Source organism: Coffea arabica, chromosome 3e (assembly GCF_036785885.1).
Source record: "Coffea arabica cultivar ET-39 chromosome 3e, Coffea Arabica ET-39 HiFi, whole genome shotgun sequence".
NCBI lineage: Eukaryota > Viridiplantae > Streptophyta > Magnoliopsida > Gentianales > Rubiaceae > Coffea > Coffea arabica.
In genome coordinates this window covers 19,159,044-19,231,132 of record NC_092315.1, presented here as the reverse complement: position 1 = coordinate 19,231,132, position 72,089 = coordinate 19,159,044, and the positions used below count along the sequence as shown (strand labels likewise).

The window sequence follows — 72,089 nt, the reverse complement described above, 5'->3', positions numbered from 1 at the left end:
GTATCCTTTCAAATCAATCTTACTATTTCGAAATTAGGTTCTCCGTGAAGCCTAGATAGGCGAACTTCAAGAATCATTCCATTTTCACATCTCTCTTGGTCCCCAGGGTGGTTGATTGGTTTAGAGCTTTAGTGCTCAACTAATCATGCTAGGGCATCAATCGTCTGGTTAATAGCAATACCTACGCGATTGTTTTCCTTCATTTCTAGGATTTTGGTTCAGTCCAGCAGCCGCTCTATAATCACCCCTTGAGCTTGGAGTTGCTTAACCCCTCGCCCTCGATCTTTTTTCACTCCTTTGGCCACCCATAAATTTAACATGTTTAAAGGCATGACATAAAGTGAGTGCACATAAACGGAGTTTGAAAAGTAACACCTTTATCACGCCAAACAAATACAAGAATAAAAGGAAAGACACCGAAATAATCGCAAATATGTACAACCCAATCATAAAGCAGTAAAGTCAAGCATGTCATGAGTAACATTTAATTACCTCAAAAGGTAGGAAACATAGTGAAACAAGATACAAAATGCAATGGCCTTTAAGCGAGCGCCACCCAGTCTATCTTTGGTAAAACTATTAAAATAGTTTAAATCACTAGCTTAGTGATTGGCGGGGCCAAAAGTCTTCACTACCTCCGTAGGATCATTTTCATTTCCAGCACTAGGAGTTTTAGATCTCATGTCCCTTATCGAATATCTTGTCATTCTCCACTTGTTCAATCAAGGTAACACACCCACCCATCGACTTATCCATCCTGTCTTTAATTTCGGGCACTACCCTAATAAGTCGGGTCTTAGCTTTTTAAAGCTTCTCACAAGGAGCCTTTGTCTTCCTCGCTCCTTGAGTATCTCAATCTCTACTTCAGGAATTCTATTAGTCTAGGCATCCACAATTGCCCTCAATTCTCGATTATCCCCTCGAATCACTCGAATTTCCTCGGATAACCACTTTTAACGATCGACCACTATTAACACCCCATTATTTGGGCGTGAGCAAATCCTTTGAAAATCACATAAAGTTCTAGTTCTGTGAATTGGATTATCTCTCCAATGCTCCCTTAGGTCTTTCTCGATAATGGACCACCGGAAGGTGTCCCGAGACAATTTAATATCACCCTTACCTCCCATAGCTTACACTGAAAAGTAAAAACTCATGTAGGTCCAGATATATTCAATAAAGGAGATCTGATCATTTCGTACTATCCCACATGTATCACACAAGATCAAGACTCCTTGTCATCCACTAATTCAAACCTAGGTTCTAATTTTCATTTTCACAAGCTGTCACTTAACTTCCCAACCAATTCCACAGTCCGGCATTCTAAACTTTTAAACCTAGGATGCATTACAAAGATCTAAAGCCTAAACTCTGATACCAACTGTGACGCCCCCACTTCTCCCTAAGGCGAACCAAAGGGTATCAGTGGGACGTCTGCCCAACTCTCGTCAGGACTCAAGTCAATTCCCGTTCAAGCTTAATATATTACCAGCCATCACGACAAGGTAAGGTAAGAAAGATAAGTCGCTTCCATAAATAACTTTCAAACTTACACCCCGAGTTCCAAGATACATCAAGATTCCAAAAATTACATCAATTCCAAAAGTACAGCCATCACGAGGTCTAGCCAAAATATATTTGAAATTCTAATACAAAAGTACATCAAAAGGGCATTTCTTCGAATTCACTCCAAGATCGATCCTGTTAAGGAAAACAAATCTACAGGGTGAGCAAAACGCTCGTGAGGCCAAGAACGCACATGCAAGCACATAGGACAAGTAGCGAGCCCAAATAACAGGTCAATTGATAAAGTGCGAGTAATTAACAATTTGAATGAAATGTAAACAGAAACAATTCAAGAATATGGTAGCTCTCAGGAGCTAAGTTCCACTTGCTTTGCCAGTCTCATTCGTATATCTTCCCGCGATGATTCTCCGTCAACCGGGTTGATATTTTCAATCCGTAGATCTCCACTTACTTCTCATGTCCGTCCACCGTACCCCACACCGGACCCGCACGACATTTATAAGGCGATACTCCACGAGTATGCCAAGCGAGACCTCTTTAATAGGTCAAGTTTATCATGTATTTCTCATGGCTCACCGAGATTCCCGACCAAACCCATGCCGGCTCGAGTCCCAAGGTCGGCCTACGAGTTTTGACGTCCCCCATGTAACATGTGAGCGTCGAGAAGATTCACTCCAGCGACGTATGCAGCCATAGCATACTATTTCATGTTATTCAAGCATTTGATATATCCAAATATTTCAAGCATGAGTTATTCATTTCAAATGAGAACGAGTGTGATAAAGTACACACTCGACTCCATTTTCAAAATCTCAAGTCATGGATAACAAGTAAGCATGTATCAAGTTCACAGGAGTTCAAGTAATCATGCACTTGACACTCACCAAGTAAACAAGAAGGAATGTCACTCGAGGTTCAAGCGTTCACCGTGGGATTCTCTTGAAGGTTCTCGTGCGAGCCTGAGCAATTAGTAGTGAACTATCATGTATAAACCCCAATTATCACGAATGCGAGCCTAAATTACTCGCGAATCAAGGCTCAAAAGTGGAGTTTTTAAAACACAAGAGAAATCAAGTTTTCATCTTTGAAATCAAGTGTAAAACGTTCAAGTGATAGTGAGGGGAAAAAAAGAATTCGAAAAAATTCCATTTCCTTAAGTTTCGAAAATTTCAGCTTTGATATGAGATGTTTGAAAAATCGTATCTCACTCATTACGAGTCCAAAATTAGAAAATTTGGTACCGTTGGAAACTTCTTCCAAAGTACTAAAAATTTCTAGAATACACTTTCCCATGATTCCCAACGGAAAGCATTCAAAAATTGGCTCAAAATTACTGTTTTAGGCTTGCGAGACAGTTTTGAGGTTGGTTTTTCGCCAACTTTGAAAATTCGGCAAAATTCACAGAATTTGAACTAGTCTCTCAGATTTGAAACTCAATTAGATTTGCAATCAAAGTTTAAATCAAAACAAGCAGAACAAAAATTAGAGTTCTAAGCACCAAGATATGGCGGCTCAAAGTTGCTGAAAAATGAGACCGTTGGGTCAATTTTCCAGATTTAAATCGCTAACTTTGGGACGTTGGTTGAACGTCGAAATGGACTCGGAATGGCACCAAGTTTGGTAATATTATCCTACCATATAAGGGATATTCCTCTACTAAATTTCATAGGAAAATTCATTTGGAAAGTTAGTTAACAAAACCATCAAAGTTTTCCAAATCTCCAAGACCAAGCTGCCTTGCACCTCTAGTTTTCTTTTTCTCAAACCTTTGGCCAATAAAATACCTAAAACATGTCTCATTTATGATAACCAGGTCTAATAAGGATCCAAGATACATTTGGTAGGTTATTTATACCAAGAATTTCGAATAGCAAGTCTCAAATCAAGATTGGTTACACATCTGTCCAACCTGAGGGTTTTCTCCCACAAAGTCAGTTTCGAAATCTGGTCATAAATCACTCAAATCAACTCAGAATTGAGCATGGTTGATTGCGTTGAAAACTAGATTCCTAAAACTACAATTTCTTCGAAGAAATGTTTTCCAAAATCTGTCCACGGCTAGCTCATATTTGGGCACCAATTCGCTGCTCAAAACAGAGCTCCCAGTGTAGACGTGAAACAGGACAGTCATGTTCAAATGATTGGTATAAACTACTCAAGTGGAACCAGGACATACATTTTTTACCGTTGGAAAGCCGGGAATGTCTAGTTTCCAATTCCACAAACAGCACTCGATTTTGACATTGGTGCAAAACGTTATAGCCAAAACAAAAACACTGCCAGAGCAGTTACGGGAAATATTTCCAGTTTTGCTGATTTTCGAAAGCACAACATTTGGCTAACCAAATCATGAAATTTTTTTTTTGAAACTTCGTACACAACTTATATTACTCATATACATTAGAAACAAGTCATTAGAACCTCAAAAGTTTGCACTAAAGTGCACGAAATTCACAGGGATAGAATCGAAAAAATTCTCCCTTTGACCTATTTTGGGTTTTCATCCTTAACGTCACTCATTTCTAGTATAACAAGCACTAAACCAACATTAATAACACCATAATTCATCAAATCAGTCCATCCAACTATAGTGGGAATTCATAGAGCCCACACACCAAAATCCAACATAAATAAAGCTACCCACATGCATGCATAAGCTCATAAGTGCACTACTACTTCCATAAATCAAGATTTTCAAGGTTGATCATCACTTACTTTAGTTGATGAACCAAGCAGAAATTTTGGTCCTCCTTAACCCAAGAAAAACCGTGAAAGCAGCCCTCTTTCCTAGCTTGTTGTGGTCTCCAAGTGATTAGCTAAGTGTGGTTAAATTTTGGTATGATTTGGTGGAAGATTGATGAAGAAATGAAGAAGAAAATGGAAGAGCTTTGAGTTGTTTTTTTTTCTCCTCCTTATGGCCGACCGGAATGGAGCATGAGAGAGAGAGGTTTGATAAAAAATGAAACTTCCAAGAGAAGCTAAAATGTGTGGCTCAAAATTAAGCAAAAGTCAACTCTCTCCTCGCGCATACATGCGCGCGTTTTATACTCGATTTCTCTCGAGTTTGTTTCACTAGTGCACTAAACCTCTAATACACTTGAATTCATACTATTATTATTCACTCTTAATGGTCTAAAAATAAGGGTCTTAAGTCCCTCAATTAAATCGCGCGTGTGAAAACGCGTATTACCGGTTGTACGCGATAAAGTGGAATCTCTAAAAATTTCTTATAACGATTGTTTAACTAACTATCACTTGAGCACTTAAACATAAAAATGCCTAGTTCAAGGCTAATGTACACATCTCCAATTTTCCAAGCTTACTGTACTCTCAAATCAGTTATTATCTCCAAACGCGTATTCGCTATTCTCACTAAACGAGCTTTCGAAAAATAAATTCTGGTATCAAGTCATTTTAAAATACATGTGAGCCACAATTTTATGTAATTGGGTATAAAAGGGTTGAGATAAAATATTCAGACTAAACGGCCAAATAAATATTTAAATGAGCTAGTAATAGGAGTTTAAAATAGATAAATTTTTGCGAGTCCTCACATGAGTCGAGTATTAATCCCTCAATTAACCTTTCTTAATCTACCATTGATCATTCTTAACTCTCCAATATTAATACACTCCCGATTCAAGTATAGCCTCGAAAAACGTGCACTTGTTGTTCCGAACTAAACGAATTTTCGAAAAGTGAATTTTTCCAACAAAACGCTTTAAAAATATGAAAGAGGCGTCGTTGCATATAAATGAATTTTAAATGGTCGAAATAAATAATTTGGAGAAAATAAGTAAATAAATATTTAAGTGAACTAGTAATATTCGATAAATAAGAAAATTTTCGGGTCCTCACAGTTAAAAACTAGTAGTAATTAATATTTGTTGTAATCAGCCAAAGTTCATTAGTATTAACGTAAAATACCAAAGTACATCTATACCAAACAACCTTTTTGGTGTCATTCAAACATTATGCTTATAAGTGATCTGATTTCAGATAATAATAATAATAATAATAATAATATAGGTTAAATGGAAAAAATCCCCATGAACTTTTATGACTGTTGCATAATACACCCTAAAATATGTTTATAGGCACTTTGCACTCTAAGAAAACTATTGTTCACAGATTTCACGTCAAACAAAATGCAAGTCTTGCAAGCTCTATCCGTTGAAATTTCCTTGCAGAATTGCCCTCATTCCAAATGAATATAAATGGCTATCTCTACCTACCATCACTTATCCATTATGCTCATTTATTATCATGTTGATCACAGTTTTTCCTCTTTTATTTCCTCTTCTTCACAAATGCTGCACTGTCTTCTACACAAATGGAGCATAATCCTAATAGTTGCAGCTCAAGCAATGCATATGAAACAACAAACTTCAAGTCATGATGCAGGTGTGGAAGAAAAGCACCTCTACGCACTTCATGAACTATTCACAATCTAGGAAGAAGAGTATTTGGAATAACTATTGTAGTATTTTTGGAGTGTGATGTATGTGACGCCCCCACCTCTCCCTAGAGCAAACCCTAGGGCATCAGCGGAACGCCTGCCCGACTCTCGTCAGGACTCACGTACTCGTTCAAACTTAATATAGAGTCACGAAACATCCAACAACTTAAACAAGAAGTACTTCAAATATACAAGTCACAACTTCTAAGGATATAATTATAATTACAATCCACCAACCAATAGTAACAAAAATTACACTTTAAGAGTCACGAAATCCATACAAAATATACTAGCTTCCACAAAAACGCTAGTCTAGATCCTCCAATCCACCTCCAAAACCTGTTAAGGAAAACAAACTTAATGGGGTGAGTGAACGCTCAGCGAGGCCAAGAAAACAAACAAGTAAACACGTAACACCAATCAATCAAATAACGTGTTTAAATGCAACTTTAAACATGACATTTCATTCAAGTGCACAAGTAGGAATTAACACACAATAAGGATACAGGACCTCTCAGGAGCTATTTCCACATCTCGATTAAGTTGAGCCATCGGGGTTTAACCCTCCGTCAACCCAAATAGTAACACGACTGTAGTGCTCCACTTACTTCCTCCATCCAACTTACATCCACTCGGATCCGGAACCAAACATGTATGAAGTGGCGATACTATTCGAGTATGCCAACTAAGATATCAAATGATCAAGTTATAAAAATTTTCATGGTTTACCAAGCTTTTCGACCAAACCCTTGCTGGCTCGAGTTACGAGGTTAGCCAATGGGTTAGGGTGCCTCCCAGAAGTATAAGTGGTCGATGAGACATCGCTCCAATCGACTTAGAATTGTTTATGGCTCTGAGTCGGTATGAGAGACACCTTCCACCCGAATAGGGTGTGGTATATGCTTCCGCTCAGAAAATCGATCATAGTACTGAGTCGGTATGAGAGGCGCCTCCCACCCGAATAGGGTGTGGTACATGCTTCCGCTCAGAGCTCATGAGTTAAACATGTTCATGTACAAGTACAAGTCATATATATTCATGTAATAAGTATCATGTAATCAGAAGAGAGAGAGGACGAGCGTGATAAAGCATACCCTCACCTCGACAAGTTCACGTATCATGTATAGTACTTGTACAAACAATAGTTCAATCACGTAAGCATTTAACATGCACTTGACACTCACCACTTAGTCAAAAGCAAAACAAGAGTGAAGCGAATAGTCAGACGAGCTCTTCAGCGTTCTCATGACCACTTGAGACATGTACAATCATAATTACCTAGGTGTTCGACCAAGGTTTAAAGAAAGACATTTTCTCGCTACCCACTCTCCAAGTCACAAGTTCGAGTCAAATTAAAGAAACTTTCCTAGCTAAAACATTGGAATAATGCTCAAAGAGAGCTCGAAGGTTATTTTTTTTATTCAATTCCAAAAAGAAAGTACCATTTTCACTTTTGGTACAAAAATTGAGAAAAAATGGTAGATGGTTTTCATCTCCCAAAGTTCAAATTTCAAGTCTAAACTTTAGAATATAAAGAGTGTTCATATTTCCAATGTGAGAACTCGTATTTTATTTTTACTTTAGTCTATTTATAATTATTTTTTCCTTAGTGTTATTTAATTTTGCTATTTTGTATGAATTTCCCTTAAATTAAGCTTTTATTGCGCGCGCGTCGAAAGTTTCTCGAAAGTTGTACCGCGCGACTAATTGGAGATTTGAGGATTTAGTACTAGACTAGTAAGTATAAGTAATTATAGTGTTAGAATAATTACATTGGAGGATTAGTGTATAAGTGTGGCAAACAAGAGAGAAAGTGGTAGTGCAAAATACTATTTTGCTACTATTGAGAGTTGACTTTTTTCACAAACCTATAGCTAGCCTTTTCTTCATCCTTCCTCTACAAGATTCACAACACTTTCCCTCTCTCACTCTCTTATCCTCTCGGCCGAACCAAAGGAAAGAAAAGGGAAGAGAAAAACTTCATCTTCTTGCTTCAATCTAGCTTGCAAATCAACATCCAACCGTCACAACTCTTGGAATTTGGCTCTAGCTAGAAGAAAGGTGCAACCTTGTGGTGTTTCTTGTTGAAGTAGTGGTGAAAACCTTGTCTTCATCTAGGTTTCAAAGCTAGAAAGGTAACCACTTCATCCCTCCTTTGCTCTTCAAATTTTACCAAGATTATAGGTTGGATTTCATGGGTTTGAAACCCTAAACAAGAATCTAAGCTAGACGACTTGAGGAACTTTTATTTCTTGCTTTATATCCTAAGCTAGAGGTCTTGAGGTGACCTATTAGGTAGCGGACTTGAGGTTATTGCTTGATTGTTGTTGTTTATGTGAATTATAGTTTGATATTGGCTTGGTAGTGGAGAGAAATTGGAAGAAAACCATGAGAGAGTGCTGGCCGAAAATTGCTGTTCTTGTTGTCTTGCTTGAATTTGAATTTTGTTGCTTATTTGACTGCTAAACTGATTGATATATGTTGTATTAAGTGTGTATAAAGTGTCTTTAGAAAATTATTTCAATTGGTTACATAAAACTTGGGTTTTGAAGAAAGGTAGAAATCTGGAAATGGTCACCAGGGCAGCCGACCAAGGGTGCTTTGTCTGACCATAAATCTTTGTACAAAAGTCAAAATTGAGTGCTGTTTGCGGCATTCGAAACTAAACATCAAGAGTTTTTCCACAGTATAAAATTTCCCTGCTAGTTTGTTTTGAGTGAACCATAGCGAATCAGCAAAATGGACCGACCTGTTTTATCTATTTGTTCGAAAGAAACTGGGAAGCTGCATTTTATGGCTCAATTTCGTCCCTTTTGTAAAAGGAGTTTGGAAACAATTTCTTCTGATGAATTATACATTTTGAATATAGTTTCAACGCCATAAACTATTCTCAATTTGGACTTGTGTAGAGTTAGATATGGTCTGATTTCAAAACTGTGTCAAAGCTGAAAACTGGAAAAATTGTTGAACAGGCTGTGAAATCCAGCCATCTTCAAACTATTGTATCTTGCTATTCAAAAATCTGAATTTAGTTCAGCTTGTTGTGTTGGAAACTAGATTTGAAACTCTTGCTGTGTTTTAAATTTCAGAGGTTATTTCCATACCTGTGAATTTTGCCGAATTTCCAAACTTTACTGAAAAACAAGAACTGGTTTTGCCCTGTCTTCATGAAATAGTAACTTTGAACTGAATTTCGAATGATTTCTATTTGGAATCTCTGAAAAGTGTCTTCTGGAAAGTTTTAGTACTTTGAATCTAGTTTCCAACGGTATAAATTTTTCTATTTTGGACTTACCAAACTCAAGATCTAATTTTCCAAGTTTTTTCGTGTAAAGCTGAAAATTTCTGGTTTCATAAGAAAGGAACTTTTAAGAACTCCCAACTTCCTTTTGAGATTGATATTCCGTTTTAAACTTGATTTCACGGATGATACAAGTTTCACTTGTGACTTTAAATCCTCATTTTTGAATCTCGATTTTCGATGGATTAAACCTCTTTTGAGGCATTGTCTTAAGTTTAAGCAAATGTATTTTCTTCCTTGAATGTTAAGTGGTATAGCGTATACGTGAGTAATGGTGGGTTAATATTTCTTCAGGTGCTCACGAGGGATTTGAAAGGAATTCCGGCGAGGAACACTAAAGGACTTATTTGCTCACTTACTTTTGACTTGGTGAGTGTCAAGTGCATGAATTGTTGCTAAATACTTGAATTGTTTCTTGTTCATTAAGTGATTGGAAATTATCGAGACGAGTGTGTACTGTATCGCTCTCGTTCTCTTTTACGTGAATTGATAATTGAATTGCGTGAAAGTGACTTGATAATTGAATTGAGTGAACTTGGCAAAATGTACTTGCACATCTGGGGACTCCCAAAACTCATTAGCTAACCTTGCGACTCGAGCCGGCATGGGCTTGGTCGAGAAGCTTGGTGAACCATGAGAAAATTATAAGATTGATCTTTTGAGATCTTAATTGGCATACTCCAGTAGTATTGCCCTCCCAGTGAGTGTTTGGTTATGGATCCGAGAGGGGGAAATGAAGGATGGAGGAAGTAAGTGGAGTTTCTACGGACTTGATACCTACCCGGTTGACGGAGTGTCACCACGTGGAGGTATTGTATCAAGCTTTGGCAAAAAAAGGGGAATTTAGCTCCTGAGAGCTCCCGTATCCTTATTAATTGTGTTTTATTGTTATTCGTGAAGTACCTGAACTTTTTAGCTATATTTCTTGTACAAGTGTAATTGTTAATTGAATTATTTGTTGCATGTTTTTCTTGGCCTCACTGAGCGTTAGCTCATCTCATTAGTTTGTTTTTCTTAACAGAAGCTCGGAATGGAAAGATTTTGGAGAAGCCAACTTGATTATCTTTTGATTAGAATTTGGATGTATATGGTTTAGCCAGCTTTAGATGGTTGTATTTTTTGAGAAATTTGATGTACCTTTTGGAAACTTGTGATGTAAGACTTGAATGGTTATATAAGGAAGCGACTTTTCTTTATATTGGCTTTTATTATTGGTTGATTACCTTTAAATTTATATTTAATTTGTATTGAGTCCTGGCGAGAGTTAGGCAGGCATTCCGCCGATACCCTTGGGTTCGCCCTAGGGAGAAGTGGGGGCGTCACAGTTGGTATCAGAACCTAGGTTTAGAGATCTATTTGGGAGATGTTTTAGAGGCTTTACTCTTTAGAATAGAAATGGGATAACTCGGTTATGTCTTAAGTTGATGTTAGAGCGAATTAGTGATTTTAAGTTTCTAACCTTGAGTTTGTGGTTGTTTTGTAGGTATGAAGAACGGTAATGGAGGTCATGCGGCTAATGGTAATGGAAATGCTAACGGTCATGTAGAGTCTCTTAGACCTATCCGATGTCGAGTACTTAGTGGAGGACCTCGTGTTCGATATTCACCTGCCACTAGGTTCCCTCGTTATACTTATAGGGAGACGCATGCCTACCCTAATGACCTCATGCTGTCGATTGATAATGAGCGCCGACAGCTGTTGATTTCTAATAGGGCATTACTGGAGTAGATTGAGGAACTGAGGACTATAGTGGAGACCCAGGGTGCTAGGTTCTTGGAGGTTGAGGAGACAGTGGGCGATGAGCGGGTTAGAGCTGAGGCCGCTTGTGACCAGGTTTAGAGGACTAGGGCTCGACTAGTTAGGGTAGTCGATGAGGTCTATGAGGGGGCCGCTGGGATTTCAGCTGACACCACCATGCTGATAAACGAGGTGGTAGGCAGAGCCGCGAGCTCAGTTCATAAGGGCACTGCTGAGGAGGACCCGGAGGAGGAGGTCCAGACTAACGGTTCTGTTGGGAACTAGGCTAGCAATGTTGAACCTTTTGACTTTTTGTAATTAGGATTAGTTGGGGTGATGCTCAGAAAGCTCATGACTTTTACTGCATGACTAATTGCACTTTTGTGGTAATGTGTGCTATATTTTTGTAAATGCCCCATGACTTGCTAATTGTACGAATCTTGAAATATTAATATATGTTAGTTATTGTTATTTCAAATATTTTTCGTGTTAAATTTTGTCTTTAAATATTCCCTCGCATAAGTATTTCTATTCTGCATTTAGACATAATTAAGACTATGGATGGCCGAAGGAATAGAAGGAGCCAAGGGCATGGGGTTAGGCAACCCCAAACTCAAGGTAATGATTAAGGATCGGCTACTGGACCGAGCCAAGGGCAAGTAAACGAAGGGGATAACTAAGTGGCTACTGCCATTAATCGAATGACGGATATCTTAGAACAGTTATCGGAGCGACAGGGATCAGGACCTGTTAACTAGCCCGGGGCTCAGGAGAGAGGAGAGGATAGAGCCTTGGAGCGATTTTTGAAATTTGCTCCGCCTAAATTTATTGGGGAACCTGATCCCGAATTAGTGAAAAACTGGCTAGAGAGAATGACCAGCATATTCGCTGCCTTAGACTATACTGAGGAGAGATGAGTGAACTTTGCTACCTTTCAATTTGAGGGTGTAGCACGTGCTTGGTGGGACATGATAAGAGAAAAATGGGAGAGAGCACAAATCTCTTCGACTTGGAAAAACTTTATAAGAGAGTTTAATGAGAAGTTTCTCCCGCCTTTGATTCAAGAGAAACAGGGGGACGAATTCATAAAGTTAAGACATGGGGCTTCTAGCGTGGCCGACTATGAGGGGCGATTCACTAAATTTTCTAGGCACGCTCCGGAATTGGTGGCCACTAAGAGGAGAACGATAAGGCGATTTGTACAAGGATTTAATGTGGAGATTCAAGAGGGGTTAGCAGCAGCCCAAATCTCTACGTTCACTGAAACCCTAGAGAAAGCACAGAGAGTCGAAAGTGCAAGACTGCAAGTTAGAGATTTTCATACCAAGAAAAGAGGCACTCCTAGTAATCCTTCTAGACAAGCAAGTAAGAGTGCCCCACGTTTTAAAGTTCTTTTGATCTTATCGTTCAACCTTGCTTTTCGTTCAACCTTGCTTTCCTTCTTTTTCTTTATTGGGCATTCATTTGCGTAGTGTCCAGGTTGGCCGCATTCAAAGCACTTATCAGTCTGCTTTTTGTTGAACTCTAGCTTCCCTTTGTTTCTCGAGTTGTTGAACTGATTTGGGAATGTATTGCTGGGTCCACCTTTTCTGAATCTCCTCTTGTTGAGTATTCTTTTGAAACTTCTTGTGATGAGTGCAATATCACTGTTATCACCTTCCATGTCATCTCCATCTAAGGAGGCTGTATCATCTTCATCTTGTGAGGCTTTTAGAGCAATACTCTTTCTCACATTTGTATCTTCTTCCTTCTGCACCTTGGACTTGAGTTTCAGCTCATAAGAAATGTCACAGCCCCACCTCCCCCTAAGGCGAACCAGAGGGTTCGGCGGGCCGCCTGCCCAGCTCTCGCCGGGACTCAGTCGTTCACTACAATCCTCAAATGAATTACAATATAAATCTCAAATATTACAATATAAATCTCCAATATACATCAAATTCTCCAAAATTACATATCATAAGCGAAGCGGAAACAAATTCCCAACTATACATCAAATGTTTCCAAATTCAAATTGTACAACATAAAGGCCATCCATTCACGTGAATAAGTACTACAAGTCCTTCCTTTGCCACGAGCCCTGTGGAGGGGAATAAAATATTTTTGGGATGAGCTAAAAGCTCAGCGAGTAACCAGAAAAATCAGTAATCAAATCGGTTTCACAATAGTTCATTTCAATGATGTCATAGATCAATGATGTCATATGGAGTATCAATAATTCAAGAAACATGTACAATGGAAAGCGATAGTAACATTCGTGAAGAGGATACATTCGTTCTCCTATCCTTCATTTGACATTGCATTATTTTTCACCAACCTCCACCAACCTACAAAGGTAATACTCGAGTATACCAAACGTTCACCCAGGTCCCAAATCGCCCGACCGAGTCCACTTCTGGCTCGAGACGACCGGTAACAAGGGGCAATGGCCAGTTCAGCCCAAAAGGCTTACATTCATGCGCAAGTAGCATTTAATCATTAATCATTGAAAATTTCATATTTATTTAGGTCGAGTGCGATAAAGTACACACTCGCCTAGAAAACTCATTTTAACAATCATTGAAAGCAAAATCAATATGCAAGCACGCATGATATGTAAGAAAACAGTTCCAACATTAAATTTGGAAACAGTTCAAAAGTAAATAATGCAAGAAACGGTTCATAAATAATTTAGAAATAGTTTGAGGTCACTCACCTCCATGGCTCAGAAATCATCCATCAAATTTCATTGCCTTGCTCAAATCCAAGTCTTAAATCACAAACTCAATGCAAACGAGTTCCTTCAAAGTTCGGACAGCACTTCCCCTGAATTTGTTAACTTTTCCAGCCATCATGGCTTCATTACTTCCTCAAATCAGTCCCAAAGGTACACACACAACAACAAGTTCATCCAATAGCCATTCAGCAAGCTCCAAGTAGTACTAGTACAAGTCAAGTTAGGGAAACGTTCGGAAATGAAAGTTAAGCTCAAAACCAGAAAACAGTTTTGACGTCATTTTGCGGTAATGACACAACTTGCACTACGATTATCGGATTAGGGTGTAAGACCCACCATTTCGAACCTAAGAGATAGGGCTACAACAATGTAGAAGGTCACTCAGTCCAAATCCCAGCACAACTAAGTCAAATATGCCAAATAACAAACCAGAACCGTAATTGGAGGTTTACAAATTATACTATGCTGTAATCAGTACAACTCAGTCTAAACAGGTCCAAATGCAGAAATTCCAAAGGAATATGGTAGCTAGGACATCAAGCTACATTTCATCAGAAGACCTCAACAACCAATTCGGAAGCAATTCCAGCCAAAACAACCAATTACAGGCGCAATTCTTACATTCGGGTAAAACCAGGATAGCAAGGGTAATTTCGACTTTTCACAAGCTACGCTACTCTGATTGACCTGAAATTTTACAGATACCTTTAAAACATCAATACCTACAACTTTCATGTTTTGAGCCAAGGCCAATTCGGTCTCTATCTAGGACCAAAAATTTCGGACAGAATGAAGAACCAAGAACCCTAATTTTCCAGATTTCTTCCAAAACAGAATTTCCTTACAATCTTCCACTTTTTCCACCTTCTAGAATCATTAAACATCATTTCCAATTATCATACATAACCACATAATCATACTCATATTAAAACAGAAAATCCCCCAAAAATAATAAAAGTTCATCCATCCAACCACAACTCAAAATATAATCCATCAAACCATCTCTTTAGCCATCACAAGTCACTAATTTAGTATAATCAAGAACAAAGAAAGGATTGCTAGACATGAACCTTGAAATATCAAGAAAGTTGATGGCTTAGTCCTTTGCCTTCTCTAATCACTCCACCACTACCTTCAATCTTCCTAAACAAGTGACTTTTGTGGAGGAATTTGAAAGTTTAACGGTTGATTCACAAGATTGAGCAAGAAATGGAGTTGGAGTTGAAGGCTTTCTTCTTATATTTTTGCTCCAAGAGGTTCGGCCAAGCTTGCAGAAATTTAGGTGATTTTTGGGTCAAAATTGAGTATTAGTAAAGGTAAGAAATAATGGTCAAAGTCAAGGTTGAATAGGAAGATGACACTTGTCACCCTTTTGGTTCAAAACTTATCTTTTTGTCTCTCCAATACAAATATCTTAACACTTTGTAAAATAATATCACTTAATACAAAATTCCAACAAGTTGTCAAAAATATAATGCATTTACCGCACTTGCGGGTCCCACGTCCAAAATACGCTCTTAATTTCTCAAAAATTAACCGATACTAGAAAAATCATTTTAAAACTATTTTTGCTCATAAACTTTATCTGGGGAATTTTTCTAATCAAGAAAATGTAGAAAAGGCGGGCGTTTTAAAAAAAAAAACCCTAGAAAATTAGAAAATTTTCGGGTTCTCAAACTCAATTTTTCCGGGGCATCACAAGAAATTAGAGAATTAATAAGAGATTCAATGGGTAAGGTATTTAGATCTTTAACTTCCTCAATAGCAGTCACTTTACTCTCCCAATTCTTGGATAACGCATTCAGAATTTTTCTGTTTTTCTTACCTAGAGAGTAGTCCTTTTCAAGTACTTCTAAGTCCTTAATAAGATCATGGAATCTACAGTACATCTTGTCAATGTTTTCATGAGGTTCCATCTTAAAAGATTCATACTTAATGACCAGAATGGACTTCTTTTATTCTCTCACATTCTCACTTCTTTCATGGATTTTTCTGAGTTTATCTCAAATCTCTTTTACAGATCTACAGTCTTTGACTCTAATAGATTCATTTGAATCTAAAGTACTGTATAATACATTCATAGCTTTGGCATTTAAAGTAAGATGAGTTCTATCATCACCAGTCAACTCACTCCTTATTTTTGGTCTCGGTCTTTAAGTAACTTGATCAATAACAGTGGCATCATATGGACCTTCATTGACAATAAACCACAACTCAATATCAATAGATTGTAAGAAAATAATCATCCTCTCCTTCCAACTCACATAATTTGATCCATTGAACATTGGGGGTCTAGTGACGAATTGTCCTTCAAAGAACATGGCATGATTGGTTGTCATTTTTACTCCAAAGTCGATTGGGCTTAATCTCTAGGAGATCAAGTTCTGATACCAATTGTAAGAATCGAAGACAACCTAAGAGGGGAGGTGAATTAGGTAGATAAAAACTAGCCAAGATATGAGTCACTTTTTGAGTGCCTACCCTCTTTTTTTAAAGGACCACACAATGGAGCAATTGATGAGAAAGCACAAGTGCTTGGGAGTAGAAGAGATAAACAATTTATATTGCAAGATTGTAAGTAAAAGGATTAAATAGCAAATCAAGTTTCAAACTCCACTTGAGTTTGAAAATCACTTTATATAGCAAGCTTCTTCAAGTTGAACAATTCACAGTCAATCTCTTGTGTACAAAGGAAGGATCACTTCCTCCTCACCCCAAACCACACTTGGTCAAGCAAGGAAGTTTTACTATCTCTCGGATAACCCTCACAAAGCTACACTATTGAAGAAATTGAAACACACTTGAAAAGCTTATAAAAAATTACATAATTAAGAGCACAAATCTTCTTTAAGGAGTATTCTCACACTTGAATCACTCAAGATCTGATGTAGTCTCAATGTGCAAAGTCCCTTGAAGTGGTTGACTTTTTTCCTATTTATAAGAGACCAAAAAGTTCTTCAATCAATACTACTAACGGATAGAAAGCAGCTAAAGAGTCAACTAGCCGTTAGTGGTGTCGGACGTCCAGTAGGCAAGTTTTCTGCGTCCGAACGCTGGCAGTGAATTCAAGAAGATTTCTTGAAAAATTTAGGACGTCCGGTATGATGTCTTTTAGGACGTCCGAGGTATGATGTAAAACTGGGAATTCTTCTTTAACTCTTTCGAACGTCCGGTGCCTCCAATGCTTGGCGTCCGAAGTGTCGCAACGTTTGTCGGACGTCCGGTGCTCAGGTGTTGTGCGTTCGATCGAGGTCATTGAGTTTAGAGGACTTGACTTATCAGCTTCGGACGTCCGAGGGTGAGTTCTTTTTGTGTCTGAAGTTACTCATTGGTTGTCGGACGACCGATGCAATGTTTTTGTGCATCCGACAGATGTTTCAGCATATGTCAGCCTTTGAACCTGTTTTTCTCCAATTCTGAAAAAGGTCTAACTCAGAGAGTATTAGTAACATCCATTTGTTTTGTAATCATCAAAAGTTACAGACTGAGATAAACATGTATAGTCCTTACCCCTTTTGAATGAAAACATAACATTAGATTTGCATTTCATTTAAGAATTAGAATTAGGATAGTACATTTGCTTGATTAGATTAGAGATAATCCCTCGAATATGGGATATGGACGAGTTTGGCTTTCTAGCCTTAGCACGCTCGTATTCTCTCTATAAAAGGGAAAATTGAAGTCACAAATCTTAGACCCCGCACCCGTTATGATGCATTCCTCTAGGTCATGTATATATGTATAATTATTTTCTTTTCTTTTATTAAAGTAATATTTTTGCACATTCATGACCTCTTCAAATAATTACTTTTGGGTATCGTAATTAATGCGATTTGCACCAATTAAAATTCGAAGAGGCATGTTGATCCTGATACATTAGGTCTAGGGTTTGCATTCATATAGTACATCCAAATGTGATAAATTCTTAGGTTAAAATAAGAAAATCTTTGACTAAATTATGCAACTAGTCTTGGTTAGGTTGAAAGGGTGCCTTGAATTTTTTTACTTGCTTTCCCTTTTTTCAAATATGACTCCCGAACACTTTTCTCTGATTTTCGAAGATTTGGAATCGTTTAAAAAGGGTTTTTTCTACTTTTTGTTTAAAAATTCATTTTAGGTGACTTGGTACACCTTAACTCAATACCAAGTGACGACTCCGATTTTTCATTCAAAAATCCTTTTTAAACTATTATTTTTGGGTCAAAATCGTCGCACTTTTAAGTCCCATTTAGGCTCATTTTCTTTATTTTTTCTAAAAATCAAACTCTCATTTTCACTCAAAATAAATCAAAATCCATTTTTTCTAAACTCGTGATTTTTTATTTTCAAAAATGGGGCGCGACATTTGGTATGTATATTTGACTGATTGAAAGTGAAGTTCCTTGATTCTTGACTGCTTGTACTTTTGGTACCTCATTGAGTATAAACTCATCCCCCCGTTATCTTTGTTTTCCTTACAGGGGACAAACTTTGAAACCGTGATTTGTGGAGAAAATAGTAGAGCTAGTTATAGACGTTCTTTTGATTAAACTCCTCTGTACTGGCAAACTCTAATTGTACTTTGATAAATTGTGGATATTCTGACTTGTATTGCCAGTTGAACTGTTGAACATTCCAATATATATATAAGTGTTTAACCATGTATATTAGGTTTATTCGTTTGAGATGTTACGTCTCTATGGCTTTGGTGAACTGATTTTGTATTCGTTGAAAAATCGAGCAAGTGCGGAACTTGATCAAGGAAGAAGAAAATCTGGCGGGAAACCACTGTAAGGAATCCGGCCGTCTATCCGGCTAGATCTTGGCCGGATACTTGACCGGATTGTCAGGGGAAAATGAAAAGTTTTCGTTTTAGTCACTGCCTTGAATCCGGCCAGCTATCCGGCCAAATCATGACCGGATTTTGACGTGGCATTAGTTCTTTTCGTTTTTCATTGGAGCGTTTAATCGAAATCCTATTGCACCGTATGGTTGGGTAAACATGTTTTCGGCTTAATAGTTTTGATGAGAGTTGGGCAGCCGGTTCGCTAATTTTTAGGGTACTCCTTAGGGGGAGGTGGGGCTGTCACAAAGAGCGTTCATATTTCCAAACTAATGGAGTTAAACTCATCCAAAATTTCACTCATTTTCATAGTAAAAGTCAAGGTTAAGGTTCCAAGGTTCAAGTATAAAACTAGTGCAATTCACTAAGAACTACTCTAGTCAAAACACTCCCTTTTTGGAGTTCAAACTCACAGAAATCGAAGCCATAAGAATAGGGGTTGAAGTCCCCAATTCGAGTATGAAGAGAGGTACTATAAACCAAGGGAGTTATGCAACCAAGAAGAATCATGAAAAGAGGATTAATCCCTTGGAAACTAAGATTCGAGATGAAAATTAAAGTTCAAAAAGACTTTGTATCTAATCATAAAATTAAACCTAAAACGGTCCAACAATTTCAAGGGAAGGTGGAAAGCTCTTTAAAAGAGTATTTGTTTGAAATCAGAAAATTTCTAGTTCAGAATGGCACTACTTGAAAAAATCGTATCTCGAGTTCTGTAAGTCCAAAAATTGGAAACTTTACACCTTTGGAAACTATACTCGAAGCACTAAAACTTTCTAGAAGACACTTTTCTCAGACTCCAATTCGAAGTCATTCAAATTTTAGTTCAAAGTCACTGTACTAGACAGGACAGAGCAAAACAGGTTTGCAAATTCAGTGAAGTTTGGAAATTCGGAAAAATTCGTAGAAATGGAACTAGCCTTTGAAATTCATACCACAATTAAAATTTCAAACCTAGTTTCAAATGCAACAAACGGAACTCGATTTGGACCTTTCTACACCAAGATACGATAGTACTAAAATTGAAGTTTGGAACCTGTTTTACAAAATTCCAGTTCTGACGAACTAGACAGAGTTTCAAAATCTGATCATAACTAGAGTTACACAACTCAAAATTTAGTATGGTTTATGGCGTTGAAAACTAGATTTAAAATGATACAATTCACTAGAAGGAACTGCCTTAAAATTCATTTTTCAATATAGGCAAAATTGAGCTACAAACTGCAGCTAAGACTGTTTCTCGGATGAATGCAGTGAAGAATTTCAGTCATCTTTGTCAGTTCACTACGGCTCCTAGGAAACGAATTAGGAGGTGCATTTTATACTGACGGAAAGCTCTCAAAGTCTAGTTTCGGATGCCACAAATGACACTCGATTTCAACTCCCAGACAGATAGTTATGACGTAAAACATGAATACTGGTTGGGATTTCCTGCTCAGAAAATTTCCAGAATTCATTCTCACTTTAACCCTACTTAAACACAATCAAATGGAAAGCTTTTTGGGAGATATTTCATACACATAACCACCAACATGTATCAAGCATTATTGCATCAAAATAACATCAAAATTTCGAAATTAACAAGAGAGGAACAACCAGCAAATTTCAGCCAGCAAGCATCTCTCATTCCTCTAGCTTTCTTTTTCAACTTTGCAACTAGAACTAAACCATATCTCATCAAAGCAAGTAACAAACAAGAAATTAAACATACAAAATCCTCAAGGCCTCTACCTATCAAGCCACCTCAAGTCCACTACCTAATGTCAAGGTTCTTGTGAACCCATCAACAACCCAACAACTAAACTAACCAAATTATCTTACTACTAAGATTAGAGAGGAAAAGTTGAGGGTTTTTTTGGATGATTACCTTGCTGCCAAAAGAAGACTAACCACTAGGATTTGAGCTCCTAAATGACCAAGGTTTATTCCTTGTTCAAGTCCTCTTCCAAGTTTGTATGAAGAACCAAGACAAGAAGCAAATTTTGGAGAGCTTTTGTGGAGCAACAATGGAAGAAGCTAGCTGAAATTTTTGGGGAAGAAATGGGAGAATAAATAATTCAATAATTCAATAAAATAAAATAAAAGTAAGAAAGTACACCCTCTACGCACTTCATGAACTATTCACAATCCAGGAATAAGAGTATTTGGAATAACTATTGTAGTATTTTTGGACTGTGATGTATGCGAAAAAAAGATGGTTGGAAAGATAAAAAGTTGATTGCAAATTGTGTTTGTGATGCAAGCAAAATATTATTCAGAATAATTTTGTTATCCAAAAAGAAAACAAAAAGTACAAAAATTTATCTTCTCAAATGAGTAAAAAATTTCTAAAAAGGTGTCGTTAACCAATGATATACTGCTACTAATATTTTCTTTTTTCATTTTAATCTTATTATTTGTCACTTTACTATTAATAATTGTGACGCCCTACTTCTCCCAAGAGTGAACCCAAGGGTATCTGCGGAACGCCTGTCCAACTCTCGCCAGGACTCGGTATAATTTTCATTCAAGTTTAAGGATAAACAATCAAAGAATAAAGTCGAAATAAAGAAAGGTCGCTTCCATAAATCAACATTTAAATCTTACATCTTAAGTTATCAAAAGTATATCACTTTCCCAAAAATACAATCACTAGAAGTCGACTAGTCAATTACATCCCAAAATACTAATCAAAATAATCAAGTCGGCTTCCTCAAAAGTTCTTTCCATTCCAAACTCCTGTTAAGGAAAATAAAACTAATGGGGTGAGCGAAACGTTCAGTGAGGTCAAGAAAACATGTAATCACATAGTTCAAGTAATAATAACACTTATACGGAAAGTAAAGCAATAAAGTTTAAGCAATTCATAATTTAACAATAAATACACTGAATAAGGATACAGGAGCTCTCAGGAACTATATTCCATTTGCTTTGCCGATACTCGATCTAATACCTCCACGTGATGACACTCCGTCAATCGGATAGGTATTAAGTCTGTAGAACTCTGCTTACTTCGTACTCCCGTTCACCGTTACATCCCCTGCTCCGGGCCCGCACTTCTTTTATATAAGGCGATACTACTCGAGTATGTCAAACAGGATCTCTCAAATAGATCAAGTTTAAGATTTTTTTCTCATGGCTCACCAAACTTCACGACCAATCCCGTGTCGGCTCGAGTCGCAAGGTCGGCCGATAAGTTTGGGCGTCCCCCACTATTATAATATAAGTTGATGAGATTCACTCCAATCGACATTGATTCAACAAAGTATAATTCACTATTGCAACACTTCACTTATTTCACTTAGTAAATTCACTTCATATAATTCAAATATAATTCACTTAAAAGAGAACGAGTGCGATAAAGTACACACTCGATTCAACACTTTCAAAATACTCAATTAATGAGAAAAAATTAAGCACTTAGCAACACTTCATACACTTGATACTCACCAATTCAAAATAAGTGAGTAAAGAAAGTCTTTAGTGATCCGCTCCGAGATTCTCCTCAAAACCCTCTTGATCGCCTGAAGAAAAACGACCAACAATCACTCTCATACATTCATAACCCCTTATCAAACAAGGAAGAATGTACACTTGCTTAAAATTAAGACAATGTCTAAAAGAGCTTCACTCTGTTGAAGTTCAAGATTCAACTATTAAGAAATCAAAAAATTTCAGCTTTGCGCGACAAAATTTGAAAAATCAGATCTCGAGTTTCGTATGCCCAAAAATGGAAAACTTTATACCGTTGAAAAATAGATCTAAAGTACTAAAAGTTCTTAGAGGATACTTTTTCAAGATTCCAAACAGAAAGCATTTATTTTTCAGCTCAAATTTGCTGATTCAAGAAGACAAGACAGAATCAGTCTTGGTTTTCAGTGATGTTTGGAAATTCGAAAAAATTCCCAGGAAGTGAATCAACCTCTGAATTTATAACACAATAAGAGTTTCAAATCAAGTTTCAAACAAAACAAGCAGAACTAAATTCAGAGTTTCGAACAACAAGATATAACAGTTTGAAGTTGGTTGATTTTTGCAACCTAATCAGTGGATTTCGAGATTTGAAGAGCAATCTTTGGGCATTATTTGGGTATCGAAATGGTATTGAAATTACACCAAATTTGGTACACTTAAACGTCCATATATGTACTACCTCTCTATCAAAATTTAGGTAAAAAATCACACGGGAAGACAGTTAATGAAACGTCCAAAGTTTGTGAAATGTTTTGAAGCAAATCTGCCAACCCTATCTCTCTTTCTTTTTCAAAAGTTTTGTCCAACAAAATCAGCCCCAATTCACTCCATTTTTGAAATCAAAGTTCCAGAAACATTTAATAAGCAATTGACACTAAAATTTTTGAAGTATAACATTCCAAAACAGATTTGACCATTCGGCCAACAAGGAAGGAACAAGTTTCCAGTTTCCAGCTTTGTCACATTTTCGAAATCAAACCATATCTAACTCTATACAAATCCAAATTGAGATTGGTTTATGGAGTTGAAAAATAGGTTTAAAATGTTACAATTTATCAGAGGACATCATTCTGAAAATCTTTTCGTAAGTAGAATAAAATCGAGCAACAAGATGCAGTTTCCAGTTTCATTCGGACAAATAGGCAAAGTAGGACAGTCCACTTTGCCAATTCACTACGGTTTGGTCAAAATGAACTAGCAGGGGATTTTTATACAGTTTTAAAGATATGAATATCTAGTTTTGAATGCAACAAATGGCACTCAATTTTGATTTTTGTACAGAGAGTTACATTCGGACAAAGAACCACTGCCCGGGTACCCTGCTATGCGTTTTCCAGATTTGAATCTTTACCAAAACCCAGTTTTTGTACAACCATTCGTCACGATTTTTGAAAGGCACTTTGTACACACAATATACAACATATATCCATCAATTTAACAGTCAACCAGGCATCAAAATTTCAAAACTAAAACAGAGCAACATGACCAGAATTTCGGCCAGCTTCCTTTTGAAATTTTCCTTCGATTTCTCTTCACTTTCTAACCATAATCATCTCATTCATCACATAAACAACCATAATCAAACAATCAAGCCTCAAGTCAGCTACCTAGAGGCCTCATCAAGATAGCTAGCCTATGATTTAAAGCGAGATAAATAGTTTCTCAAGTCCGCTAGCCTATGAGTGCGATTAGGGTTTCAAACCCATGAAGATTAACCGTTAAACTTCTTGTAATTTGAAATGTAAAAGAGGTCAAGTGATTACCCTTAAAACCTTGATGAAACTCAGATTTTTTATGGAAATTTCCTCCAAAAAATTCCACAAGATTGCTTCTTACTCCAAGCTAGAATGAATCTCTAAGAAACTAGAAAGTTGGATGAAGATTTGCAAGTGAATTAGAGCCAAAGAAATGGAGTTTTTCTTCTTCCTTTTCTTCTTGGTTGAGTCGGCTGAATGGAGAGGAGAAAGAGAGAGTGTTGTGTGATGAAACTTGTGGGAAAAGAATGATGGAAAGTAACTTTATGTTGGGTGCAAAAAGTCAACTTTGAATAGTTGTCGAAATAGTGTCGCGCATTACCGATTCCTCTTTTGTTTGGTACAATTATGCACTAATCCTCCAATGTAATTTCTTTAACACTGTAATTACTCACACTTACGAGTGTAGTATTAATTCCTCAGGTCTCTAATTAGTCGCGCGATATGATTTTCAAGAAATTTGAGACGCGCGCACGATAAAGCAGAATTTAAAAGAAATTCATGCAACTAAAATATAACTAACTAACACTAGGGAAAATAATTATAAAATGACTAAATTAAGAAATAAAATATGAGCGCTTACATCCTCTCCCCCTTAAGAGAATTTCGTCCATAAAATTTATACCTTGATCTGAAAATAAGTCTTTGTATTTCTTTCGAATTTCCTCCTCTACTTCCCAAGTTGCTTCCTCTACTCCGTGATTCCTCCAAAGGACTTTTACCAAAGGAATTCGCTTATTTCTTAGTTCCTTCACCTTATGATCCAGAAGTTTCACTGGTATTTCCTCATAAGTCAGTGCCTCGTCAATCTCAATATTTTCCGGTTGCAGTACAAGAGATGGATCTGGATAATATTTCTTGAGCATAGACATATGGAAAACGTTATGAATTCGAGATAATCTTGGTGGCAGTTCCAATTTATAGGCCACGTTTCCCACAAGTTGTAGAATCTTATAAGGTCCTACAAATCTAGGTTGCGACTTCTTTCCTTTCCCTACCATCAGACTCGCTTTCAGTGGAATGATTTTAAGAAAACCTTGATCTCCAACCAAAAATTTCAAATCCTTTCTCCAATTATCTGCATAACTCTTTTGACAGCTCTGAGCTATCTGAATCCTTTGGCGTATTAATTTTATCTTTTCTCGCGCCTCTTCAATTCATGGTACTGCGTTGGGTCTAAAATCTTTCTTTCACCTATTTCATCTCAACAAATCCAAGATCTACACTTTCGTCCATACAGAGCTTCATACGGAGCCATTTGAATTGATGAATGGAAACTATTATTATAAGCAAACTCCACCAATGTCAAATACTTACTCCAAAATCCAAAATACAGGTTCTTAATATGTCCTCAAGAGTTTGAATCGTCCTCTCTGACTGTCCATCAGTCTGTGGGTGATAAGTAGTGCTAAAACTCAATTTAGTTCCTAACATTTCTTGCATCTTCTGCCAGAACCGAGAAACGAACCGAGGGTCTCGGTCAGATACAATACTTACACGTATCCCATGCAGCCTTACAATCTCATCCAAATATAGTTTGGCTTACTTCTCCAACGAGTACTTCATACTAATCGGCAGAAAGTGAGCAGATTTAGTCAACCTATCGACTATCACCCAAACTGCATCGTGACCTCCTTGTGTCCTTGGCAATCCAAATACAAAATTCATAGTGATATTCTTCCATTTCCACTCGGGTATCTCTAAAGGTTGCAATAGGCCAGATGGTCTCTGATACTCAGCTTTAACCTGCTGGAAAATCAAACAAGTCTGAACAAACCGAGCAATTTTCTTCTTCATGTTCTCCCACCAGTATAAGCTTTTCAAGTCTTGGTACATTTTATTTCCTACAGGATGTACCGTATACTTAGAACAGTGCGCTTCTTCCAAGATTTTTCTTTTTAACCCTTCATCCTTTGGCACCACTATGCGATTGCGAAATCTCAGTACGCCATTTACTTCCAGATTAAAATCCGACTTTTCTCTTTCCTTAATTTTTCCCAACCACTTTTGTACTTCAGAATCCTTCCCTTGTGCCTCCTTGATACGGTCTAGCAAAACTGATTTCACGACAATATTTTCAAGAATCACTTTTCTCGGTTCAAGTCGAGGGTTCCAAATACTAACCTCTTCCAACAAGTGTAATTCCCTAATCATCAATCCTGTCACTTGCACTTGACGACTTAAAGCATCAGCTACTACATTAGCTTTCCCTGAGTGATAATTAATCATGCAATCATAATCCTCCTGTGAGAACTCGAGAAAATCAAGTGTGTGCTTTGCATTTATTTTATTTTATTTACCTTGATATTGGAAATATTACATATAACGAATAAGTGGTTAAATTAAATGTCTAATTGAATTTCTATCAAATCGAGAATTAGAAATATCCTAGATTGGTGTAGAAAAAATTTTATGAATCAAATAAACACATGGTATGTATATTGTAAATTGTGTCATTTGCATATATTACTAGACACGTAGCATATATTATACAGTTGAATAAATTATATATCTAGTTTATTTTCCTTTAAAACTGAATGTATGAAAATCTCCTAGATTAATGTACGAGAATTTTGTAAGGGTATATAAATTAGAACAAATGAAGTTTGGAGTCAATGCATGAAATAATAAAACCGCAGCCCCTTAGTGAGCAAATAAGTTAATACTAATGACCTAACTAACCCTGAATCTTGGTTAAACTACTATGCAACCTAAGGAAGCCATCTTCTGGAAGACAACCGAGAGGAAACAAAGAGAAAGAAATTTCTAGTTGGGCGGTGACCGAGAGGAAAGAAACACAAGGCAGCTTTCTTTCTTTAATTCCAAAAATGGAATCGAGGGGGTGGAACTAAGAGTGAGGGAGAGAAAATTTGGTTAGCTTCATCATCTGCTGATCATAATCAAGAAGAGAAAGGCAAGGAAAACAGGAGGGATAGCTGGTGCAGACCTTGAGGAAACAAAGCTGGAAAATCTGGTCAGTCTGCAATTTTTAACTCTTAAAGGAAAGAGGTAAATTCTCTGTGATCAATACTTATTTATTGAGTATAAATGAATATATATATATATATATATAAACAAGCTGCAAGATAAGTTTTAGCAGAGGAAATGAGCTTCGATTGAAGAAAAATTCTGGTTTGAGATTAAAATGATTATTTGACTGAAGTTGTAGCAACCGGGAGTTAATTACATGAATTTCAGCTCATTAGCAGTGTAAAAATGGAAAATATAATATAAGAAAAGCATGTAATATGGTTATCTCAGGTATTATAAGAAGTTTAGTTGAAGAAATTTGGGAAAAGTTGGAAATTGGGAGGACCGATGGAAGATCCTTGCTGGAATTTTTCCAGCTTCATCCGAGTGGGGGGGGATGGAAAAGTTTTAGCTGTCTTTGGTGAATAATGACTCTAAAATTCTGTGTTAATCTGTAATATGTTGTATAATATCTTGATTTCTTCATGCATGAGAGGTTTGAGCATAAAATGGAGGGATCTAGTAGAAGAAACTCGTCTTTAGGCATTACTTGCTGCTACGAACCAGCTTTATAGCCGAGAGAGGATAGAAATCTTGGTTCAGCTTTTCTCTTGGATTTTTAGCTATAAATTTCTATGTTTTGCTTAAGATGGTCTGTAGTTGAATGATCATCCCCTGCATGTCTAGTGGGAGCATGAAACTGAAAAGAAAATTATGAGAAAACACCACATGTTAAACTGCTATACTGCTGCAAATTGTAATTAGTTGATGACAGATTGTTGTGCGTAGCTTTTGGGTTGAATAATTTGTTGAAACTAGATGCTATTTGCCTTGGTATATGCTGGACTGAATGTACTTTAAAAAAAATTAGAGTTTTAAGCAAGTGAAAGAATAGAGTTTTCGTCGAAAGCTTGAAGTAACGTTACTAGTTTTGGTTGCTGACCGAGAAAATGAAACAGATTGTGCTTCTGACCGTCCCTTTTTGGCCTTGAAAACGCAATAATTGGATGTCGATGTCTTCAGAAGAAATGTAGGTCTATATCTTAGCTTCGAAACGCTATAAAATTCGCCTCAATCCGATAAGCGTAGCTCCAGTTGTGATCAAAACATCAGAGGGTGGCAAAGCTGCCTTTCTTGTTGCTTTCCTTTTGTTCCCGGATGCACTTTGCTTTGATAATGGCCGTGAGGAACCAACTTTGAACAAGTATTTCCTCTAATTTCCAACTTTGTAAGCTTTCATAAATGATAGCTACGGTTACCCTGAGATTTAATGGCTATATACAGCTCCACAAGTAGAGTTAAACTAAAGCAAATGAGGGGAAAACTCATGATAATTATGTACCTAAATTGGCTTCTAATTACTTAATATTGTCTTCACAAATATTTTAAAGACTATAAAATTTGAGGGACTGGTGTAGTGGAATAAAATTTAACTTACAAATAACCTAGAGTTTAATTAATTAAAAAGGGGACCAATGAAGTACTCCTAAACCGTAATCTTAGAATCTTGAGTGGAAAATGATTTAATCCTAAAATAAATATCTTATAAATTATTAACTTGGGAAAACAGGTATAAATCTTGATTAAAACAATAAAGTCAATAAGTTTCAAAATAAAATGATAAATGAATATTGAATATATTATATTTGTACTTTAAGGTCAAACTAGAATCTGTTTTAGTCTAGATGGAAGAAATGAAATGTTTGCTTGTCTTAATCCTTGCACATTAGACTGGAAATGAGTTAATCTTAGCTCAAGTGTTTTATATGATATTAAAATTTGGTGTATATGTACATTAACCTTGTTTTAAAGCTACCAAACTTAATAATCTTGAAGACAAACGTAAGGAAGGTTGCTAGATTTTGGTGATTCGTTTTATAAGCTTAGGAACTTGGGTTTTAGTTACTTAAACCTTAAATTATGTAAGATGAGTGGTTGTATATAAAATGAATATTCACTTTAGAAATATTAACTTGTACCAGGAAGTAGCCGTGAACCAGGAAACCAACTCGAGACTCGAGAGCAGTCATTTGAATCCTTGGTGAGTGTTTTCCGAATTTATGTGTTAAACTGCTTATGTGTACCTAAGTGCAATTATATGGCAAATGTGCTTATTATGAAATATTGCTAAGTGATTCATTGTGTAGTGTTTTCAATTGTCCCTCGCCTTCTAAGTCGAGGGTGTACTTTATCGCACTCGGCTTAGTTGAGATTGAAGGTTGATAATTGATCAAGTGATATTGTAAGTGTGCATGACTGTAAGCCATGTGTGTACCTTATCACACTGGCTGAACTAGGCCCCAAAACCCTCTGTTCAACGGACTATTCGAGCCAGCAAAGGGTTTGGTCGGGTAGGACGGTAGCTTTGGGTAAGTGTTTCAGTATTCCCGAGTATTACCACGGAGTAGCAGATTACTGATATTAATATGACCATTCAAGTGAGGGAAGTGTTTACTATTTTGGAGGCTACAAGGAGGAGCTCGGTGGAGTGTGTAGTGCATTGAAGTGGCTCTAATGCGAGCACCGTATCCTTTTAAAAGTGATTGTTTGGTGATGTGCTTCCTCAATTGCTTAATAAAAGTGATTGTACAGTGAAATGTGCACTACTCGCTTAATTGTACTGATTTAATTGCTTATTGATTGTTGCTTGCATGGAAACCTCACGAGCGTAAGCTCATTCTTTTAGCTTTGTTTTCCTTATAGGAGTTGGAGATTGAAAAGTGATTGGATGGAATTGGAAAGTTGTTTTGGGAAATTCCATCACTATGTGTATATATTGGAGTCACGTTTTCTTTTGTATTTTAAGATGGTTGAATCTTCTGTTTTGAGTTGATGTAATATTAAGAATGGATGTTTAGAACGTGTATTTTGTTTCTTTTAGTGGACAAATCTATGTTTCAAGCTGATTGGAGTGGTACTTAAGAGTGAATGTTCAGTTGTTCAATGATAATGTTATCTCTGAAGTTAATGTAAGTGAGTGAGTCCTGGCGAGAGCCAGGCAGGCGATTCGCTAACTTCTAGGATAGGCCCTAGGAGAAGGTGGGGTCGTCACACCTCCAAAAATTCCACCTATCTACGCTGTCTCAAATTCAGCTCCTGTTGAGAAAACAAATACTTAAGGTTCTTGTGGTCCGTAAAAACCTCAAACGTCACTCCATAGAGGTAATGTCTCCACTTCTTCAATGCAAATACTACAGCCGCTAATTCCAAATCATGAGTTGGATAGTTTCTCTCGTGAGGCTTTAATTTTCTAGAAGCATATGCAATCACCCTTTCATTTTGCATCAATACACATCCCAAGCCTTCTTTTGAAGTATCAGTATATATTACAAAACTGTACTTTCTATTAGGTAACGCTAAAACAGGCGCTCTTGTCAAACGTCCCTTTAACTCCTGAAAACTTTCTTCACACTTAGGATTCCATATAAATTTCTCATTTTTCTTAATCAACTCAGTTATGGATCCCGCAATCTTAGAAAAATCTTTGATAAATCTCCGGTAATACCCCGCTAATCCAATGAAATTTTGAACTTCGGTAGGGTTTTCCGGTTGTTTCTATTTAGAAAATGCTTCAACTTTGGCCGGATCCACTTTAATTCCGTCCTTGGAAATTATATGACCTAAGAAAGTTACTTCCTTCAACCAGAATTCACATTTGCTAAACTTAGCATACAACTGATGTTCCCTCAAGGTTTGCAGAACAATCCTCAAATGTTTCTCATGATCCTCCAGAGTCTTAGAGTACACCAGGATATCGTCAATAAATATCACCACAAACTGGTCCAGATAAGGCTTAAAGATTTGGTGCATCAAATCCATAAAAGTTACAGAAGCATTAGTCAATCCAAATGACATTACTACAAACTCAAAGTGTCTGTACCTTGAGTTAAAGGCAGTCTTAGGTATATCTTTTTCCAAAATCCTCAATTGATAATATCATTGCCTACGATCCAATTTTGAGAACACTACCGCACCTTGCAATTGGTCAAACAGCTCATCAATGTGGGGTAAAGGATATTTATTCTTAATGGTAACGTCATTTAGGCCTCGGTAGTCTATGCGCAACCTTAAACTCCCATCTTTCTTTTTAACAAACAATACCGGAGCTCCCCATGGTGAATCACTCTCTTTTATAAAGCCTCACTCTAGAAGGTCCTGTAATTGCAATTTCAACTCTTTCAATTCGGCCGGATCCATTCTATAAGGCGTCTTAGAGATAGGTGCTACTCCTGGAGTCACATCAATCTTAAAGGTTATCTCTCTTTCAGGAGGCAAAGACTCTAGTTCCTCAGAAAAAACATCCGGATACTCCTTTACTACGGGCATATCTTCCAACCTCACTTTATCACTAGGAGCATTTATAAGAAAAGCCAAATAACCTTAAGCTCCTTTGCTCAACATATTTCTAGCTCGAATTCCTGAAATTAGAGTAGACGAACCTAATCTACCCCTTACATCCAATTTTAGGATTGTCTCTCCCGGAATACATAGCTCTACTATTTTCGTCTTACAATTTAATTGAGCATGGTAACGAGCTAACCAATCCATTCCTAGGATGACATTATATCCCTTAATAGCTAAACTCATCAATTCGGCCAGTAATTTCCTCTCTCCAACCCATATCTCACACTCTCTATACATCAAATTAGCAATTAAGCTTTGATCCCCAGTAGGCGTTCTAACCTCCAAGTCATAACGTAATTTAATTGGTTTCATATCTATCCCACTCATAAAGTTAGGGTTCACGAAAGAGTGTGTCACACCAGAATCAATTAAAACTTTAGCTAAACGGTGAAAAACAGGAATCGTACCTTGAATCACCTTAGTAAATTCGGGAATTTGCTGATGATCCAGTGCATAAACCCTAGCCGGCACTTTAAGTCGACTCCCTCCAGTACCACACTGCTTAGATGCTGATTTCTCTGGCCGTTGAGTACTACCTCCTACTTTCGGCGCAACAGGACAACTTGCGAGCTGGTGCTCGGCACTACCACAGTACAAGCACTTTCCCGATTTCCTCCACCTATCATTTTTCACATGATTGGACTTGCCACAGAAGCCACAACTAACTTGAGGGGTCACTGATTGACCACCAAAGGGTGTTCCTCTCACTTGACCTTGCCCAGTGCGGCCTCCTCTTGATAAGGCTCCTCTTGGTGCTCCAACAATCCTTACTCCTCCCGTTCCTTTTTCCATCTTGGGAGGTGGGATACTTTTACTTGTTTGTCTGGAAAAATAACTAGGAATATTCCTTTTCTTAGTGTGGAAATCCCTAACTTGCAGCCTTGCGCTTTCAACTCTCTGCGCCTTCTCTAAGGTTTCAGTGAATGTGGAGATTTGGGCTGCCACCAACCCCTCCTGAATCTCCACGTTAAGTCATTGCACAAAGCATCTTATCCTTTTTCGCTCATTGGTCACCAATTCCGGAACGTACTTAGAAATTTTAGTAAATTTCCCTTTATATTCAGCCACGCTAGAAATCCCCTGTCTCAATTTTATGAATTCGTCTTCCCTTTTCTCTTGAATCAAGGGCGGGAGAAATTTCTCATTAAATTTCCTTGTAAAGTTTTCCCAGGTCCAAAGGGTCTGTGCTCTTTTCCATTTTGTCCTTATCACATCCCACCAAACACGTGCTACAGCTTCAAATTGAAAGGCAGCAAAGGTCACTCGTCTCTCCTCAGTATAGTCCAGAGCGGCAAATATATTGGTCATTTTCTTCAACCAGTTCTCCGCTAACTCAGGGTCAGGTCCTCCAATAAACTTTAGGCGGAGCAAATTTCAAAATTTTTTCCAAAACTCTATCTTCCCCTCTATCCTGAGCCCCAGGTTGGTTAAAAGGTCCTTGACCTGGTCGCTCTGCTAACCGCTCTAAAATATCCGTCATCCGATTAATAGCGGTAGCCACTTGGTTATCCCCCACGTTCACTTACCCTTGGCTCGGGCCAGTAGTCGATCCTTGATCGTTCCCTTGAGGTTGGGTTTGCCTAGCCCCACGCTCACGACCCCTACCACTCCTTCGACCATCCATGATCCTAGTTATGCCTAAATGCAAGAATAGAATTAATTACGCAAGAAAATACTTAAAATAAAAGCCAATATGAAAAACATTGGAAATAACATAAACCAACATATATTAACACTTCAAGATTCGTACAATTAGCAAGTCATGGGGCATTTACAAAAATATAGCACACAGGTGTCACAAAAGTGCAATTAGTCATGCAGTAAGAGTTATGAGTTTTACAAGCATCACCCCAGCTAATTCTAGTCACAAAAGTCGAAAGAGTCAACATTCTAGCCTAGTTCGCATCCAAACCGCTAGCTTGAACGTCCTCCTCCGAATCCTCCTCGAAAGGCTCCTCCTCAGGAGTGCACTCACGAGTCGGACTATCAACAGCCTCTATCGCCTCCTTGATCAACATCGTGGTGTCAGCTAGAATCCCAGCGACCCGATCTCGGACCTCTTCGACTACCCTAGTCAGTCAAGCCCTAGTCCTCTGAAGTTTGACACCAACGGCCTCAGATCTAGTCCTCTCCTCTACCACTGTGCCCTCGAGTTCCAATATCCTAGCACCCTGAGTGTCCACCATAGCACCCAACTCCTCATCTCCTAGAGTAAAGTCCTATTAGCATCCACTAACTGCCGGCGCTCATCATCAAGGGACAATACCAGCTCATTTGGATAAGTGTACGTCACCAGGAAGACGAGTATAGGACACGAGGTCCTCCTCCATGCACTTTATATCGAATAGGCCTAAGAGGTCCCACGTGACCATTAGCATGCCCATTACCGTTAGCAGCGTGATCTCCATTACCATTTTCCATCTCTACAAAACAACCACAAATTCTAGGTTAGATCTTAAAGTTACTAACTCACTCAAACATTAACATAAAATATAACTAAGTTAACTCATTCCTACTCTCAAGGGTAAAGTCTCTAAAATATCTCCCAAATAGATCTCTAAATCTAGCGCTCTGATACCTACTGTGATGCCTCACTTCTCTCAAGGGCGAACCCAAGGATATCTGCGGAATACCTGCCCAGCTCTCGCCAGGACTCGGTATAATTCCCATTCAAGTTTAAAGACAAACAATCAAAGAATAAAGTCGAAATAAAGAAAGGTCGCTTCCATAAATCAATATTTAAATCTTACATCGTAAGTTATCAAAAGTATATCACTTTCCCAAAAATACGATCACTAGAAGTCGACTAGTCAATTACATCCTAAGATACTAATCAAAATAATCAAGTCGGCTTCCTCAAAAGTTCTTTCCATTCCAAGCTCCTGTTAAGGAAAACAAAACTAATGGGGTGAGCAAAACGCTTAGTGAGGTCAAGAAAACATACAATCACATAGTTCAAGTAACAATAACACTTATACGGAAAGTAAAATAATAAAGTTCAAGTAATTCATAATTTAACAATAAACACACTGAATAAGGATACATGAGCTCTCAGGAGCTATATTCCACTTGCTTTGCTTATGCTCGATCTAATACCTCCACGTGATGACACTCCGTCAACCGGGTAGGTATTAAGTCCGTAGAACTCCACTTACTTCGCACTCCCGTTCACCGTTACACCCCCTGCTCCGGGCCCGCACTTTTTTTATATAAGGCGATACTATTTGAGTATGCCAAGCAAGATCTCTCAAATAGATCAAGCTTATGATTTTTTTCTCATGGCTCACCAAGTTTCACGACCAAGCCCGTGCCGGCTCGAGTCGCAAGGTTGGCCGATGAGTTTGAGTATCCCCCACTATTATAATATAAGTCGATGAGATTCACTCCAATCAACATTGATTCAACAAAGTATAATTCACTATTGCAACACTTCACTTACTTCACTTAGTAAATTCACTTCATATAATTCAAATATAATTCACTTAAAAGAGAACGAGTGCGATAAAGTACACACTCGATTCGACACTTTCAAAATACTCAATTAATGAGAACAAATTAAGCACTTAGCAACACTTCATACACTTGACACTCACCAATTCAAAATAAGTGAGTAAAGAAAGTCTTTAGTGATCCGCTCCGAGATTCTCCTCAAGACCCTCTTGATCGCCTGAAGAAAAACGACCAACAATCACTCTCATACATTTATAACCCCTTATCAACTAAGAAAGAATGCACACTTGCTTAAAATTAAGACAATTTCTAAAAGAGCTTCACTCTATTGAAGTTCAAGATTCAACTCTTAAGAAATCAGAAAATTTTAGCTTTGCACGACAAAATTTGGAAAATCAAATCTCGAGTTCCGTATGCCCAAAAATGGAAAACTTTATACCATTGGAAACTAGATCCAAAGTACTAAAAGTTCTTAGAAGACACTTTTCCAAGATTATAAACTGAAAGCAATCATTTTTCAGCTCAAAATTGCTGATTCAAGAAGACAAGACAGAATCAGTCTTGGTTTTCAGCGATGTTTGGAAATTCGGTAAAATTCACAGGAAGTGAATCAGCCTCTGAAATTTATAAGAAAATAAGAGTTCAAAATCAAGTTTCAAACACAACAAGCAGAACTAAATTCAGAGTTTCGAGCAACAAGATATAACAGTTTGAAATTGGTTGATTTTCGCAACCTGATCAGTGGATTTCCAGATTTGAAGAGCAATTTTTGGGGCACTATTTGGGTATCGAAATGGTATTGAAATTACACCAAATTTGGTACACTTAAACTTCCATATATGTAATACCTCTCTATCAAAATTTTGGTAAAAAATCACACGGGAAGGTAGTTAACGGAACGTCCAAAGTTTGTGAAATGTTTTGAAGCAAATCTGCCAACCCTATCTCTCTTTCTTTTTCAAAAGTTTTGTCCAGTAAAATCAGCCCCAATTCAATCCATTTTTGAAACCAAAGTTCCATAAACATTTAATAAGCAATTGATAAGCAATTGATAAGCAATTGACACTAAAATTTTCGAAGTATAACATCCCAAAACAGATCTGACCATTCGGCCAACAAGGAAGGAAAAAGTTTCCAGTTTCCAGCTTTGTCACATTTTTTAAATCAAACCATATCCAATTCTATACAAATCCAAATTGAGAGTGGTTTATGGCATTGGAAACTAGGTTCAAAATGTTACAATTCATCAGAAGACATCATTCTAAAAATCTATTCACAAGTAGAACAAAATCGAGCCACAAGATGCAGCTTCCAGTTTCATTCGAACAAATAGGCAAAGTAGGACAGTCCACTTTGCCTATTCACTACGGTTTGGTCAAAATGAACTAGCAGGGAATTTTTATACCATTTTAATGCTATGAATATCTAGTTTTGAATGCCATAAACGACACTCAATTTCAACTTTTGTACAGAGAGTTACGTTCGGACAAAGAACCATTGCCCGGGTACCCTGCTACGCATTTTCCAGATTTGAATCTTTACCAAAGCTCAGTTTTTATGCAACCATTCGTTATGATTTTTGAAAGGTACTTTGTACACACAATATACAACATCTATTGATCAATTTAAAAGTCAACCAAGCATCAAAATTTCGAAACTAAAACATAACAACATGACCAGAATTTCGGCCAGCTTCCTTTTGAAATTTTCCTTCGATTTCTCTCCACTTTCTAACCATAATCATCTCATTCATCACACAAACAACCATAATCACGCCTCAAGTCAGCTACCTATAGGTCTCATCAAGACAACTAGCCTATGATTTAAAGCGAGATAAATAGTTCCTCAAGTCCGCTAGCCTATGAGTGCGATTAGGGTTTCAAACCCATGAAGATTAACCGTTAAACTTCTTGTAATTTGAAATGTAAAAGAGGTCAAGTGATTACCCTTAAACCCTTGATGAAACTCAGATTTTCCACGGAAATTTCCTCCAAGAAATTCCACAAGATTGCTTCTTACTCCAAGCTAGAATGAATCTCCAAGAAACTAGAAAGTTGGATGAAGATTTGCAAGTGAATTGGAGCCAAAGAAATGGAGTTTTTCTTCTTCCTTTTCTTCTTGGTTGAGTCGGCCGAATGGAGAGGAGAAAGAGAGAGTGTTGTGTGATGGAACTTGTGGAAAAAGAATGGAAAATAGCTTTATGTTGGGTGCAAAAAGTCAACTTTGAATAGTTGTCGAAATAGTGTCGCGCACTACCGATTCCTCTCTTGATTGGTACATTTATGCACTAATCCTCTAATGTAATTCCTTTAACACTGTAATTACTTACACTTATGAGTCTAGTATTAATTCCTCAAGTCTCTAATTAGTCGCGCGGTGTGATTTTTGAGAAATTTGTGACGCGTGCGCGATAAAGCGGAATTTAAAAGAAATTCATGCAACTAAAATATAACCAACTAACACTAGACAAATAATTATAAAATGACTAAATTAAGAAATAAAATATGAGTCCTCACAATAATTAGATTTATTATGAGCTCATTTGTTTTAGATGTATCTAAATAATTTGAATACTATACAAAATATGCTTTGCACATAACTAACACATATTTGCAATTATTATGACTACTAATAATTGAACATAAAAATGAGATGAAAAGAGAATAAGTTGAAGTTCATTAAAAATAATATACAAATAATAATAGTAAAAAAATTAAAATAACTAGTCATACAAGATAGAAAAGAATAAGACAAATGTAAAATGGAACAAGGTAAAGAGTAAAGAAAAAGTACAAAAAATAATTGATATATAAATAATATTCCAAACAATAGTTTTTTTCACATACATTACATTCCAAAATTATTTAGATACTTCATGGACTATTACATCCCACTCTACACAACACAATGTCCAATTGGACATGAAGGGTGCTTTTGTTCGTTCAATTATTATTTGAGGATACAGTTATCTTTTTAGTAATAAAGTAAATGATGTATAAAGATTCGTTACTTTTTGGTGGAGTTTAAGTGCAAAGTGCCTATAAAACATACTTTGGGATGTATTGTGCAACAACTATAAAAGTTCACGGGGGTTTTCTGCATTTAACCCTAATAATAATAATAATAAGATGAGTAAACAATTGGTAGTGCAAATTGGTATCATTGGAGAAAACTATTGACCGTGTGTTCTATTCAAATTTAGAAATTTGATCCAAATCCTAGCAGGATTACCATTATTTGTAAAACTCTAGTTAGATCATTAAAACTTTGTGATTTAGTGAGTATTATATAAACTAAGAAAGTGTGTTGGTAATTTTGGAAAATTAAAGTATACTATTTCATAAACTTAAATCAATTATTATTCTTCTTTTTAGTTTTTAGTCTAAAAGTAAATTTAGTACCGGTGACTTCTACTTTTGTGTATATTGCTAGGAATCAAGCATTCTATTTAAGTAAATTTTATTTTGGCTAACTTTGCATATATCTACCTTTGTTTGTAAATGATTTCATCAAATATAAACTTATTAAGAAATAAAAAGTTTTTAGAATCTTGCATTCTATAATCCTACTTACAAAGAGAATCAATGTACATGTATGAAATTAGAGTCAAAATTCTCATTTAATACTTTATTGTGCATTTAACGCGTGTAAGAATACAAGTTAGACTGATAAATTTTAGTGTGAATACAACATATTAACCAACCATCTTACAAGTTAATACTTTTCTTATTATAATAAGAAAGGGAGTATTATCTCATATTTTGATTGTCACAAAATTTTTAAATTTGTTTAATAACCTCAAATTGAAACTTGAAAGACGTACTTTCTTATACTGATTATCTTCCCAATTTTGTGAAGCAAAAGTGTTTAATCTATATCGAATCTTATGAAAATTGATTGATGGTTTATAAAAATAAAAGTCAATAATTCTATAGAATCTCAAGAAATTGTCATATATACCTAACTTTGTAATAAAATGCTTTCTCTCGATAGTGTTTGCCATGACAATTCATTAGAAGGAAAAAAATTAAAAGAAAAAACTATTTTTATTAGTTTAAAGCAAACATAAACTTAAAAGTTTTTTTTTTGTAAAAGAACTAAAATAAAAATTTATAGGCTACATGGAATTTTTTTTTCAATTAATCTATCAACCCCTCCCAAGTCCTAACTCCTAACTAACAATACCAGAAAAAATAATTCAACCCTTTCAATCATAGCATGCACTAGCACACCAAGAAACACACACAACAATACCATATTTTCTGCAAGAATGAAACTTTGCAAAAATCCACCATTGAATCTTGATAAGTGACTAATTTACGCTATATTTGAATGATATTTTATGCTATTTTAAGTCACTTTGGCTATATTATAGGAAGAAAATGGATTATTTTGACTATAATTAGTTTAAAATGCTCTCAAGTGATTAAATGAGGTTTTTGTCACTTTTTACTTGTATTTTGTCCATAATTTGTATAGGAGTTGGAAATATGCTTCATTTGGATGCAAAGGAAAGTTGACAGCTTTGACACATTTTCGTATTTCAGCTATAACTTGAGTTACAAAGATTGGATTGAGATGATTCTTGAAGATAAGAAATAGATTTACAAATCTTATGAGGACATCAAAATCTAGTTTGAAGGTTTTCTAGGTCAAAAAGCCGAATTACAGTAGCCAATTTCTATTGGTTGAAGCTGAAATGAGACATTGAGCAGTGAAGGGTATTTCATATATTTATCAGCCTACACAAATCCAAATGAGGTGATTCTTGATGCATTGGAAAGCTAACTCAAAGGGTTACAAGTTTCATGTTTTGGTCAGAGTTAATTCAGCTTCTATCATCAAGAAAAGTTCAGTTAAATTTGAGGCAAAATTGGAGCAACATTGAAGACTGAACAGAAATTGCAAAAAAAGGCAGGGGAGCAATCCGGGCAATAATCCGGCCGAATTCTGGCCGGATTTTTGGCCAGATTCTGGTCAGAAATGGCTGCTCTCCATTTGCACAACTTGTTTTCTCCTCCAATAATTTACAGCTATTGATGGACGTGTAACAATCACTTTGCAGCTGTAAAAAGGATGTTTGAAGTCTTATTTCTTGACTAAATTCATCTATATATAGCCATGGACTTGCAAGGATAAAAAGAGCTTGGGAAGTGCAAGAAACACCACAAAAATTTAGTTTCTTGGTTCTTTAGTGTAGAGTAGTGTAGGGTAGTTTAGTTTTAGATAGTTTATCCTTTCTTGTATGTTAGCTACATGAAGATGAAGATGGAGATGAAGAAGGCAAGGAAAGAGCTCATGTGACAAGGGTTACTTTATCTTTCCAACTCTTTATCTTTTGTATTGGATTCTAAGTTTAGTTAATATACAAGTTTTGGATTTTATGTTTATTATGTGTCTTTAAAAGTTTATGCCTTGGGTTTGGTTGAACTTTCTATGATTGTTAGTGTTTATTATTTGGCTATTTGATGCTATTATTTTGAGCAAGTTATTAAGCACTTTAGCTCTTTAAATCATGATTAATTTGGTACCATTAATTATGATTATTTAAGGTGTTATTTCTTCAATGAAAATTGAGATTTAACACTAGTTCAAGAAGTGCTAAACCTAGGGAGTACACTCACGAGAGTAGATGTGTACCTATGTGGTTTTAGTGATTCATTCCATGTAATTTCATAGAAAAAATGAACTTATAGCTAATTTCATAACCATGAGAGTAGGTATGGATTAGTATAATTCTAGTTGATTCACTACGAAAGTAGATTTCACATACATAAGGAAATATGCCATAGCTAGTCAAGATAGTAGTACTCAATGATCCAAAAATAGCACTTGCATGAGTAGTTAGGAATACCATAACCTAAGGAGCTTTCATTTGTTATTATCTCGCATAAGTTTAGCATAGTTTTATCTCTTTTAATTCATTGATCGTCTAAATAATAGAGAAGTTTCAGTAGCGCCCGGTAATTGTCTAATCTTCCTCGTGGGATTGGCCCGATATATGCCCTAAACTACTAATTTGACCTGTATACTTGCAGTCAAAACGGGTATAAATTGGATTTAAACTTGTACTTATATTAAAATCCCGTCAAATCTCAATATCTAACTCATTTTCGATTTTCTTTGGTCACAATTCCCTTAATAGACAAAGTAGGCAAAGTTTTTGTTTTTCTTCCCACAAAAGACTTAACTTTTGAGCCATGTCTTCGTCTCCAAAATTGTCTGCTGTTCAGCCTGTTCCAAGGCCCTAAATATCTCTTTCCTTCATGTCCTTGCTGCCTTCATAATGGGTTTCATAGTGATTTGCAAGTAGGATTTGGAATATAAATATATTTGGATTAAGCCTAGTTCAATTTTTGTTGGCTTGGACAGAAGAATCAGTAGTAGTAGCAGTAGTACTAGCAGTAGCAATAGTCAGAAGCCAAGGATGGTGGAGCTATTGGGAACTCATTTGGAGTGGAACAGATGCATAAATTTTTGGGCTTTGTGGGGATTTAAACTGGGTTTGGATCCACCGGATGCCGCCCTGCATCAGCCGAACTTGGTTTTCCATTGATCATCAAATAATCTTTGGTATACTTTGTTAATATTCAGCTAAATTTTTTAATTTATTTTATTTTAGATGCACACACATACATCAATGTGTGAAAATTTTGGTATTTAGGGTATTTTGTATGCTAGTAGCTTTTTGTGCTCATTTGAATTGCTATGAAAGTTGACGTTTTTTTACTTTACTTTTGTTCCAGTATGTAATCTCTTTATTGGATTGAGGGGAAAAGTTTCTTCTTTCTTTGAATAGTTTCTTTTTTGGCTATGAAGAGCATAATAGATATTTGGTGATTAATGTAAATGGTATCTTGGGGGATTTGAAATTGACTAAAAATTTCTATCTGTTGAGTAATTGAACTATCAGGTATTCATTGAATTCAAGGATGTATGATAAGATAAGTAGTCTTCATAGGGAATGGAGAAACGATTTTTGTTGAAGTTGAACGTATGGTCAATTAGAGTTTGAAGCTAAAAGTTGCAATTGGGGGGTCATTCCAAGAGAGTCAAGTCTTTTTTTTTCATTTTTTTCCTATTTTGTAAGTTCAGCATGCAAATAGACTAGGCTTTTGGATGCCATCAATTTTTTTTCCTTACCATCCTTTTGAATTGTAACAGATCACAAAATTTGCTCAGCTTATTGGCATTTCTCGTGAGAAGTTGGGAACATTGGTTAGTAGCAAGAAATTGGATTAAGTGCATAGACTTTTGCTACTTCTTTGTTGCACTAGCAAAGACATACTAAGGATAGCTGACGTGCCGTATTTGAAAGAATTTAGAAAGTGCACTGTGGAGGTGGATAAGTGAGGATTGAATGATCATTAAGCAACAATAAGTAAGTTTTCCCAGATTGACAGTAGAAATTATAATCTTTGTAGTTACATTTTGGCCAATTAGATTCGTCTTTGTTTTTGCTTGTTCCCCCTGATTAATTAGGTTCTTTTTTTAAAAATATTTGTTTGGCCCATTGTTTTAATTAGCTCTTAATAAAAGATGCTTGCTAGACTCCGATATGCATTGCCTTATAGAAACTCTCAACTGGTACAACATGGAAAGTTGGATACGCTTACACACACACTGAATTTTTGCATTCCAAGTGACAAAAGGAAAATTGGAGCAAAAAGAGGAAAGGAAAACATTTGGCCCTTGCCATTGATTTCATCACCTAGTGGTATAGCATAGATAGAAGTCATTAAAGTCAGAGTCCTATCTCTAAGATATAGAAGCATAATGAACTTGCCAAAAGTATGAATACAATGTATACAAGCTTTTGCTTCCTGAAAGCTAAAAAGGCAACTTGATAATTCTCTTTACCACCCAATTACACATCTGTACAACTAATTAAAGCATTTTTAACTTCTAGGGCCCTATTTCTATCTTATTCTAGTCCTCTACAGTGTTGCTTTTCTTTCTTTTCCTGTGAAGTTTTTGTCGCGCCCCATTTTTTATAATAAAATTAAATAAATGGTTTAAAAAGTGAATTTTTGATTTGAAAAATGAATAAAGAGTACGGGTCTAAATGGGACTTGAAAATGCGACGATTTGACCCAGATATAGTTTAAAAAAGGGTTTTTTGAATGGAAAATGGAGTCGCCACTTGGTATAGAGTTAGGGTGTACCAAGTCACCCAAAAAAAGTGATTTTTTGGAAAAGAAAAGCGAACAAACCCTTTTTAAAGAATTTTTAGGTCTACGTAACCAAAGAAAGGGATCGGGGGTCACATTTGATAAGGGAGAAGGCAAAGGCAAAGCCTAAGGCACTCCCTTACCCTAGCCAAAGCTAGTTGCGTGACTTAACCCTTCTTTTCCTAATTCTTCTACCCAAAGTATGTGTTGCATGTTGGATATGACTAATGGATGCGAAAAAAAATGCAATCCTAAATCTAAAATGTCTCTTATGGGAATTTTTGGTCCCAATCACATGAGTTGTGATGGCCAATAAGGAAAACTCTCATAGAGGTCACGGGTAATGCAAATGAAGACCCAAATATGAGTGCAAGTGTGAAAATGTGAGAAGAATGCAAAATAAAATAAAATAAAAACAAATGTAAGTGCAAGTGTGCAAATGTAAGAAAAGTGCATGTGTGCCAATTGAGAAAATAAAGGTATAATGGTAGTAAATGCATATAAGTGCAATTGGGTGCAATTTGTGAGGTAGAAAATAAATAAGTGATAGGGAAATAAGAAAAATGTGCGAACATGGTATGTGGATTGAGAAAAATATAAGTAGTGAGAGAATGTGGATAAAGAAAGTGAGGAAGTGATATAATAAAAATGAGAGTGTATGAACCTAGAAGAATGCATCAAGTCGGGGACGGGAATGACTTCTAACTTCATGATTTTAATTTTCCTTTTGATTAGAAGGAAGAACTAGCGTGCTAAGGCTATTTTGTAGCCACACTCGCTCGTTTCCCTTACCGAAAGGGGACTCTCAAGCAAATGTACCCTATAACTAGCATGAGGATGCAAAAACCTAAAATGAAGGGGAAATGATTGGAGGAGCATACCAAATGCCAGAAAACTAAGAAAAATGTATGAAATGTAGTGAAACGTGCAAATATGTACTAACGAGAGGGGACGGCCTATTGGGTCTAGCGTTGGACTAGCCCTTTTCTAAAATTCTCTCACAAGCATTGGACTTGCGAGAGCTCGAGGGGAAAAATCATGACCAGCGTTGGACTAGCCACGGTGACGCATTCATCCATCACATTCATCTATGACTATAGAAAGCAAGTAGACATGCCAATCACCTATAAACACGTAGCACATAACACTTAGCATGCTCGACTAAATGCAAGAGCCTAATAAAGCAAATTAACACGTAGTAACAAAAGCAAGCAATCAAGCTAATGAACCTATTACATTTGCTAACTAAAACAAATGGGGAGGAGGAAAAGTGAGTAAAAATGCTCTCCAAGCCCTATCTATTACAAGCCAAGAGGTGTACACATACCCCATAAATAAATAAAAGAATGACTCAATAAAAGCAAAAGTAAATGAAATAAATGAAAGGAATTAAGGAAAAGCAAGGAAAGCAAAGTAGACATGCAATTCTCACTTAGCACGTTGGATCACATAGGGAAGAGACAAAAAAAAGATAAAAGAAGTTATACCTCCCCGTTTGTGATGCTAGTAAAGTGAACAAGACTTAACTTGGGCTAAAGTCACCAGAGAAAGAGATAACTTGGGCTAAAACCATCAAAGCAAGGGATTAATGCACCACTTTAGAGATAAGTAGAATAAAAGGCAAAAGGAAACTCAGAACACCTTAGAAACTTCAAAAAGGGGTACTAACACACCACCAAATTCTTCCCTAATTGCGACTTAAATGAAACCAAATAATTCATAATTCCCAAGAAAAGTAAACTATGAATCAAATTTCTAAAATAGAAAACTACCAAGGACCCAATTGCAAACATTGACCAATCATTCAAGTCCAATTAAAACATTTTTGAGAACTCCAAGGATCCATGAGTAATGAAAAGGTCAAGTAATGGTTCAAAATGTAATTACTCTAGGACCTAATTGCAAGAAATCAACACATAATTGGGCCTTTGTAGCATGGCTTAAAAATTGCAGGGGCCAAGGTGAAATTTTCTTTTGTTTTTCATGCATGCACACGAAGCTTTCTTCCTCATTTAGGCAAAGCTTCTGCAATCGGCACTTCACGAAACCAACTTTCAAACACAATCAAATCCGAACAAAACTACCATACAATCCTCTCACTTTGCATCATGAAATTTGTAGATTTAGGCACCAAAAGTCGGACAACAGACATGCAAATCTGAACAGCTCAAGCAAGTTCATGCAAAGTGTAGACACCAAATTTTGGTGTAATTTCATTTACTAATTATTTTTTAGTCTGTGCTCGTTTTTTTTCACTTTTTAGTTTTTAGTTTTTTAGTTTTTTGTGTTATTATTATTTTTAAGTTTTTAGCATAGAATTTCTTGAAAATGAAAAAAAAAGGGAAAAAGAAGAAAAAAAGTGAAAAATGATGAAAAATGAAAAATGAAAGAAAAAGAATGAAAATGGCAAAAATAGGTGGAAGTGTGCATGTTGAACAAGTGTACAAAACAATCATGGGACAAGTGGTTAAGGAATTTGAGGGACAAGTGTCCCTTTTGTTTAATTGACAACACAACATTTAGGAGGACACTTGTTTAGCTTAGAAGGGATGTTTTGAGAATTGGAAGAGAAAAAAAAAAGAAAAGAGGCCACGGATGAGAAAAAAACGAAAAAAAGAGGGGAGGTTTTCAACGAGAGCAAAACAGAGGCGGGGATGAATCTAGAGAGGGCAGGGGCGACGGAATTGTGGAGCAGGGGCAAACAGAGCAGGCTTTTGGAGTTAAAAAAAATGAAATAGAACAAGGACAAAGGAGGGGGGATTGAATCTGGAAATTTGGGGAAACTGTCGAGAGGCAAGACGAGAGAGACAGAAAGCAAAAAGAAAAACAGCGGCTAGGGGGGAGAACAAAAAAGAAGAAAAACCAGGAGGAAGGCTTGGGCTGGGGACCGGGAAAAGAAATCAGAAAACTGGCAAGAAAGGAGGCGGCGGACAGAAGAAAAAGAAGAAAGAATTGAGGGCGAAATTGGGAAACCAAACGAGAGATTGGGGCTAAAAAAACAGAGCAAGAGGCTAACGGAGGAGGCAGAAAATTTTATTTTCAAGGGCTACGGGGGAAGAAACTAAAAACAGAGAGGAAGCTAAGGGAAACAGGAAGGCTCTCGGCTGAAAGGAAAAACAGCGGGGGGGAAGCTTCGTGGGAACGGAGGAAGGCGAAATCTTTTTCCCTGGGCAAAACCCTCAACAAAGAGCCAGAAGAAAACCTCCGTTCTCAACCCCACATCACCGCCGCCATCGATGAATTAGAAGAGATTAAAAAACCTCTGGCCATTGCCGCTTCTGAAGAAATCAGCGCCGTCAACCTCTGCCACAGCCAGTCCTCAGCTGCCGCTGCTACTCTCCACCTCTGCCGCCACTTTTCAACCTCCATCGCCGCCCTTGTCGCCACCAGAATTTTCCCTTGCGATTTGCAAAATCTGGCCTAGCAAGAGCACTGTAAGTCTTTTTTTTTTCCTCTCTTTAAGTTTCAGTTCTGGTCAAGTCCACTGAAATGGGTCTACCGCAGCACTATTTAGTGCAGTTCTCCTGTTAACTGTCTGAGATTGCCGAACATACATGTTTTACGTATCGATTAGATTGAATGTTATTGGGTGCTGAATAAGTTTTGGATTGATTGTCCTTGGTTTTTGACAAATTTCTGGGCCGATTATGATTTCAATTAAGCAAAGAATCATTGATTTTTCTTTTGCTTGTTTGCTGCTCGATGAAATGCCCAACCGGGGGTTTAACTTCAAAGACAAATTAAATTCTGTTTTTGTATACATTCGGCCAAATCACTTTCCTCACATTTGAAAATTTATGATGCATTTGCTGTATTTCATTTCTTTCCGTTTCGTATGATTCGGTTGAATGAACTCGAATTGATATTGTATGAGAAGAGTTTTTGGGTGATTTTCGTTTTTGATTGAGAATGGCTAGAATTTTGGTTTTGCTCTGGTTCTAAGAACGACAGAAATGGCGAATTGATGTCTGTGTTTGGGAGAGAAGACCGTTGGTCTAAAATGGCCATTTCAGTGCCTCTGTTGTCGTTTTGTTTTGTAACTTGCCTGAGGATTGCTAAACTTCATAATTTTACCCCCAAACTGTTATAATTCATTCAATTGGGTCCCTGCTTTTGTTATATTTGAACCCCTCAGGCTGCCCTTTGTTCTGTCTTGGCCCAGAAAATTAGATACTTTAATCAATTCTGTCCCTTTATGTTTTCTTCCATGATATAAGTTAATGTGTTTTTGGATAGATTAATTCTGGGGATTTAATGCTTAATCAAAGTTTTTAATAATTTTTAGTGGGGATTTCATCTTGATTGGGTTTAGTAACATTTGTTTGGGTTTCTTGTTGGGCCTAAGAAGGTTAAAATTCAAAGCTTTTGGTTGGGTTTTAGGATTGGGTTGTTGATTAATGTGTTTGGGTTTTACTTGATAAAAATGATAGACTGGCCTATCTCATTTGTTTTGGATCTTCGGTTGGGCTAGGGAAGTTTGAGCCCAAACAAATAAAAAAAAGGGCCCAATGGCCTGTTTTGCCAAGAAGCCTGATAACGAAATTTCATTCCAGTCCCCTGACTTTCGAGTGCTTTCACTATGGCCCCAACAACTTTCAATTTCATTCAATTGGGTCCTTACTTTAATTGCAAATAAGTCCTTGAGCTTTATTTTTCTTTAATTTTTGACCCCAAAACTCTGTTCATTTTTGCAATTAAGTCCCTTCTTCTTTTGACTTCTTAAATGTGGGTTGTTGACATGATTCAATTGATTCAAATTCATGCTTATTTCTATCATTTGTGATTATTTGCCAAATAAATTGGTGCCTTGACCCTTTTATTGTTTTGAAGCTAATATTCTTTTCATTTCACAACTCAAGGGAGGTAACCTCTATCTCCTTGATTTTATTTTTCCTACGTGCTCCTACGTGTTATGTGAATATGCATGTCTACGTTGCTTTCCTTGCCTTTCTTTAATTCCTTTCATTTATTTTATTTACTTTTGCTTTTTATTTAAGTTATTCATTTTGGGGTATGTGTACACCTCTTGGCTTGTAATAGTTAGGGATTTAATTATTTTATTCCTTTTCCCCCTTTTAGATTGTAGTAGGGTCTCCCTAATGTAATAGATAGGGCTTGGAGGAGCATTCAATGAAGACCTATCGAAGTCATGTGCCTAGCTAGCAAATGTAATAGTTAGGGCTTTAATTGTCTTATGTGTCTTGCATGCTTAGTTACTACGTGTTAATTTGCTTTGTTAGGGCCTTGCATCTAGTCGAGCATGCTAAATGTTATGTGCTATGTGTTTATAAGTGTTTGGCATGTCTACTCGCTTTCTATAGCATGAATGAATGTGATGGATGAATGTACGTCACCACACTAGTCCAATGCTAGTTGTGGCTCATTATTTCATTAGGAATTCATAGAAAGGGCTAGTCCAACGCTAGACCCAATAGGATTTTTCCTTTGTTTTTCATTAATGCATTATTCGCCTGTTCACTACATATCATGCATTTTTCCTTAGTTTTATCATCTGGCATGCTCCTCGATTCCCCTTTTCCCCTCACTTTAGGTCTTGCATCTCATGCTAGTTAGGGTACATTTGCCTGAAGAGTCCCCTTAAATATGGGATATAGACGAGTGTGGCTTTTTCTAAGCCTTAGCACGCTTGTATCCCCTCTATAAAAGGGCAAATTGAGTCACGATTTAGGTCTCCCCGTCCCAATATGCATGAATTCCCTAGGCTCATGCATTCTAAGTCCACTCTATCATTACACTTTCACTTTTCCTCCCATTTGCACACGTACACCTTTTTATCCCTTCACTTGCACATGAACACTTTTCCTCTCATTTTGCACACGTGCACCTTTATGTTTCTTCACTTGCACACGAACACTTTTATCATCACTTGCACACATGCACTTCATATTATCCTTTCACATATCGTACCTTGCCCACTCACGTGCACATTTTCATTTACATATTTATTGGCTTTTATTACTTTTTCAAACTCATGCCTTCACATTGCATACATGCATTCCATTCATTTGCATCTCACTTGCATTATTCGTGACTTCTTCAAAGGATCGTCACCACTCAACCTTTGAAGAGAAATTTCCCCCCAATACCCCTAGGTCTAGGGTTTGCATTCATGTAGTGCATCCAAATGTAATAAATTCTTTGGTTAAAACAAGAAAATCTTTGATTAAATCATGCAACTAGCCTTGGCTAGGTCAAAGGGGTGCCTTGGATTTTATCCTTGCCTTCCCCTTTGTCAAATGTGACTCCCGAACCTTTTTCTTTGGTTTGCGTGGACTAGGAGTCGTTTAAAAGGGGTTTCTTACTACTTTTTCCTATTTTTTCTGTAAAAATTCATTTTTGGGTGACTTGGTACACCTTAACTCATTACCAAGTGGCGACTCCGATTTTTATTTCAAAAAACCCTTTTTAAACTATAATTTTGGGTCAAATCGTCACATTCTCAAAACCCCATTGAGGCCCACTTTTCTTTTAAATCAAAATTCATTTTCCAACCACAAATTGAATCAAAAAATACATTTTTTCAAACCATTTATTTATTTATCAAAAAATGGGGCGCGACAGTTGGCGACTCCACTGGGGACTATTCGAGAGTCCGAGCAAATTTGATTTAATCAACCTTTTTCTTCTTTTTAACCTTTTCATATATCACATTTGGGTGTTTTAGGGTTGCATTTTTTCCTTTTTTTAGGATTTTACATTTTCACGCGTATCCAACTACTCCCTCACTCGCGAATGTATGATTGGTTGATTGGATATATGTTTACTTGCTTATTTCGCGCTTGCATTGCATTTAGGGGGGGTGTGTCACCCTAGAGCCTCGCGTTGGTTCTTGATCCCTCCCCTCCAAACGAGCACTAGCATACGTGCATTCGCTTTATTATTTATCCCTTTTATTTTTTCTTTTAGTGGCTTGTCACGCCACTCCACCCTACTAGGATTAGGCGACCCACTTGGACATGTGATCACGACACGATGTGTGTGTAGCATGATCCAATGGGTCACTCAATCTTCCGCTTTAAGCTATGGGTTGATAGCCTTTAGCTTTTAGTCGAAAGTTGAGGATTTTGATAGATTCACTCAAACACGTAGCCGTGACACGATGTGTGCGTAGCGGTGTTTGGGGAATCGCTCGAGCCACCGACAAAGAACCTTGGGATTGATGACCCTTGGTTTCTAAGTCTGAAGGCTCGGGGACCTGAGCTTATCGAGTCTAGATGCATTAGCGAACCCCAACCTCATGCATCCATATTAGAATTGCTTTAGAGCAGCGTCAGCCTTATCCTGAGCTAGGGACACTACTCACGAAGGGAGGGATCCCACCCCTTTTTCCTTTTATTGCTTTGTATTGATTGCTTTATCTTGTTGCTACAATGTGTTATGTGTATTTATCTGCCTGAACTAACTTTTCTTGGTTTTGTGTCCCCATTGCATTCACAAACTCCTAGCAAATAAGAGGTCTGGCATGACCTTCTTTTAGAAGCCTACCCGTGTAGATAGGTTATTGCACGTTTAAAGATTTTGGTACATTGCATTCTAAGCCTACCTTGGCATATAAAAGGTCCTTTTAGGTCATATTTCATTTCACATTGCATATTTTACTGCTTTAATAAACTGGCATCATACATAAACCCTAGAAAGGGAATGCCACTTAGGGGATCCCGTGTCAGGAATAAACCACCTTGTGTCTCGGATATTTAATCCAAGGAGACTTGCACGTTTACATTTTTTGTACCATCCAAAGGGGCAGTGCACAAGGTAAGGTAGGATCCGATTGTCTTCATAAGAGCGATTTTTGGAATATGGGCGTCTAATAATCACTTTTTGGCCATTTTATCAAAGTTGGTAAAAATCCCTTGCGTAAAGGACATTAATTTGAAGAAATTCACAAATGATTCCTCCTGTTGAGACGATGAATAAATTGAGGCCAAATCGTGATTTTAGAAGGCTCATAGACTAATTTTCTGAAGCCACCAATGGCCGGCCGATTCAATCGATCCATTTTGTCAATTCATAATCAATTTTGAATAAACCATCATTTGACCAATTTACCCTTTTTAGGGTCATCCGGTCGATTTTGAATAAATCGTCGATTCATTTGACCAATTTACCCTTTTTAGGGTCATTTGACCAATTTACCCTTTTTAGGGTCATCCGGTCGTTTTTGAATAAATCGTCAATTCATTTGACCAATTTACCCTTTTTAGGGTCATTCGGCCAATTTTTCAATTTCATTCATTTGGCCAATTTACCCATTTTTAGGGCAACCGAGCTGATTTTGAATAAATCAAGTTTCGTTCAATCTATTTGATCAATTTACCCTTTTTAGGGTGATCTGATTGATTTTGGATAAAGTAAATTTCATTCAATTCATTTGACCTGTTTCCCTTTTTAGGGTAATCCGGTCGATTTTTAATAAATTGTCAATTTCATTTGACCATTTCAAAATGAAAAACCTAGTCGATTTTGAGAAAAGCATCCATTGCATCCAGCCATTTGATCAGTTGGAGTTTTGCCCGTGCTTCACTGAGAAGAGTTGTCAAAACGAATTTCAATCTCTTCGATAGGAAGTTCGTCAAGGTCAAACCCGTGCGTTTTTGCTAGTTCTTGTATCGATCAAAAGTGATCAATCCCTTCGGACGAGATCCTCATTCCAATGGGCCAAATTTTTCAAATCATTTTTCACTCAATCAAGTGATCGGATTCATCAGGTATTGTATAGTGCCTGCTCTGGAGGATTGCATTCTCATTCTAGGCCTACCCTTGGCACAAAAAGGGTCCCCCATAGGACATGCATATCGATTTTTTATTCTTACTTACTGACTCTGGGTATTTTTCTTTTTGTTTTTCCCCTCCCCCTGCATTCATAAAAATATTTCAATAAGGTGAAAATATCTTATCATATCTAATAACAATGTTAATCTGATAAGGTTTGAAAATTACAAAGTATTACTTGATTCGTGGGCAAGCCTTGCAATGTGAATTTGAAAATTCATTTGAAAGCGCTCGTGCAAAGCATCTAAGGGATTGCATTGAAAAAGGGGACATTTAGAGAGAAAATGTGTATACATGTGCAAAGAAATTTTGTAGAATTTTTCTCGTATGTATTGCTTTTAAATTTTTCAAACATTGGCAATAATGAAGCTTTTGTTCAGCCAATTGTTTGTTTTGTATAATACTCGTGTACATTTCATTCTTTATACTTACTCATTGGAGATTTCATGATGAATTTTGAGAAATAAGACCCAATTTGAGATTTTTCAACCTCCAGCCTGAAAATTCACAAGTGTCTGCTTTCTAAATCTTTACGTACACTAGATTGGTGATCCGAGCTACACAATAAGAATGCTCAAAATTAAAAGAGGTCACTCAGAAGGCCCTGTGAGATTCCTTTTCTCCTTCATTTAACCCCAAAATAAAATCAGTCACATTGATTGATAAATCATAAATTGGGGCAATCTTTGCTTGAAAATGTCCACTGTGTCTAGTTATATTCAAATCACATCTAAGTGAAAGCAAAAATGTGCATTATTCTTGTTTGTTTTGAAAATTTGGAATGATACTTCGAGCATTCTTTTCTCTACCTATACACATTTTATCATTTGCTCTCCCATTTGAGCCTTTGAAAGAATAATTTCGTTTCAAATAAAAGCCCTAATGATCACTACCCTTCATTGGCAAATTTTCAAATATCAAAAGAGGAATGGATTTTCAATGACCACTTCGTTACTTTGGTTGTCATGAAGTGTAAGAATGATGCTTTGGCCATCATTTCTACAATCTAAACACTGATCATCCCTTGCATCCTCATTTGAGCTAAAAAAATTGGTGGTTCTTTTCGAGTGCACATATGATCGCACCCCACATTGGGGAAGGAGATTGGGGAATTTTGAAAAAGAAAAAGAGAAAAGCAAAAATGCTAGAATAAGGAGGGAACCGCAAATTGGGGAAATTTGACTCCACTTGGGTTCCGAATTTTGAAAAAAAAGAGAAAAGGAAGAGATTTGCCCGCGCGAACCGCCTATGTTTCACAAATATGGATGAACAAGGGTCTTCCTCAATCAGTTAATTCAGATACATGCCAAAAATTGCCAATTAATGAAAGTTTCCTTTCAGAGTTATTGTAAGGAACGGAATAAAGGTCAGGCCCTCTTCTTTTCCAATCAAGCATTCTATCCCTCGTTATCCCTTTTGAGCCTTCAGAATAAATTACTTCGTTTGGCAACCCCTGAGAATCGCAAACCCCACACTGGGGCAAGTTTGAGTTGAAAAGGAAAAGTTTCAAGAAGTGAAAAGTGAAAAGCAACAAAATCCAAATCAAAAGGAGGAAAAGAGAACCTCAGTTCAAAAATAAACTGGGGCAAATTTTAAAAATGGCAAAAGGCCGAAAAATCAAAAGAAGAAAGAAAATGAAAGAGAAAAAGCCTCAATTGAGCATAAATTGGGGCAAATTCTGATTTAACCCTAAAATAGGGTTGACACAACAATGCGATCTCAGATTACTTAAACCACTCTGGAAATCTGCCTTCAAGTCTTAACTTTTCTAAGCACCCCACCTGACCCCATTACAAAAGCCGAAAGTCCAGACTTCTGTTCTTTGCAATGGCTTTGTCAAGGAAATTTCTGATGCCGAAAGTTTTTAGCTGTATTTCTGAATTGCCTGGGTATGGGTTGACGCTACTCATCATGCGAAAGTCCACCAAGGTGAGGGAAGAGAAAAGAAGCGAAAAGCAAAGCAAGAAAATGCAGAAAAATTCGACGCTGAAGTCCCGGGTGAATGATAAACAAATTCTGAGATTTTTGAGTTCAAAATAGGGGCAATTTTGAGAAAATGCGATCTTCGGTGCAATGTCCTTGAAAATTATTTCTTTAACTATCGTCTTCAAGCCACATTACAAAGCTAATAAAGTCCATCGTTGACTTATTCCTTCATGACAATCCAAAGTGACGATTATGCTCGTAAGAAATCCATCAATCATTTGTGATCATGGGAGTATAACCAGTTTTCACAGGTTTAGCTATCGTTTCTACCCATTTTGTTGCAAGCCTATCAAGCTTGTATGTTGACTAAGTTTTCTTGGAAAATAAGGGTGACAAACTATTTTGCTTTCATGAAGACGTGATATCGAATGGGCACAAAATGAGACAAATCTTGACCTCCCATTTTCCTTTAGCCATTTCCAAATCAAAAATAAAGTCACTTGATTGGTCCTGACAGATGAGCCAACAAGAAATGGTGATCCGTTACCCAAAGCACCAATGCTAAAACTGAGGAAGAAATCTTCTTGAATTTGGTGTTATTTCGAGGAATTCATCATGAAATTTCTGCATGAGCTCAAACTTGACGTTTAAAGTTTCTTCACATTGTTGTATATGTGCACTCTTTTCTAAATTTTAGAAAGTGCGGTTTTTCTTTGTTCAAATAAATGGGAAATCATCTGAACAAATTTTTGCAATCAAGGGAGCCCACATTGGGGCAAAATTTTTTGTAATACATTTGAGATTTTCGTCCAAAGAATCAAATAATGCAATTTTCAAATCAATCACGCTGTTCTTTTCATGGAAATTTAAGTGCATGTCATGCTTTGTTAAGACCCCTGTGCAGGTATTCATGATTCAAAATGACGAAAAGCATCCAGTAAGGCGGAAGGCCGATACTGCAAAGAGAAGCAAGAAGAAGGAGGAAAAATGGACCCGACGCTGGGGCAAATTTTGTTGAAAAATTCTCTCGGAAAAATCCGAAGGGAAGGGAAAAATTCAGAAAAATCAAAAATCAAAATCAAATTCTTGTTTCTTGGAAAATCAAATTGAATGTCTTGTTTCTTGACAAATCCAATTCAATTTCTTGTTCCAAAAATCAAGTTGGGCCTGGATTTCGTGCCGCCAACCTTCCAAAAATCAAGTTGGGCCTGGACTTGGTGCCGCCAACTTCCCAAACATCCCGTTGGGCCTGGATTTTGTGCCGCCAACTTCACAAGATCAAGTTGGGCCTGGATTTAATGCCGCTAACATCTCCAAAATCAAGTTGGGCCTGGACTTGGTGCCGCCAACATCACAAAGATCACGTTGGGCCTGGATTTCGTGCCGCCAACCTCACAAGATCACGTTGGGCCTGGACTTCGTGCCGCCAACCTCGTAAATGTCACGTTGGGCCTGGATCTTGTGCCGCCAACTTCATAAAAGTCATGTTGGGATTGGTTTTAATTCAACCACCGTTAGCATTGAGTCTATCTCACTAACGCGTGCGTTTCTTTCACCACCGTTAGCATCGAGTCTATCTCACTAACGTGTGCGTTTTCATTCAACCACCGTTAGCATTGAGTCTATCTCACTAACGCGTGCATTTCTTTCACCACCGTTAGCATCGAGTCTATCTCACTAACGTGTGCGTTTCTATTCCACCGTTAGCATTGAGTCTATCTCACTAACGCGTGCGTTTCTTTCACCACCGTTAGCATCGAGTCTATCTCACTAACGTGTGCGTTTCTATTCCACCGTTAGCATTGAGTCTATCTCACTAACGTGTGCGTTTCTATTCCACCGTTAGCATCGAGTCTATCTCACTAACGTGTGCGTTTTCACCCTACCACCGTTAGCATCGAGTCTATCTCACTAACGTGTGCGTTTTCACCCTACCACCGTTAGCATCGAGTCTATCTCACTAACGTGTGCGCTTTCACCCTACCACTGTTAGCATCGAGTCTATCTCACTAACGTGTGCGTTTCTATTCCACCGTTAGCATCGAGTCTATCTCACTAACGTGTGCGTTTTCACCCTACCACCGTTAGCATCGAGTCTATCTCACTAACGTGTGCATTTTCACCCTACCACCGTTAGCATCGAGTTTATCTCACTAGCGTGTGTATTTTATTCAATAACCTCGGCAGGACCGGGTTTTATCCCGCTGACCGTCCACACCCCGTCAGGCTCAGGTGTTGTCTCACTGACCAATTCGTCATACTGGGGCAAATTTTGAAAAGATTTCCTCAAAAGATCAGAAAAATCATAAAAAATCAAAATAAAAAAAAAAATCAAAGTCAAAAAATCAAATCATGTTCATCACTACAGGCTCGGGTCTATCCCGTTTTAAGTTTCCTGTTCGGGTCTATCCCGTTTTAAATTTCTGTCCGGGTCTATCCCGTGGGTCAGTCCCGTTTTTTTAAATTTCTGTTCGGGTCAGTCCCGTTTTAAATTCTTGTTCGGGCCAGTCCCGTTTTAAATTCCTGTTCGGGCCAGTCCCGTTTTAAATTTCCCGTCTGGATCAATCCCATCTTAAAGTCTTCATTTTTAAAAAAAAAAAAAAATCCAAAAAAATCCAAAAAAAATCAAAAAAAAAAAAGAAAGAAAAATCAGAAAAAATCAAAAAATCAAAAATCAAATCAAGTTCATCACGGCAGGCTCGGGTTTGATCCCACTGTCCGATTGTCGAGACATTTCATTTTCACAGCCACTAGAACGTGGATCAGTCCCATTAACACTTCATTTCGCTTCTTTCATTTGCATCACCAATAAACATGGGTCAACCCCACCAATACTCCATCTCGCTTCAATTCATCCCATTTAAATTTCTGTTCGGGTCTATCCCGTGGGTCTATCCCAATTTTAAATTTCTGTCCGGGTTAATCCCTTGGGTCTATCCCAATTTTAGATTTCTGTTCGGGTCTATCCCGTGGGTCTATCCCATTTACATTCTTGTCTGGGTCTATCCCATTTAAATTTCTGTCCGGGTCTATCCCGTGGGTCTATCCCAATTTTAAATTTCTGTTCGGGTCTATCCCGTGGGTCTATCCCAATTTTACGTTTCTGTCCGGGTCTATCCCCGTTTTAAATTTCTGTTCGGGTCAATCCCGATTTTAAATGTTCTGTTTTGATCAATCCCATTTTAAATTTTTGTCAAAGGGGTCAGTCCCCATTTCTAAAACATCCATCGTTCGAGACGCTCGTAGCCGAATAACACAGGTAAGCATTTGGTGTCTATTTCTTTGTCTCAAGTTTTTCCAAAACTCAGACAAAGAGGGGCAAACTGTAGACATCAAATTTTGGTGTAATTTCATTTACTAATTATTTTTTAGTCTGTGCTCGTTTTTTTTCACTTTTTAGTTTTTAGTTTTTTAGTTTTTTGTGTTATTATTATTTTTAAGTTTTTAGCATAGAATTTCTTGAAAATGAAAAAAAAAGGGAAAAAGAAGAAAAAAAGTGAAAAATGATGAAAAATGAAAAATGAAAGAAAAAGAATGAAAATGGCAAAAATAGGTGGAAGTGTGCATGTTGAACAAGTGTACAAAACAATCATGGGACAAGTGGTTAAGGAATTTGAGGGACAAGTGTCCCTTTTGTTTAATTGACAACACAACATTTAGGAGGACACTTGTTTAGCTTAGAAGGGATGTTTTGAGAATTGGAAGAGAAAAAAAAAGAAAAGAGGCCACGGATGAGAAAAAAACGAAAAAAAGAGGGGAGGTTTTCAACGAGAGCAAAACAGAGGCGGGGATGAATCTAGAGAGGGCAGGGGCGACGGAATTGTGGAGCAGGGGCAAACAGAGCAGGCTTTTGGAGTTAAAAAAAATGAAATAGAACAAGGACAAAGGAGGGGGGATTGAATCTGGAAATTTGGGGAAACTGTCGAGAGGCAAGACGAGAGAGACAGAAAGCAAAAAGAAAAACAGCGGCTAGGGGGGAGAACAAAAAAGAAGAAAAACCAGGAGGAAGGCTTGGGCTGGGGACCGGGAAAAGAAATCAGAAAACTGGCAAGAAAGGAGGCGGCGGACAGAAGAAAAAGAAGAAAGAATTGAGGGCGAAATTGGGAAACCAAACGAGAGATTGGGGCTAAAAAAACAGAGCAAGAGGCTAACGGAGGAGGCAGAAAATTTTATTTTCAAGGGCTACGGGGGAAGAAACTAAAAACAGAGAGGAAGCTAAGGGAAACAGGAAGGCTCTCGGCTGAAAGGAAAAACAGCGGGGGGGAAGCTTCGTGGGAACGGAGGAAGGCGAAATCTTTTTCCCTGGGCAAAACCCTCAACAAAGAGCCAGAAGAAAACCTCCGTTCTCAACCCCACATCACCGCCGCCATCGATGAATTAGAAGAGATTAAAAAACCTCTGGCCATTGCCGCTTCTGAAGAAATCAGCGCCGTCAACCTCTGCCACAGCCAGTCCTCAGCTGCCGCTGCTACTCTCCACCTCTGCCGCCACTTTTCAACCTCCATCGCCGCCCTTGTCGCCACCAGAATTTTCCCTTGCGATTTGCGAAATCTGGCCTAGCAAGAGCACTGTAAGTCTTTTTTTTTCCTCTCTTTAAGTTTCAGTTCTGGTCAAGTCCACTGAAATGGGTCTACCGCAGCACTATTTAGTGCAGTTCTCCTGTTAACTGTCTGAGATTGCCGAACATACATGTTTTACGTATCGATTAGATTGAATGTTATTGGGTGCTGAATAAGTTTTGGATTGATTGTCCTTGGTTTTTGACAAATTTCTGGGCCGATTATGATTTCAATTAAGCAAAGAATCATTGATTTTTCTTTTGCTTGTTTGCTGCTCGATGAAATGCCCAACCGGGGGTTTAACTTCAAAGACAAATTAAATTCTGTTTTTGTATACATTCGGCCAAATCACTTTCCTCACATTTGAAAATTTATGATGCATTTGCTGTATTTCATTTCTTTCCGTTTCGTATGATTCGGTTGAATGAACTCGAATTGATATTGTATGAGAAGAGTTTTTGGGTGATTTTCGTTTTTGATTGAGAATGGCTAGAATTTTGGTTTTGCTCTGGTTCTAAGAACGACAGAAATGGCGAATTGATGTCTGTGTTTGGGAGAGAAGACCGTTGGTCTAAAATGGCCATTTCAGTGCCTCTGTTGTCGTTTTGTTTTGTAACTTGCCTGAGGATTGCTAAACTTCATAATTTTACCCCCAAACTGTTATAATTCATTCAATTGGGTCCCTGCTTTTGTTATATTTGAACCCCTCAGGCTGCCCTTTGTTCTGTCTTGGCCCAGAAAATTAGATACTTTAATCAATTCTGTCCCTTTATGTTTTCTTCCATGATATAAGTTAATGTGTTTTTGGATAGATTAATTCTGGGGATTTAATGCTTAATCAAAGTTTTTAATAATTTTTAGTGGGGATTTCATCTTGATTGGGTTTAGTAACATTTGTTTGGGTTTCTTGTTGGGCCTAAGAAGGTTAAAATTCAAAGCTTTTGGTTGGGTTTTAGGATTGGGTTGTTGATTAATGTGTTTGGGTTTTACTTGATAAAAATGATAGACTGGCCTATCTCATTTGTTTTGGATCTTCGGTTGGGCTAGGGAAGTTTGAGCCCAAACAAATAAAAAAAAGGGCCCAATGGCCTGTTTTGCCAAGAAGCCTGATAACGAAATTTCATTCCAGTCCCCTGACTTTCGAGTGCTTTCACTATGGCCCCAACAACTTTCAATTTCATTCAATTGGGTCCTTACTTTAATTGCAAATAAGTCCTTGAGCTTTATTTTTCTTTAATTTTTGACCCCAAAACTCTGTTCATTTTTGCAATTAAGTCCCTTCTTCTTTTGACTTCTTAAATGTGGGTTGTTGACATGATTCAATTGATTCAAATTCATGCTTATTTCTATCATTTGTGATTATTTGCCAAATAAATTGGTGCCTTGACCCTTTTATTGTTTTGAAGCTAATATTCTTTTCATTTCACAACTCAAGGGAGGTAACCTCTATCTCCTTGATTTTATTTTTCCTACGTGCTCCTACGTGTTATGTGAATATGCATGTCTACGTTGCTTTCCTTGCCTTTCTTTAATTCCTTTCATTTATTTTATTTACTTTTGCTTTTTATTTAAGTTATTCATTTTGGGGTATGTGTACACCTCTTGGCTTGTAATATTTAGGGATTTAATTATTTTATTCCTTTTCCCCCTTTTAGATTGTAGTAGGGTCTCCCTAATGTAATAGATAGGGCTTGGAGGAGCATTCAATGAAGACCTATCGAAGTCATGTGCCTAGCTAGCAAATGTAATAGTTAGGGCTTTAATTGTCTTATGTGTCTTGCATGCTTAGTTACTACGTGTTAATTTGCTTTGTTAGGGCCTTGCATCTAGTCGAGCATGCTAAATGTTATGTGCTATGTGTTTATAAGTGTTTGGCATGTCTACTCGCTTTCTATAGCATGAATGAATGTGATGGATGAATGTACGTCACCACACTAGTCCAATGCTAGTTGTGGCTCATTATTTCATTAGGAATTCATAGAAAGGGCTAGTCCAACGCTAGACCCAATAGGATTTTTCCTTTGTTTTTCATTAATGCATTATTCGCCTGTTCACTACATATCATGCATTTTTCCTTAGTTTTATCATCTGTCATGCTCCTCGATTCCCCTTTTCCCCTCACTTTAGGTCTTGCATCTCATGCTAGTTAGGGTACATTTGCCTGAAGAGTCCCCTTAAATATGGGATATAGACGAGTGTGGCTTTTTCTAAGCCTTAGCACGCTTGTATCCCCTCTATAAAAGGGCAAATTGAGTCACGATTTAGGTCTCCCCGTCCCAATATGCATGAATTCCCTAGGCTCATGCATTCTAAGTCCACTCTATCATTACACTTTCACTTTTCCTCCCATTTGCACACGTACACCTTTTTATCCCTTCACTTGCACATGAACACTTTTCCTCCCATTTTGCACACGTGCACCTTTATGTTTCTTCACTTGCACACGAACACTTTTATCATCACTTGCACACATGCACTTCATATTATCCTTTCACATATCGTACCTTGCCCACTCACGTGCACATTTTCATTTACATATTTATTGGCTTTTATTACTTTTTCAAACTCATGCCTTCACATTGCATACATGCATTCCATTCATTTGCACCTCACTTGCATTATTCGTGACTTCTTCAAAGGATCGTTATTGGGCTTCACAATCAATGTGATTGGCACCACTCAACCTTTGAAGAGAAATTTCCCCCCAATACCCCTAGGTCTAGGGTTTGCATTCATGTAGTGCATCCAAATGTAATAAATTCTTTGGTTAAAACAAGAAAATCTTTGATTAAATCATGCAACTAGCCTTGGCTAGGTCAAAGGGGTGCCTTGGATTTTATCCTTGCCTTCCCCTTTGTCAAATGTGACTCCCGAACCTTTTTCTTTGGTTTGCGTGGACTAGGAGTCGTTTAAAAGGGGTTTCTTACTACTTTTTCCTATTTTTTCTGTAAAAATTCATTTTTGGGTGACTTGGTACACCTTAACTCATTACCAAGTGGCGACTCCGATTTTTATTTCAAAAAACCCTTTTTAAACTATAATTTTGGGTCAAATCGTCGCATTCTCAAAACCCCATTGAGGCCCACTTTTCTTTTAAATCAAAATTCATTTTCCAACCACAAATTGAATCAAAAAATACATTTTTTCAAACCATTTATTTATTTATCAAAAAATGGGGCGCGACACAAAGCTTACAAAACATCTCTGCAACAAGAAGAGATTTTCGACAGCCAACCAAAGCTTTGGGAACTTGAGCAACCTTATGCGGCAAACAAAAAAAAACTTAACAAAGAAGAAGATCCAACCTCCTAGCGCCCACTAAATGTCGTAAACTCATTCTCAAAATGCCGTTTTATGCATACAAAGGAAGGAAAGAAATCTGGAATTAGAAGCAAACTGGCGATTTTAGCTTCATTCAAGAAAACAAAACAAAACTCTCCCACTATTCAGGATTTTTAGGGAAATCTATCTTACTTGGCCAACATTCAAGCTAGTTTATGTTTCCTTGGATTCAAAGACTGCAGACTCAACACCAAAACATTTCATTTTTCTTCCTTCAACATAAGATTAAACAGCACTTTATGTATAAAAACTCAGTGAGCAGAGAGGAAACAGCAAGAAAAATGCAGCAGCTTTTTACTTTCTTTAACTTCAGCATAGATATATTCATACCACATAACCCAAGAAACCAAACATTGCTTGATTAATGTGACTTTGAATCATTAACATGCAACCCCAACACCATTTTTTGATTTCTCTTCAAAGCATCAGATTAAAAGCCAACCAGGTAGTGAAACATTCAAATCAAATTTTCACAGTCATCCACCCAACTCGAATGCGTGAACTTGGGACAGGGAGAGGGAGAAATGAAATGCAGTTACATGATACGAACATCTACTTCTAACTCAACACTTTCGAAAAAGCATACAAGGATCCAACCCAAAACAGTAAAACAAAATCTTTCAACAAGAGTTCCACCCATTTTATTATCAAATGTGCAGACCCGAAGAATCAATTTCCAAACAGACAACCGAAACTGACCATTTACTTCATTTAACATTGAAACCCACGGACAAACTACAAGAAATGGAGAAACAATAATAAAGGAACATCAAAACAGGCCTGTCTGCAGTTTTAAACCATTTTCTGGGTTTGCTTATAAACACACGATAATCAGTCATAAACATCAGATGAAAACCCCATGGATTCATTGTATATTCCCCATAGAAAAAACACAAATCTCTATCCTCCAAAACCAGGCCAAACCCACGCGTCAAACGTAAGCCTAAGGATGCAGAAATCAATGGGAAACTAATGTGACTTCGACAAAAATCAAGGAAACCCAGTCAAGAAACAAACAATGAAAAATCTAGCTTAAACCACACCTACGGATCATAGCCCTTCCTCCTTCCCTTAAGCCCAACTAGATTCACAAAGAAAAAGCAGAAATCTTCTATGCGTGGACTCCAAATAAAATTTACAGTGCATTTAATCAAACCAGATGCATCATGGCCAGTAAACCCATTGAGTTGGAAGGAAAAACAGAGAAAACAGATCAAGAGTTGCCTGAGGATGAATCTTAGTTGAAATGAAAACCAGGAGGATGATCAGAGGCTGCTTCCGAATCCAGTTTCCTCCTTGCTTCTCTGACTTTCTTGTTCAGTCTTTGTTTTCCATTCCCCTCCAGAGCCTTTCTCCTTCTCCTTTGTCCCGTTTCTTCCTCTTTTTTCCAGCCAGCTCTTATCTTGTTCCGCCCGTGACCTTTCTTGCTCTCCAACCTTTCTTTCCTTCTTCCCTTTTTCCTCCCTCTAAGCTGCCTTTTGCTCTCAAAACCTCGCCGACCCTCCTCTCTGTTTTCTTTCTAGCTCTCCCGCCGTCAACCTCTCTCATTGGTTTTTTTTCTAGCCGTCATCAGATTTCTTTTATCCGCCGTCCCCCCTCAGCCCTTTTTCCCTTTGTTGCTTTTTTAAAACCTAGCCGTCAAAAACCCCTCCCCTCTCTGCTGTTTCTTTCCTTTTTATAGGAACCTCCAACCCCTAAACCCTCACCTCAAAGGTGAGGATGAATGGTGGGTTTCCACCAAATATTTTAGCCATCCGATCCAGCAAAATCTCCCATGAAAAAATGATATTATTTTTTCATTCTGCTACGTGTGCGGCTTTCTCTCTTTTTTTTTAAATAATAATTTAACAAAATATAAATAACTAATTAAGAAAAATAACTAATTAAGAAAGATTGAATAAAATGAGCGGAACTAGGCATAAAAAGATAAAATTGAAATGCTAATTTTCTTTCTCTTTTCTTCTTTTCTTTTTTTTTCTTTCTCTCTTTTTTTTTTAAATTAAATAACAATGAATTTAAATCTAAAATAACTAAAGCATATTTTTGTGAATGCTTTTCCTTTTCGAGAAATTCTACGCTAAAATGGCTAAAAATAAAAAACTAAAAAACTAAAAGTAAATAAAACTAACACGACAAATAAAAATAAAAATAAATAGTAGATGAAATTACACTAAAAATTTGGTGTCTACAGTTTGTCCCTCTTTGTCTGAGTTTTGAAAAAACTTGAGACAAAGAAGTAGACACCAAATACTCACCTGTGTTATTTGGCTGTGAACGACTCGAACGATGGACGCTTTAGAAATCGGGACTGACCTTTTTGACAAAATTTTAAAATGGGACTGACCCAACAAGAAATTAAAACGGGATTGACTCGAATAAGAAATTTAAAATGGAACTGACCTAAATAAGAAATTTAAACGGGACTGACCCGAACAAAATTTAAATCATGGGACTGACCCAAACAAAATTTAAAATCATGGGACTGACCCGAACAAAATTTAGAAAATCATGGGACTGACCCGAACAAAATTTAAATCATGGGACTGACCCGAATAAAATTTAAATCGTGGGACTAACCCGAAAAAAATTTAAAATCATGGGACTGACCCGAATAAAATTTAAAATCATGGGACTGATCCGAATAAAATTTAAAATCATGAGACTGACCCGAATAGAAATTAAATCATGGGACTGACCCGAACAAAATTTAAAATCATGGGACTGACCCGAATAAAATTTAAATCGTGGGACTAACCCGAACAAAATTTAAAATCATGGGACTGACCCGAATAAAATTTAAATCGTGGGACTGACCCGAATAGAAGTTAAAATCATGGGACTGACCCGAACAAAATTTAAAATCATGGGACTGACCCGAATAAAATTTAAATCGTGGGACTGACCCGAATAAAATTTAAATCGTGGGACTGACCCGAACAAAATTTAAATCATGGGACTGACCCGAACAAAATTTAAATCGTGGGACTAACCTGAACAAAATTTAAAATCATGGGACTGACCCGAACAAAATTTAAATTCATGACATTCTAATATACTTTCCTGAAAAGGATCTCAAAGTTTTGCCCCAGTAGAGGTTAAGTCTTTGCATTTGCGCCTATAGTTGATTCCGCATTGCCATGTTGTTGTACCTTTTGAGCAAATTTGCTTGTGACATTTTCGATCCGTCTTTGTTCACTGGAAAATCCTTTCCGATACCGGTTCCAGTGCGAAGTGTGATTGCTTTCAACCATGCACGAAATTTTTTGCAAAAGAGAAAGAACAAAGAAAAGTGCCACCATCATTTTGAGTCGTTTGCCCTCGAGAATCGCATAAACATGAGTCTTTTGATGCCTTCGCCAACTTTTGCTGCGGCATCTGACTTAGTTGGATTTTTCGCTTCCAAACGTCTCTGCTTTTTCCAAACTGACCGGGTACGTCTTTTGCCATATTGTGAAGCTTGCGTAACTGGCTTTGTTGAACCTTAACCCCTTTCAAGAGATGACTGAATCCAAGTATGCTTCGAATAAACCACGGGGATTGTTATTCACCAAAATTCAATGACCAAGAATGATGTATGCAAGGTAACTTCACATGTCATGCAGGAATGAACATGAAAAAGAATGTAAAACACAACTAACTGTGCTTAATCCTACAAAATGCCATGAATACAAGTAACTGAGGAAAAATGAGTTTCATAAGAATGTATTTGCAAAAGAATATTTTTACAAAGCGACACAGTTTTGGCCAACGGATGTCATATTCGAATCCCTGGACATCTTTGTTTCGGAATTCGACACTAGTAGAAATATTATGAAGAGAAATCCCAAATGAACCAAACCACCAGTTGTTCCTCCTCGTGCTCGTTCATTGCAGAAACCTACCTTGGCGCCCTTTCGGGTTTTCACCAAGGTCGCCCCCCACCACCTTTTGTTTTGTTTTGTTTTTTCTTTCTCTTTTTTTTCTTTTCTTTTGAGGTACCTTTTCGGGTTTTCACCTAAGGAAGCAATGAAAGAGCTCGAATATAATCGAACCAGGAATGTAAGTTGAAGATTGCTGGCATCAGTAAAGTGCGCTTCCCTTATAAACTTAAGCGAAGGCATTATGGACATCACTTGCCAGTTGATTAGCAAACTTCCCAATAGAAATACAACAAGTGACGAAAGCCAGGACTTTGGACTTTTGTAATGAGGTCAGGTGGGGTGTTTTTCAAGGAAAGTTGAGGCTTGAAAGGAAAAATTTTTAATGAAAAGTGTAAAATAACCTGAGATTGCATCATTTTGAGATTATCTCCAAATTTTGAACGAAACCGAGGAAAATTTACTCCAATTTGATTGGATTTCTCTCTTCGCATTTTTCATTGCATTTCCTCACTTTTGCATTCCCTTTTAAAAACTAAATTTGCCCCAGTGTGGGGTTTTCTGCCTTTTTTTTTTTTTCCTTTTGCCTTTTGATCATCTCATCTCAAAATAAATTTGTCCCAGTGTGGGGGTTTTCTTTCTTCTTTTCCCTCTTGATCATCTTTTCTCAAAATAAATTTGCCCTAGTGTAGGGGTTTGCAATTCTCAAGGGCTGCCAAACGAAAATTATTGTTCTGATAGCTCAAAGGGGATGACGAGGGATGAAACGTTTTGATTGGAAAGGAAGATGGCCTGACTTTTGTTTCGCCCCTTGCATGATTTTCAAAAGAAATTTGCATAATCAAAAATAAAAAACTTCTTACACATGTCTGAGTTGATAGGTTGAGGGAATATTTGTCCATCCATCTAGAACAAATGTTCCGCCCGGCAACACCTTTTGAACGACCAATGAGCCTTGCCAGGTTGAAGCGAATTCGTTTTTGGCTTCATCTTTCATTGGCAAAACTCGTTTTAACTCTTTGTCCCCTTCTCCAAAGGATCGGTGGCGGACATAGGCCATGCGTTGTGGTAACGTTGGCCATGGCACATGGCATTCAGCTGCTTTTCATCAATCAGAATCAATCGTCGGTGACGTTGCTTTAACCAATCAGCTTCGAACTTGGCAGAGAAGGAACTTTCTCAATGAAGGGATTTTTCAATGAAGGCTTTCTCAATGAAAGGATTCTTAATGAAGAGATTTTCTTAATGAAGGGGTTTTCTCAATGAAGGGGTTTTTAATGAAGGGATTTTCAATGTGCGGCTTCATTGAATTCCAGAACAGTGATATTCAAAGGGTCAAATAATTTCATCTTTGGCTATCTTAAAAGAATTAAAAAATCAGGACAATAATCAAATAAATAAAACAAATTATGCATTTCATGAAACTCCAAATCAAAGCGGAAACAAGACAAAAACTCAATTGCAAAAGATGCTTTCATTAAGTTATTCACATATGTAAGAAGTAGTTTTTGTGAACTTTAGTAAATAACAACCCCTAGATTTACCGAAATTCCCTTCGAGAGGGAAGATACTCGGCCATCCAAATTGTGCAAGGTTCCTTCAGGATTTTCAAATTTCGTCATTGGAGGTGGATGCCTCCAAGGTGTCCTTGTGTTTGGGAAAGGGGTTTGTACTTACACTTGGTCATTGTTCACCCTTTCCCCTTAGCACTATTTCTCCAGCCTCGATCATGTCTTGCACTATGTGCTTAAGGGCTTTACAATTAGCGGTTGAGTGACCAGGTGCTCCCGAATGATAGGCACAAGTGGACTGTGGATTGTATCCGGCAGGCATGCCATAAGGGTAAGTTGGAGGGGGAATCACACCTATTTTGCCGGCAGCCTTTAATTGCTCATACAACTGGTCCAACGGCCTGCCTAAATTGGTGAATGTTCGGGTACGACTTTGATTGTAGGTTTCAGTGGGTTGGGGATAATCATAGGTGGGTCTATTTGGTGGAGAAAATTGTTGATTGTAGGGAGGTCGGGGTCGAACTTGTTGAAAATTAGGTTGAGATATTTGAAAAGGGGCTATGGGCGAGTTGGTGTAATTAGGGCGAGGTCGAGGATGAGTGATATTGGTATGATAAACAGGATGAGGGTTTGAATAGTAAGGGTAAGGGTTTGAGTAGGTGGGGTATTGTCGAGGTCTAGGTCTTGGGATAGGGTTTCGATCCCAGACAAAAGCGATTTCCCCCTCTTTCTTTTGGAGTTGTTGTTTCTTTCCATTATTACTTTGGCCTTGCAAAGCTTCCACTTGAGTTTTCAGGGCAGACACATTAACAATCTTTCCAGTCTTCACAAAATCATCATATTCTTCAAGTTTATTGACAATAGCAGCAAATGAGCATCCAGTCATGCGAAAGATTTCCTCAAAATACGGGGGATCGTGTGCTTTGATAAAGGTGCGAATGATTTCATTTTCAGTCATTGGCGGCTCAACCTTTGCAGCTATTTTCCTCCATCTCTTAGCATGGATTTTATGGTCCTCAGATGGCTTCCTCTTAATTCCTTCCAATGTTGTTCGCGTCGGAGCCAGCTCACAATTATACTCATACTGCCTCACAAAAGCATTAGACAAGTTAAGCCAGGTCTTTATTTCCTCGGGTTTCAGATTGGAATACCAGTCGAGTGCATCCCCCTCCAGGCTTTCCGGGAACAACCTTAGAGGCAGATTCTCATCGTCTACGGGCCTTCCCAACTTGTTCGCAAACAGTCGGAGGTGTGTCTTGGGATTACCAGTTCCATCGTACTTGTTGAACTTTGGGGTCTTGAACCCCACAGGCAATTGTACATTTAGAAAAAGGCAAAACTCATCGTAATCCAGGACTCCTTGCTTGTTTAACCCTTGACTCTTCCTCATAAATTCGTCAAAACGGTCCAGGCGCTTGAGCAGCTTCATATCCACAGGAGCAGAAGATTCTCCCATTTCTGGCTTGGTTTGAATAGTATGGTCTGGCAGGAATGACTCAGCAGTAGTGTGATGAAAGGTATGTGGCTCGGGTGGTATATTTGAAGTGACGTGAGGTTGTGGGCCTCGCATGTGAGTAGGCAAAAATGAAGGATTAGGAGGGTAAACGTATGGCAAATTTGTGGTGGCGTAAGTGAAAGTTTCTTCGGGTGGAATAAAGAAGGATGGAGTAACGGTGACTTGAGTCGAAGGTATGACAAATAGTTCTTACTCAGGCTGCCTGACGGGTACAGGTTCGGGCTGAACTCCATTGCTGATTAGCTCGTCAATCAACTTCCTTTGGGCCGCCATCTCAGTGGCCATCTCACCAAACTTAGTAAGCATCTCGGTCAGTTGGACCCCCAAACTTGCAGTCTCAGGTTGAGCTGTAGTAGCAGACCTATCCGGCGGTTCCGGCTGTGAACTCATGTTTACACGATTCTTCTGAGCTCGACTACGGAATCACGTTATGATGGGGTTTCGACGAGAAATTATGTTTAAATATTACTTGAGAATTTTGAAAGGAATTGCCTTTAGATTTAGCCCTCGCTTAGCTATTCCAATAAAAATAAAGAAAAGGAAAAGAAAAAGACAAGAGTTAGTAAATATCCAAAAAAATTCGGATGCATGTCCTATGGGGGAGCCCTTTTTATGCCAAGAGTAGGCCTAGCATGATGCAAGCCTTTGGGGTAAAATCCCATTTCCAAACCTGTAAGTGAATTTAGAACTTTGAAATGGAAAGCTTCTCATAAAATGTGGAAGAGTTCAATCTTTCTTTACAATCTCGTCAATGGTCTTAGTAACCATGTTTACAAAATCCCTATGTCTCAAGAGACTTGTACTTTGTGACTCTCTAGAGCTCCCTAAACTGAGCTTACGAGCTCCTTCCCTAATTCTATCATGGGCGTCTATGGCTTCCTCTAGTTTCTCATTCTTCTTCTTCTCCCTCCTCAACTGCACTTGGGTATCTTCTAAAACTTTGTTGGCCATTATAAGCTGGGATTGAGATTCCTCTAATTCTTTCCTTAGCTTCTCCATTTGTTCTTCGGGACTGGCTGATACTGATTGTTGCCTTGCCCTATCATGTTCCACCCTTTGTTTGATGCATTCATTGTACCCAGGCATAACTGCAGGTGCCACCTTGTTTACCAATTCCAACTGCAAATTCTCAAGACCTTGCAAATTTCCCCAAGCCTCTAATACCATGCTTCGACTCTCGGTCACCGTACTCAATCTGAAGTCTTCAACCCCTTGTACCATAGGAATGCTTTGCGGGCATCCAAACTGTCTCATAACCCTTTGTGGAATATAGGCGGCTAGACCATTAACTCCAGCTAGAGGGATGAAGTCATGTTGAGTGGTCCTAAAAGCCGGGTCCCTAACCTTGGTCCAATCTAGAACCCACTGCACCTTTTCTGGTGTCAAATTGTTGAACTCCTCAATAAACTGGCTTGACGACATCACGCGGTAGTAGCGGCTGACTCTCTCTCGATGTGAACCAATCCAATTCTCAACTGAGAGACAAGAACCCAAAGTGTTAAGTGATCTCTTTGCCAAATGTTCCATGATCCACATTTGAAGTATCAAATTTGAAGTATAGAAGAAACCCCCTTTCCTTCGGCAATTGGTAAGGGCTGAGAAGATGTCCGCTATGACAACGGGTATCAAAGTTGGTGTTGTTCCATGAATTCCTAAAAAAAGACTTTGAATCATGTTGATTGTTGTAAATGTCACATTTCCATGCCTTTGAGGGAATAGCAACAAGTTGATCAAAACCAAACCAAAAGCTTGCACACGCTTCTCTTCCCATTGCCCCCTTGTTATAAAGAAATCGATCTGATGGCGCTCAAAAGACTCCTTTTCCCCAAATCGGTCATATAAAAATCTCAATGGACAAGATCTAACGTCGGGGTGTTGGTCTAAGCTATTGTTCCTCAATCCCAAAAATCTGCAAAACTGCTCTCTCGTTCCCTGTTATTCTTGGTTTTGATGATCACAAAAGTTCGTTGAAATGTTTATACAGACCAAGAAAGTGAACACTTTGATCAGGCCTGATGGAACAAAGTAAGCATATGTTCGATTAACTCCAGACTACGATGCTTTGGATGTGGCAAACAAGATTGGAATAATATAAACAAATTTAGTCATTGTTTTGTTCCGATCAAATATACTGTCTTTTAAGTATGACAATTTTGTAAGTCTTGGTTCCTTGAAATGTTTTATCTAACTTTCTTCAAATATAAGTGTTGTTGCCTATCAAAGAATCAGGTACGAATATGTCGTGAGCAAAAACAGGACACTCATGTCGGACGGCCGAAAGGAATCTGTCGGACGTCCGAAAGGATGAAGAACATCAGGAAGGAGTTTCTGTCGGACGCACATCGATCGTGTCGGACGTCCTAAAAATTCCACAAAGTTTTGATGACTCTCTGCCAAGACTCTGTCGGACGCTCGCTAGGAAGCATCGGACGTCCTGAAGGATCGGACGCATGCTTCGGACGCACATCAAACTCATCGGACGTCCTAAAAATTCCACGAAGATTTGATAGCTCTCTGGACGACGTTCGGACACTGAAGCTCGGACGATAAAATTCCATCGGACGTCCGAACAACAACTTGACTATTTTTCGGACGATGGGTTCGGACGATGACTAAACCGTCGGACGTCCGACAGCCCCAACGGCTAGCTGACTCTTCATATGCCTTCTATCCGTTGGAAGCATTAATGAAGCCCACTTTTGGTTCCCTTCAAATACAAACGACTCTGAAGCAGATAGGGGCTTTTGCACACTTTGTTTACAAGATCTCAAGAGATATTTTAGCTAGAAAATAGTCTCCAAAGCTAGATTTGTTCTCCAAGTGGTGTGAATTTCTTGTGAGCATTTCTCTTGTGGTTGAAAGTTTCATTAGTGTAGCTTTGTTGAGGGTTATCTGAGTGATTGTAAAACTTCTTAGCTTGACTAAGTGAGGCTTAGGGCAAGGAGGAAGTGCTCCCTCCATTGTACATCTAGTTGATCATCTTTCATCAAAGAGAAGTTGCTCAACCTAGTGATTGGTCTTCAAGTTTGAGGAAAGCTTGGTAGACAATCGGTTTGATATTCTATCTTATTCTTTTTTGTTTAATAAAATTCTCATTGCTTATCTATACTTGTTTTTCGAATCAATATTGCTCTCTTCTTCTAATCTATTTGATTGATCATTACTAGAAAAGAAGGTAAATTTTTATTAAGCAAAAATTGCATAAATTTGATTAAAATTTTAATCAACCTAATTCACCCCCCCTCTTAGGTTGTCTTTGGGCCTTACAATTGGTATCAGAGCTTGGTCTCCTAGAGATTAAGCTCAAACGGCTTGGAGTAAAGATGACAACCAGTCATGCTATATTTGTTGAGGGGCAATCTGTTACTAGGCCTCCCATGTTTAGTGGCTCTAATTATGTTAGCTGGAAAGAAAGGATGATTATCTTTTTGCAATCTATTGATATTGAGCTATGGTTTATTGTGAGTGAAGGACCGCATGAAGCTAACTTTCTTGATGCAGATACAGGGTTGCTTCGGCCAAAAATGAGAGCTGAAATGAATGCTCAAGATAGGACTAACCTCACATTGAATGCCAAGGCCATGAATGTTCTGTATAGTGCCTTAGATTCAAATGAATCAATTAGAGTAAAAGGCTGTAAATCAGCCAAAGAAATGTGGGATAAGTTAAGAGAAATCCATGAGGGTGGTGACATTGTGAGAGAACAGAAAAAGGCCATCTTGGTCACAAAGTATGAATCATTTAAAATTGAACCTCTTGAGGATATTGACAAAATGTATTGCAGGTTCAATGACTTGATCAAAGATCTCGAGGTGTTGGGCAAA

At 37.6% G+C, this 72,089-nt stretch overlaps 1 protein-coding gene and 1 long non-coding RNA gene across 2 annotated transcripts; one reads left to right on the top strand and one right to left on the bottom strand.

The window, feature by feature from the left end:
* Positions 1-15,890: 15,890 nt before the first annotated feature.
* LOC113737440 (uncharacterized) lies at positions 15,891-24,767 on the bottom strand. Its single transcript, XM_027264673.2, has 2 exons — positions 24,392-24,767; positions 15,891-15,928 (listed from the first exon to the last, which is right to left on the bottom strand). Exons 1-2 carry the CDS (start codon positions 24,765-24,767, stop codon positions 15,891-15,893), a joined length of 414 nt encoding a protein of 137 aa, XP_027120474.2.
* A 1,748-nt stretch (positions 24,768-26,515) lies between these two features.
* LOC140038222 (uncharacterized) lies at positions 26,516-29,665 on the top strand. Its single transcript, XR_011842028.1, has 2 exons — positions 26,516-26,775; positions 29,440-29,665. It is a non-coding gene; the product is annotated as an uncharacterized lncRNA (long non-coding RNA).
* The last annotated feature ends 42,424 nt before the right edge of the window (positions 29,666-72,089 follow it).

Bases quoted from the DNA above. Each gene is read 5' to 3' on its own strand.
- LOC113737440 (XM_027264673.2), bottom strand. From the start codon at position 24,767: ATGGTAGGGAAAGGAAAGAAGTCGCAACCTAGATTTGTAGGACCTTAT. The intron at 15,929-24,391 runs GTATAAATTTTA...TTGTCAATGAAG, and splicing joins AGACTTATTTTCAGATCAAG to GTCCATATGATGCCACTGTT.